Raw genomic sequence first — 72089 nt, forward strand, 5'->3', positions numbered from 1 at the left:
TTAGTCTCTGTGTGGGCTACCTTCAATCATGTTAGCCTTTTTAGATGTCCTAGTTCCCTTCTTCACTGCTTTGACTGAATCTGTGCTATACTTAATTTCTTTTTCAAGAAGGTCCATTTGGCTATAACTCTGTCACCTACAAGCTACTGTTCCCATAGCATCTTCTTTAGTTTATTAAAATTAAATTTTCTAAAAACCATAGTTTATGCTTGACCACATGTTAAAATTAAGAACTCAAACAATACATTGTCACTTACACCCATTTTCCACCACTTTTAATACGGTATTTTAATAAAGTTGTCCCTGTTAGTCAGAATCAAATGCATAGCTGAAGATCCCCTAGTCCCCAACTCAATCTTTTGAAAGAGAAAATTATAACCAGCCCAATCATAAATTTATCTGACACCTTGTATTTAGTCAATAAAGCGCTCCATGGCTTAGGGCCTGGGTACTTACGGGACTGCCTGCTGTTACCACATGCCTCCCACCGACCCGTACGCTCTCACAGAGAGGGACTTCTCAGGGTGCCGTCCGCCAAACAATGTCGGCTGGCGGCCCCCAGGGGAAGGGCCTTTTCTGTGGGGGCTCCCACACTCTGGAACGAGCTTCCCCCGAGCTTACGCCAAATACCTGACCTTCGGACATTCCGTCGCGAACTGAAGACACACCTTTTTATTCGCGCGGGGCTAGCTTGAATTGAATTTTAATTTTAAATTTTGTAAATTTGATTGATTTTAAATGGGGTTTTTAGTTCTTGGCATATTTTAATTTTTTCAGGCTAATTTTAAAATAAGTTTTTTAAATTGCATTTTAATTTGTACATTGTATGTTTTATCTTGCCTGTACACCGCCCTGAGTCCTTCGGGAGAAGGGCGGTATAAAAATCAAATAAAGAATAATAATAAAAGAATAATAAAAGAATTAGTCTTTTAGCAAATGTCTGAACACTTTAAACTTTCAGTTACAACTATCTATTTCTGAAGCTTCTTTTATCTCCTTTTATAAGAATTCTTTATCCCTTCTGACTAATAAAGTATGATGATGGAAGACTCCTGCCTCCAAAATCCTTCATCCTTTCCTTCCCTCCCCAAAACTGTGAAGGAAGGCTAAGCTACTTTTATTACAAGAGGATATAATAATAGATTCTTGCAAGTCTGATTATGTTTTTCTCATCCTTCGGTGAAATAGAGAGGTGTCTATCTGAGCCTCTTCCAAATATTTTCAGTCTGTTGTGGACTATTTCTCCCCTCATTGCTTTGGTAAGAGAGCTTACATTTTTTTTGTCAAGCTCATCTTCCTTTGTATCTACATGATGGTCACAGAAGATTTCTCAGAGTCTAGATATTTGAATCCATTGCCAAGGAAGGGAAGATGTGTATTGTTTCTGATGGTGACATGTTGGCAGTTGCCTTCATTCCATCATTGGTGAAGTTGTAAAACTTACATTCTTCTTCTTCTTCTTTAATGAGTAATAGCATCCATACTAGTATTCAAGAAATCTCCCTCTTGACAAATGAGACATTGGGATGATGCTCAACCAGTCCTTGCTTTCAAAACTTCTACTATTTGAATCTTTTGATTAATGAAGTCTACTTTATCTTCTGGAAGAATAGCAACATAGCACAACTGTCTAGGTGTAGGTGACTGTCAGAACCGCAGATCTGGCAATAAAATTTCCTATATATAGTTTCTCAATGTATAATTAAAGTGTAGTGCTGCAAAGACTGATCTACATCAGTACTTTTTTTAAAAAAAAATCTAGCATCAGTACTGGTAAGAGTTAATGCTAAACTAATTTGAAAAATCACTAGAATAAAAGTTGCAGTTTTATGACTTCTCATCGGAGATTTCTTTTGCACTGAGTTTTGACTGTGCTAGAAAATCCATTAAATAGCAGATCTAGGAACCAGATCTATGAAGAGACAGATGCCAAATTTCCAATTATCTATATGTAGTATATTGAATACATTTAATCTGTTACCTCTCCCAAACTATAACAACAACATACTATCTGGCTTTTATTCTGGCTGATTAAATGCCTTACCAACAGCAAAGCAGCCCATCATCAGATATCTGAATACCCTGTTCAACCAACCTTTCAGTCCATGTGAGAAAGAGAAAAGTGCAACAGTGATTCGTGTCTTTTGTAATGCTGATTTTGCAGCTGGCCATCAACGCTGATTTAATCTTTTTTATTAATCATTTAATCGGGGAAATAAAAGATAATATAAAAACCATCAGACCCCAAAGTGAGCATTTCTAGAAGAGCAACCACATATTTTGAGGCCTATTCCATTCACATATGACTGAATAATAAGCAAAAAGACTGCTGCACAAAGAATTTTGGATATAGAAACTCATAAGGCTGCCATGCTGAAATGTGTGAGCACTATAAATGTACCTTCCAAGTTGGAAAATGTCTAAATAAAAATGCCCAAATATTTTAGGAGACTTTTACTTATTGAAATTTGAACAGTTAGACCCATGATTAAATATGGAAGATTTAACCAGGTTCCTTATCACAAACATACATATATTTACTACAAACATACATTTACACATATGACCAAGGCCCTACTCATGTTAGTCATGCTTTAGTCATCTCCCAAATGGACCAAAGCATTCTAAATGGAGTTGCCCTTAAAGAGTACCTGGAAGCTACAGTTAGTACAGAATGCAGTAGCGTGAGCGGTCAATCAGCATGTTACACCTTTACTCCCTGGGTTCTACTGGGTTTGCTTCTGGGTTCAATTCAAGATCCTAGTTATAATTGTTGGAAAAAGTATCCATCTGGTTCAGTTCCAAGCTGGGAGAAAGACACTGGAAACATGGAGGCTGGTTGGAAAGAAAGTTTAATGATGAACAGACTCAACAGCAGTCCTGGGTCTGCTGACCAACTGGTTTGGTCAGTACATGAATTTTTATAGAGTTTTTTCTAAAGCATTTTGTAATTTAGAGGCTTGTTTTGTGGATAGTTTATAGGATATAAACTATATCCTTGTTTATAGGATAGGATAGGATAGGATAGGATAGGATAGGATAGGATAGGATAGGATAGGATAGGACAGAATAGAATTGAATTGAACTTTATTGGCCGAGTGTGATTAGACACACAAGGAATTTATCTTGGTGCATATGCTCTCAATGTACATAAAAGAAAAGATATGTTTGTCAAGAATCATAAGGCACAACACTTAATGATAGTCATAGGGTACAAATAAGCAATCAAATCATATTAGGACACAGTCAATACAAATTGTAAGGATACAAGCAACAAAGTTACAGTCATACAGTCATAAGTGGAAGCAGATGGGTGATAGGAATGGATAGGATAAGATTAATCGTAGAGCAGACTTAGTAAATAGTATGGCAGTGTTGAGGGAATTATTTGTTTAGCAGAGTGATGGCATTTGGGAAAAAACTGTTCTTGTGTCTAGTTTTTCTGGTGTGCAGTGCTCTATAGCATCGTTTTGAGAGTAGGAGTTGAAACAGTTTATGTCCAGGATGTGAGGGGTCTGTAAATATTTTCACAGCCCTCTTTTTGACTTGTGCAGTATACAGGTCCTCAGTGGAAGGCAGGTTGGTAGCAATTGTTTTTTCTGCAGTTCCAGTTATCCTCTGAAGTCTGTGTCTGTCTTGTTGGGTTGCAGAACCAAACCAGACAGTTATAGAGGTGCAAATGACAGACTCAATAATTCCTCTATAGCAGCAGCTCCTTGGGCAGTTTGAGCTTTCTGAGTTGGCGCAGAAAGAACATTCTTTGTTGTGCTTTTTTTATGATGTTTTTGATGTTAGCTGTCCATTTTAGATCTTCCGATATGGTAGAACCTAGAAATTTGAAGGTCTCTACTGTTGATACTGTGTCATCTAGTATTGTAAGAGGTGGAAGTATGGAAGGGTTTCTCCTAAAGTCTACCACCGTTTCTATGGTTTTGAGTGTGTTCAGTTCCAGATTGTTCCAGTTGCACCACGAGGCTAGTTGTTCAACTTCCTGTCTGTATGCAGATTCATCATTGTCTCGAATGAGACCGAACACTTTGTGTCATCTGCGAACTTCAGTAGTTTAACAGATGAATCGTTAGAGTTGCAGTCATTGGTATATAGAAAGAAGTGGAGAAAACACACAGCCTTGGGGGTGGGGGCTATGCTAATTGTACAGGTATCTGATGTGATTCTGCTTAGCTTCACCTGCTGCTTCCTGTTTCTTAGGAAGCTTATGATCCACTTACAAGTGTGTCCAGGTACCGCTAGCTAGTTTAGCCTAGTTAAAAGAGTGTCTGGAATGATGATATTGAATGCTGAACTAAAGTCTACAAAGAGGACCCTTGCATAGGTCTTTGGAAATTCAAGATGTTGCAGGATGTAGTGCAGAGCCATATTAACAGCATCATCTGTTGATCTATTTGCTCGGTATGCAAATTGCAGCGGGTCTAACAATGGATCCATGATGGTTTTCAGGTAGGAAAGCACTAGCCTTTCAAAGGTTTTCATGACTACAGATGTTAGAGTAACTGGTCTGTAGTCATTCAGTTCCTTGATGGTGGGCTTCTTCGGCACTGGGATGATAGTAGAGCGTTTGAAGCAAGAAGGAACATAGCACATCTCTAGCGATTTATTGAAGATTTGGGTGAAAATGGGGGTCAATTGGTCAGCACAGACTTTTAAGCAAGAAGGAGTTATCTTGTCTGAGCCTGGAGCTTTTCCTGGCTTTTGTCTGTGAAATAGGACCTGCACTTTCTTTTCTGTGATCACTAGGGGTTGTGAACCCAATGTGATGGGGTCAGTTATTTGATTTTAATTAGTTTGTCTCGTGAAGGCCGGCAATTAATCTAAAGTACTGGCTTCCTTGGATTTTAATCCTGTCTTGAATGGATTACCAAATCTGTATTTTTTTCAAAAGGTGGCTTCCTCAGAATCTTTTGGGGGGCAGGAAGGTCTGCTGAGTCTGCTTTCTGTCTCTGAGAAAAACATGTTTCTCCATTTCTCATTTAGAGAAATGTATTATTCTGCCTTTTTTAATATTTACCAAAATATTTCATTCTTCTAGAAGGAGGGGGGACTTCCCTCATAATTTATAAACTTCTTCATGGCATTTGAGGGAATGCCTCTCCTCAATTATGTCTACCTGCCCCATTAGGTCTAGCAGAAGAGGCACGTTCCAGTTTTTGTCTGCTAAGTAGTGATATCTAGCGGGGCCAAGGAAGAGACTTTTTCAGTCATGTTGCCCACAGTCAGTCCTAGGAGATCAAGCTCCTAAGGCCGTAAAACAGGGGTGAAATGCTACCGGTAGCAGTGGCGGTGCGTGGTTCAGAGAACCGGTAGCAGCGGCAGCGCAAGGCTCCACCCACCTGCCCAGATGTTGTTACTTTCTGGTTTTAACCAAGAATTAACCTGTTTTTGACCCTCTGCATATGCACAGAAGGCTTTGTGCATGTGCAAAGGGTCCTAGTGCGTGCAGAGCGCACACTTCCAAAGCAGTAGGGAAGGTAAGTAGATTTGACCCCTACCTTAAAGACCTGGTTTTTTTAACTGGATTCAGGGATCAGGAAGTAAAGTTAGGCCCTTACATTGGTTACATTGGCTTGTGTTTGATATGGCTCCCAGCTACTATTTCTACTATTTCTTCTGTGTGTTGGCTTTTTAAAAAAATGTTTTTGGGTTTTTTTATGCTTTTAAATTTTCTTTTAATACTGGTAGCAGTGCAGGTTCATGATTTTGAGATGGATAAACAGATAAATTGAAATATATGTATGTATATAATTGTGGAGCTACACAGATATAGCTCATATATTATCTGACTGCCAACTGTATAGTACAGAGAGAAATCAATATCTTGAATCACACATTAGTTGAGCAGTTGCATCTAACTCTGCAAAATCGCTTCTTGTCACAACCTCCATCTGGAAGTCCAGGGGGAATCAAGGTTAAAAAGGACCCACATTTTTGTAAACCTGTTGTTTCAGGTAGACAGATTCTCAGTCCTCGAATCCAATTTGCCAAAAGCTCTTCTATCTTCTCTGGATTTAATTTTGTCACTTTATCAAAGAAGACATTAAGGTTTGTTTGGCTTAATCTGCTTTAACAAACTAATGCTGGCTTCTAGCAATCATCTTATTCATTTCTAGATGCTCACAAATCTGCCGCTAGATTATCTTTTCCAGGATTTTCCTAGGTATTGATGTCAAGCTGATTGGTAATTAGTTTCCTGGATCCTTTGTTTCCTTTTTTGAAGATTGGAATCACATCTGCTCTTTTCCAGTTTTCTGGCAGCTCCTCCATGCTCCAGGAATTCTGAAAGATTATACTCAGTGATTCATCTGCCAATTCTTGCAGATCCCTGAGATGTAAACCATCTGGCCCAGGACATTTGAACTTGTCCAAAGGAAATATCCAGTTTTTGTCACCACACTGTAAAAAAATGTTGAGACTCTAGAAAAAGTTCAGAAAAGAGCAACCAAGATGATTAGGGTACTGGAGACTAAAACTTAAGAAGAACGGTTACAGGAACTGGGGCATGGCTAGTCTAGTGAAGAGAAGAACCGGGGAGACATGGTAGCAGTGTTCCAATATTTGAAGGGCTGCCACAGAGAGGAAGGGGTCAAGCTGAGGGCCAGACATGGAATAATGGATGGAAACTGATCAAGGAGAGATTCAATCTAGAAATAAGTAGAAATTTTCTGACAGTGAGAACAATTGAACAGCTTGCCTTCGGAAGTTGTGGGAACTTCATCACTGGAGGCTTTCAAGAAGAGATTAGACTGCCATTTGTCAGAAATGTGTAGGGTCTCCTGCTTGGGTGTGGGGGTGGAAAGTTGTACAAGATGACCTATAAGGTTCCTTCCAACTCTGTTAATCTTATAATAATAATAATAATAACAGAGTTGGAAGGGACCTTGGAGGCCTTCTAGTCCAGCCCCCTGCCTAGGCAGGAAACCCTACACCATCTCAGACAGATGGTTATTCAACATTTTCTTAAAAATTTCCAGTGTTGGAGCATTTACAACTTCTGCAGGCAAGTTGTTCCACTTACTAATTGTTCTAACTGTCAGGAAATTTCTCCTTAGTTCTAAGTTGCTTCTTTCCTTGATTAGTTTTCACCTATTGGTTCTTGTTCTACCCTCAGGTGCTTTGAAGAACAGCCCGACTCTCTCTTCTTTGTGGCAACCCCTGAGATATTGGAACACTGCTATCATGTCTCCCCTAGTCCTTCTTTTCATTAAACTAGACATACCCAGTTCCTGCAACCGTTCTTCAAATGTTTTAGCCTCCAATCCCCTACTCATCTTTGTTGCTCTTCTTCAGCATCTTTTTTACATCGTGGCGACCAAAACTGAGTGCAGTATTCCAAGTGTGGCCTTACCAAGGCATTATAAAGTGGCATTAACTTCACATGATCTTGATTCTATCCCTCTGTTTATGCAGCCCAGAACTGTGTTGGCTTTTTTAGCAGCTGCTGCACACTGCTGGCTCATATCTAAATGGTTGTCCACTAGGACTCCAAGATCCCTCTCACAGGTACTACTATTGAGCAAGGTACCACATATACGGTACCTATGCATTTTGGTTTTTTTGCCTAAATAAAAAACCTGTATTTTTTATTTAGGCAAAAAAAAAACAAAGGACCTATATACTGCACGAATCAAGAAGAGGGACGTGAAAATATTTACAGATCCCTCACATCCTGAACATAAATTGTTTCAACTCCTACCCTCAAAATGATGCTATAGAGCAGTGCACACCAGAAAGACACAAGAACAGTTTTTTTCCCGAAGGCTATCACTCTGCTAAACAAATAATTCCCTCAACACTTTCAAACTATTTACTAAATCTGCACTACTATTAATCTTCTCCTCGTTCCCATCACCAATCTCTTTTCACTTATGACTGTATGACTGTAACTTTGTTGCTGGCAATCCTTATGATTTATATTGATATATTGACCATCATTTGTGTTGTAAATGTTGTACTTTGATGAAGGTATCTTTTCTTTTATGTACACTGAGAGTATATGCACCAAGACAAATTCCTTGTGTGTCCAATCACACTTGGCCAATAAAAATTCTATTCTATTCTATTCTATTCTAAATGTAGAACCTTACTTTTTTCACCGTTGAATTTCATTTTGTTAGACAGCGCCCAATGTTCAAGTCTGTCAAGAATCTTCTGTAACTTGAGCCTATCTTCTGGAGTGATGGCTATTCCTGACAGCTTGGTGTCATCTGCAAATTTGATGAGTTCCCCATCTATCCCCTTGTCCAAGTCATTGATGAAGATGTTGAAGAGTACTGGGCCTAAAACAGAGCCTTGGGGTACTCCATTGCATACTTCCCTCCATGTGGATGTAGTTCCATCCACATGGAGGGAAATTAAAGTTATCTGTTAAAGATAGGTGTTCCCTTACCAAATCCTTGCCTATCTTGACCTGCAATTTTTTCTGTCTTCCATGGTGCTGCTTTTGAAAGGTTGCAGTATTTCTTTTTACTTGTGCATGAAGACAGATGCAAAGAAGGAATTAAGCAGTTCTGCTTTCTCTCTGCTGCCCATCACCTTCTTGACATTTTCTCCCATTAGTGGACTGACCATTTCCTTGACTTTCTTCTTGCTCCTTACATATTGAAAGAATATGCTTTTGTTGCTGTTATTTTAGAAATTTTTTGCATATCTTACTTCATGCTGAGTCTTGGCCTTCCTGACTCCATCCTTGCAGATTCCAGCCATTTGCTGATATTCTAGTTATATGCACCTCGTTCCATTTTTATACTCTTTTTTTGTTTTTGCCCCTTAGTTTGTCACAGAGCTCTTTGTGCAGCCATGCTGGTCTCATCTGTTGTCTCTTGTTTCCCTCCCCTGTGACATTGCTTTTGTTTGGGCTTTTGTTATCTATTTTTTCAGAATTTCCCAAGCATTCCATCTATGGAATCCTTACTATTGTTTCTCTTATTTGTTGAAGTCAGTTATCTTAAAGTCCAGAACACTATCTGGCTTTGTTCAGTTACTTGTCCCTGCATTATGGTGAATTCTAATAAGATATGATCACTATCCTCCAAAATTCCCACAACTTTCACTCTCTCAACCACTTCATCCCTATTATTAAGAATTAATAGCTGATCCTCCAGGTCCCTCCTCTACCTTTTTGTTGATAAAGTTGACAGCTAGGCACATCAGGATCCTGTTTGATCTCCCAGTTGCTGGAGAGATTATTTCCTAGTTTCCCAGCTAGTTAAAGTCCCCTATTACTACTGTGGTGTGTTTCCTACACATCTCAGCTAACTGATTTGCAAATAGTTTACCTATTTCTTCTGCTTGATTAAGTGACTATGGTACACACCTATAGCAATGTCATTTCTTTTTCCCCTAATATTCTCCAAATTACTTTCAGGAAAACTTTCATGCTGATAACACGTATTTCTCTACAACCGTAGAAATTTTTTACATACAGTGCAACTCCTATTCCTACTCTTTTGTTGGGTCACTTTCTTTTCAACAAATTATATCCTAGTTGTATATTCCAATAACGGGTTCCATCCCACCAGGTTTCAGTAATAGCAACAATATCGTGCCTTCCCTTATGTACTAGGACTTCTAGTTTTCTCTACTTGTTCCCCATACTTTGAGCATTAATGTACAAGAATGTGAGCCTGTATTTGCTTGCAGTATCTCCTGTTTTATACTTGAATGCCCTTTCCTTCCCACCATCCCCTTTCTTATTTGTCTAAGTTATTGTCTTTGGGCTTATGCTTTGGATATAGGAGTAAAAATTGGCCTCCTTCTCCCTCCAGTTTTGGTCCAAAGCCCTTTGGATGAGACAAGTAAGATGTCTTCCAAACACAGTCTTCCCAGTCCTTGTGAGGTGCAGCCCATCTCTTGCCAGAGGTCTATTATGTAGATAATGTAAACCATATATCCAAAGTTCTCTCAATGGCATCATCCCATGAGCCAGCAGTTTAACTCTAGAATACTCTGTTCCCTTGTTGGATGTTGACCTTCTGTCAGCAATAAGGATGAATAAAACCCATCTGTGCTGCTAACTCTTTTGCCTTCCTGCCTAGCTGCTCATAGCTGCTGGATTTTTTTGGGGAGTGGTGGTGGTGGTATTTTTGTTGTATCATTTAGCTCAACATGGAGGAGAAAAAAGAGATGATAATCAGTTGGCTTGATTATTTGAGTAAGATTCCCTGAAACATCTCTGATCTTTGCACTTGGGAGACAACATATTTCCCTCAAAAGGTTGTACAGTCTACAAACTGCTGACTCTGCTCGTCTGAGAAGTGAATCACTAATCACCACTACATAGATTTTTGTCTTTGGAGAACCCAGAGGACCTATTTCTGTGCTTGTAATGCAACTAATTTAAGCCTATATGCTGTATACCTATCGCTGGAAGTTGAAAGTAACTTGATGAAACATAATCAGTTTTTAAAAATTGCTAATTTTACCACATGGCTCAGGGGCTAGGACGTTGAGCTTGTTGATCGAAAGGTCGGCAGCTCAGTGGTTCGAATCCCTAGTGCTGCTGTGTAACGGGGTGAGCTCCCGTTACTGGTCCCAGCTTCTGCCAACCTAGCAGTTTCGAAAGCACGTAAAAATGCAAGTAGAAAAACAGGGACCACCTTGGTGGGAAGGTAACAGTGTTCCGTGTGCCTTTGGCATTGAGTCATGCCGGCCACTTGACCACGGAGACGTCTTCGGACAGCGCTGGCTCTTCGGCTTTGAAACGGAGATGAGCACCGCCCCCTAGAGTCAGCAACGACTAGCACATATGTGCGAGGGGAACCTTTACCTTTACCTTTACCTTTACCCCCATAGATTTAAGCAGGGATCATTAATTGTATTTGGGTGGTGATCTGTTCATCCGAGTTGGCGGGATGCTATCTTCCTTGAGCTTGTTTTGGAACAGGAGTCTATATAGGATGATCTCTGCACCTCTGGATCAGTTTGTACAACAGCTGACCTTTCTTTCTTTAGTGTTCTTTGGGTACGTTTACTAGATGTCCAGCAAAAGGAGGGTATGTTCTCCTTTTTGCCGTCATGTTTTCTGTCTAGCAGGCATAGCATGTTTAAAATTAAACATTGTTGAGCTTTTGAGTATCAGACAAACTCTCACTTTTTGAGCATATCTTCTCTATGGCACAGGATTTCCCTGATGTGCTAATCACAAGTTAATAAGCTCACCTCTGTGACTTTAATTATTTGATTACTGTCATTCCCTCAGCAATTTGGCATGGTAGATAGTTAGTACTCTAGAGCCAGTTAGTACTAGTTAGCACCCACTAAGAACCCTAGACTCAGTATGGTAGAGTGGTTAAGGCACCAGACTAGAAATTGTGACATCCTGAGTTTTAGTCTTGCTTTCGGCACAAAGCTATCCCAGCCCTCGGAAGGACGCAATGGCAAACAACTTCTGAAATCTTGCTAAGAAAACTGCAGACTAATCTGCAGGCAGTTGCCAGGAGTCAGAAGACTAACTGAAAATGTACACACATACACAAATACACAGTCCCTGGCCAGCTTGTCCTGCTGTCTGCAATTGATGAATCTTTAATCAGTTACATTTTGCTTCTTCACCAGCTATAGCACATTTTACCTGATTGAAAACCAGTCTTTCTTGCTCTGGAAAAAGTTATTTCATATACATAAAGATCTTGGTACTCTTTTGTACAGTTTTTCAATGGTAATTTTTGTTAAGGATGTGAAGAAAATTAAGCAGTTCTGTCCTCCTTTCCGATTATCTTATGTCTTCCTTCAGATACCTCCCAGCCCTGCTGTGGAATAGGCAGCCTTCAGCAGCCAAAGCGGCCATTCCACTATGGCTTGTCACCTACCCTCTTCTCCCCACACTCACCTCACCCCTAAAATCCAACCTGTCTCTCTTCCTGCCAGCATATCAGCCCCTGTTCATTTGCTCTCCCCACTTATCGTTAAGTGTGTGGGTGAAAACTTTTTCTATCCTTTATTTTCCAATTTACACATCAGAATATTACAGCACAATATACGTTGAGTAATTGTGTGGAATAGAACAGTAGGCAGTGCTTACCTGCTGCATTTTGTCACAGGAATCATGGTTCACCCTTCTGATCAATGGTTCTCTAGCACCACCTACTGGATGTCAACAAGAAAGAGAGCCACTGTGAAACAATGCCTTCAAGGCTCAATACCCTAACTCCCAGGTCTTGTAAGTCTTTATAGTAGGCAAATCCTTTTTATTATATATATCATTTCATGTTATGCATTTCTATGGTATGTATTGACCAATGCCACAGAGATGATGCTGAACACTCACATCTAGGGATAATATATGAGAAATATCAGGAAAGAACTGATAAGCATCAAAGGGAAATAAGTCTGTGTGTGAGCATATTCACTTCTTAAGGAGCTCTCAAACTTGTCCTTAGAGGAAAAGGATAGGATTCATTATCAAAGAATGTTGAATACCTGCCAAATCATATCTCTGCAATTTTCAGGTATGGATAAGCAAAACTCATACATTTATTATGGAATAAAGCTGAGACCCAGTTTGGTGTACAGTAGTGGTTAAGGTATCAGATTAGAAATTGGGAGACCCTGAGTTCTAATCCCACCATAGGCACAAAGCCAGTTGGATGACTTTGAGACAATCACTCTCTCTCAGGCCTTGGAAGGAAGCAGTGGCTACTTCTGAAAATGCTACTAGGAAAACTGCAAGGACTTGTCCTGGCAGCTGCCAGGAGTCAACACTGACTTGAAAGAACTTTTTAAAAAAAAGCTAACACTAATATATAATATGGACTGAAATGTTTGAGAAATTTTATTGGCAAACTATAGAACATGATTCAAAATGCACTAGTTTATTATTTTATCAATCTGTTCTATATATTGTAAAAAGTTAGCACTGATCCACTCCTAGAAGAATGAAATATTCTAGGAAATATTAAAAGAGGCAAAATATTATATTTCCCTGGATGAGAAAAGGAGAAACATGTTTTTAAAGACAAAGCAGCTTCCTGCAGCTCCCTGCCCCCTACTTCAGCTCTAGGGTGATGGGATTAAGATATAGCCCTCAGGACATGATAGGATTAGCCCTCTACCCATCTTACCACATGGCACCTGGGAAGATTACATCACCCAGCAAGGCTCAACCAAGCCTGGGACATAGACAGCCTACAAAGTTCCTTTTAAAAGGACATCCTTTGAAACGAATGATGTCATGTTTTCCCCTGTAAAGAACAAAAAAACTAATCAAACATCTGAAAAATTAAAAAGTGCTTATTATTAAAAAGACATAACCAAAATCAAGGTTTTATAGTCTCACCTTCCTTAAAATTAGTTTGGTGTAAATTCATGAAAATTACAGTAGCTCTTTTTGCACTCTTTTTCTCTCACACAGTGAGAGACGACATTTATTAGATGAGAATAGTCAGCAGCAAAAGAATTATATCCCAAATATCTACCAATAAAAGCTATTTACTGTTGGCAGATTCCCAAATCAAGACATGACTCCAAAGAATATATAATTCTTCTAATTATGATCTATGTTAAAATAAATTATTTCTCTCTGTGAAAAATGCATCCAGTTCTTTTGTGTTTCATAGAAAGAGAAGAAACTTTTACTTCCAATTTTGAAATCTCTGTGTATTGAATTTTATATGCTTTAATTGACATAAAACATTTACAATAATTTCAAATATTTTACAGTAGGAACTTCACTCATAAGGAATAATGGCCAAATAAAATTAAATCCATGAATAATCTACTTAAGTGAGAACAAATGCAACCATTAATACCATTATGAAAACAAGATAACTACTGCTTCAAACTTTATAATCGAGCAGTTCAAATATTCCTTTAATTCAAGCTGGAAGAATATGGCTTTCCAAATGTGGCTAAATTACAGTTTCAAACATCCCTCACTACTGGCCATTTTGGCCGGGACAATTGAAAATTATAATTGGTCAGCATCCGGAAGTCTATAAATTTCCAAAAATTAATCTAAAGTACTATATACTTCAGAATTGGTTTTCTGAAAGCAATTCTAGTTCTAAAAGAACAATGCAACTGAGCAAATGACAATGATATGAACTCCATTTTGAAGATTATAGACCTGTAATAAAAATGTAACTATAACAAAAAGTTGTAAAAATAATTTCATCTCTTTGTAATTTAACCATATAATCAGGTCAATTCAGCATCAGTGGATAAATGAACTTCACTACTTTATTCCCAAAACAGCCCGCTATATAAGAACTGTTTCTATACTTTAAAATCTAGGAGGATAGTGCCACCTCATTAACAATTACTGCTAATTATCTTTCCAATATTGTCTGATGTTCTTTTAAAAACATCATATTGAACCAATATTTTATCAACTGTATCAAACTCTTTGTTCCTCAAGGAAAAGTAATTTTGATGATCAAGTCAGTCATTCCCTTCATTTTGTTCAGTATTACGGTGTTAACTTGAGATGAATTAGAGTCAGTGACTCATGAGGAAGTAGACAAGATTCTCCAGACTGTTACTTTGGCAAATCGTTTATTAGATCTAGCTTTCTTATCAATTGTTAAGGTAGTTAAAAAGCTCTAGGGGTGGGATTCAGCCAGTTCGGACCGGTTCAAACAAACTGGATGCTAATTTTACAACTGGTTCACCAAACCGGTAGTTACAAGGACTGGCTGGCCCCACCCACCCAGCTCCACTCCTCCCAGTAGTCTCCATGCGGCCTGTTTTGCATGCCAGGTAAGTGCAGGGCCCACACAGAGGCTCTGGGAGGACGAAAAATGAGCCTCCCAGAAGTCTGGAAAGGGGTCCAATTCCAGCCCCCGGAGACTGGGGGAGGCTGTTTTCACCCTCCTGGAGGCTCGAGAAAAGCATCAGGAGCCTGGGGATGGCAAAAAACAAGCCTCCCAAAAGTTCCAGAAGTCTGGAAATGAGGCCATTTCCGGTCTCTGAGGAGCCTCTGGAGCGCTGAGGAGCCCTTTTTCTCTCTCCTGAAGGGTTGAGGAAAGCCTCCAGAGCTTGGGGAGGGCAAAAATGACCCCCCCACTGTGGTGCAGGAGGCCATGCCCAGTATGGCCACGCCCACCCAGCAACCGGGCACAGAACTGGTTGCTAAAATTTTTGAATCCCACCCCTGTGCATCATGCTGTGGTGTCAGCCTCCTTGAGACAAGGATGGTGCTTCAGCTTTGAAAGAGTCAGTAGTGTATCTACTCCACAAGAAATTTTGGACAATTATTGTTCTATCTCCAGCCTTCCCTTTTTAGGGAAAGTTGTTGGTGGAGCATTGAATAATAATCACAGAGAATTTTGGAGGAAGCAGATGATTTGGAACCATTTCAGTCAGCTTTGAAGCCATGATTTAGTGTGAAGACAGCATTGGCTGTGCTTATGAATGACCTCTGGTGGAGGTGTGATAGAGGTGGTGCAGCTGTTGTTATGTTCCTTCATCTCTCTGCAGCTTTTAATACAAACAATCACAGTATCCTTCTGGATTAGCTGCAGTGTTTTACACTGTTTTTCTTCCTTTCTTCCTGGGCAATTCCATACAAATAGTTTATGAAATGTTTCCAATACTTTATTTTTAAATTATTTGTAAAATTCAGGTAGTCCTCAATTTATAACCATAATTTGCAACCCAGAATTATGGTTGTGGCAAACATTAAGCAGATCATCAAGTGACTATGTCCGCTTTTATGATCTTTTTTGCAGCGGCCATTAAGCAAATGCAACAGTCAGTAGGCAAACTCATTGTATCCAATGGGCGTTTTTTACCGGAAACTAGAAATAAACATAAATGTGGGCCAGTTGCCAAGCACCAAAATGTGATTACATGACCACGGGGCTGGAGGGGGGACATTAGAACTTTGAAACCAAGTTGTAAGTGGCTCTGGGGAGGTCCATCATAACTGTCATGACCCCATCGGAGCCCGAGTCCATGGAGAACAAGCCAGAACTGGGGCCGACGGAGGTCGAGGGGGCAGCCTCATTGGCTTCAGAGGAACGCGGGGAGGAGCAAGATGAGGCAGCCCAGGGCCCTCGGGCTTAGGACTGCTTGCCAGCAGGGAAGAATGGGGGCAGGATGACCAAGACAGGGGGAAGAGAGGGCAGGCAGTGGAGATGAGGAGCGACGGAGCTCAGGTGACAAGGAAGGACTGCCCACTTCTGATCCCCGAGCACAGAGAGTGGAGAGAAGGCAGGAGCAGCATAGACCCAACGACTTGGGAGGAGAGTGCCCTGCCCCTCTTCACAAGGCACACCTGAAGACTGAAACTTAAGGAGATGCTGTGGGGAAGGGCACTTGTCAGGAACAAGTCTGAATTCATGTTTTGTGGGCCATTGCTGACATCTGGAGTTCGCTGGACTTCTTGCCTTATTACTGCCTTTGCCTCACAGGACTCATTGACATATTACTGCCTTGTTCCTTTGCCTCGCTGGACTTCTTGCCTTGAAGCCGTTGTGCTAAAAGCATTTTGCTGGATTAGTCTCATCCAGAGGCTGCTGGAGGTGTGTGTGAATGCTTTGCTCCGAGACTTGCCATAAGCGTGAGAGCATTTAGGGGAAAGTTGGAGTAATAAAGGGGAGTTCGAACTATCAGCTGGCTGTGTTGCCTCCATGAGTCATTACAATAACTTTTAACTGTCACTAAGCAATAAGTCATAAATTGAGGAGTACCTGTAGCTAAAAAAAAAATTCATATAATAATGACCTAGCCTTGATTCCCCAAAATAATTTCTAAAGATAATAGAAAGATGTCAATGTATTTAAAATATATTCATTGTTCACAGAATACAATCCAATTTTAAAATGTAAGGACAGTGTGTGTGTGTGTGTGTGTGTGTGTGTGTATACGCATGCTCACAAGTGTTTTTTTTCTTCCAGGATGCATTGATGCTTTCAAAAAAAAAGGAACTTAGTCCTTTGTTCATAAACTCAATTCTATTTATTGACTTCTCATCTAGAAATTTCCAGATATTTATTTATTTATTTTGTCACACAGTATATATAAGCATAAGCATGAAATAATTATACAATATATAAGCATATATATAAGTATGAGTATGTAATAACTATATTAATTGGATATAACGAAAGGAAATAATAGGACAGGAATGGTAGGCACGCTTGTGCTCTTACAGACCTCTTAGAAATGGGGTGACGTCAATAGTAGACAGTTTGTGGTTGAAGCTTTGGGGATTTTGGGAAGAGACCACAGAGTCAGATAGTTTATTCCAGGCATTAACAACTCTGTTACTGAAGTCATATTTTCTGCAATCAAGATTGGAGCAGTTAACATTAAGTAGTCTTCGACAGAAAGGACATTGTAATAGATGATTCTATGAGTTAAACTCAGGTCATGTCGAAGGCGGCGTAGTTCTAAATTTTCTAAACTCAGGATTTCAAGTCTGGTGGCATAAGGTATTTTGTTGTATTCAGAGGAGTGGAGAACTCTTCTTGTAAAATATTTCTGGACTGGTTCAATTGTATTGATGGACTGGACTGGTTCAATTGTATTGATGTCAGAAATGTGGTATGGGTTCCAGACAGTCGAGCTGCATTCAAGAATTGGTCTAGCAAATGTTTTATATGCTCTGGTTATATGCTCTGGTTATATGCTATAGTGTTTTTGGAGAAGAAGCTACGCAAGATTAGGTTTACAACTCTTAGAGCCTTTTTTGCGATGTAGTTGCAGTGGGTTTTGGCACTTAGATCATTTGATATGAAAACTCCAAGGTCTTTAACAGGGTGAGGGTCATCTGTAAGGTAATGTCCATCAAGCTTGTACTTAGTGTTTAGGTTCTTTTTTCCAATATGTAAGACTGAGCATTTGCTGGTTGAGATTTGGAGTTGCCAAGTTTTAGACCATTCAGATACAAAGTCAAGGTCTTTTTGAAGGGTGGTTGTATTGTTGGTGGTGTTAAATAGTTTGACATCGTTAGCAAAGAGAACACAATTACTTGTGATATGGTCACAGAGATCATTAATGTATAATATGAAGAGTGTTGGTCCAAGAACGCTGCCTTGGGGAACGCCACTTTTGACAGGAACATGATTTGATAGAGCATTGCCAATTTTGACCACTTCTTGTCTGTTTGACAGGAAAGCTGTTATCCAATTGTGGAGGGATCCTGAAATGCCGTAGGATTTTAGTTTTAGGAGAAGTTTATCATGTACCACTGAGTCAAAAGCTTTACAGAAGTCTATGTAGATTGCATCTATTGCTTTGCCCTGATCAAGATTTGTAGTCCATATGTTTTTGCAGTGAAGAAATTGTAAATTACATGATAATTTTTTTCTGAAACCAAATTGTTTATTAGAGAGTAGGTTGTTTGTTTCTAGGTGGAGGGTAATGGATTGGTTGATTATTGATTCCATTACTTTGCAGGTGACGCAGCATAGAGAGATTGGTCTGTAATTGTCAACTAGGCTGGGATCTCCTTTTTTGAAGACAGGGATGACTGTGGCTAGTGACCAAAGTTTGGGAAGGGAACTGGTCGTGAAAGCTTTTTCAAAGATTATGCTTAGGGGTTCTGCTATATTAGTGGAAAGTTTTTTTAAAAAGTATGCACATAGTCCATCAGGTCCACTAGATAGGGATGGTTTCAGTTTGCAAAGGGTTTTTTCAACATATGTTCCTCTGTACTACTAAGCCTCAAAAGCTGTGCTAGCAGCATCTATTTATTTACTAATATCTGTAAAGGGGGCTAAAAACAACACATATACAATTATTTTCCTATGGATGATACAGTAGCCAAAATGGATATGAAATCCCTATGCAGAAATTAATGACATTCTGGAAAAACTGACTTTGAAAGAGTAAGACAGTCTTAAGAAATTATGCAACTAGAACAGCGGTATGAAGCAGTATTTTTCCGAAGCCTATCTAGAGTAATTTTAGGTTTAAAGCTACTTCAACATATCCAGCACCAAGGAATAAGAAAGTAAAATCATTCATGTTTTTCCTTGTAAATTTTGGAAGTAGATTTTTAGTGCTTTTTATATTGAAAACCAAATAAACTTCACATTGTATTGCATCTGATTGCTGGAAATTAATACATGATAAATGTGAAGGAATTTGTTTCTTAACTGCATAGCACCATAAAGAGCCATAATACACAGTTAAATGTTTTTTTCACCATGGTGCCCTAACATTGTACTGATATTTAAGAATCAGTTATTGCCATTCTCCTCTATAGGAATATTTAAAAGAATACTGTCACAAATACTATTGAGATAGGAATGAACTATTTTTGCCACTAAAATGCTGTTTCAATGAGACAATTCTCCAGAAAATGTGATATTTTAGAGTTTATAGGTTCATTTAGAGTTTATAGGTTCATTTGCTATGAAGCACATAGGGTTTTCATTTTGTAAGCTACCAAGAGCCTCTTGAGTGGGCACTATTAAAATGATGTACAAATGCAGTGTTTCCCCAAAAATAAGACTTTGTTTTATATTTTTTTGAACCCTGAAATTAGCGCTTGGCCTTATTGCCATGCGCTCAAAAGCCGGATTGGGCTTATTATCAGGGGATGTCTTATTTTGGGGAAAATATGGTAAATTAAGTAAATAAGATTACTCATCAATATATTTATGCCATTTTTCATTTCTTCACAAATTTATGTATTGTTTTTTTACTTAACATAATCAAGGACCAGGATGCTTACAGGGAGCTCCTAAAAGCCAAACCAGTTTGCAAGAAAAACTTATTTATACAAACAAGCAATTGACATACTTCTTCCTAGTAACTTTAGTTTGTCTCCGTAGGGATGTTAAGGGTAAATTTTCAAAGAAGAGGGAGTGAAGCCACTATTTCTGCAGTAGAAATTGTACAGACCTTCACAACCAGTCACTTCACAATCTGACTCCTCCCTTCCCTTGGTTCCCAGGAAAACTCCACTTTTTCTTTCATAAAGCTAACTATCAGATGCCAAGTAACAGAATAGGCAGCCTTCCCCATCTGTAAGTTTCTGCCACTTGTTATTCAGATGAGAGGCAATTCTTATTTATAGGCCGAAGCAGGGAAACTTATTTATTCAAAGGTTTATTCTGTGTGGTGGTGGTATTTTTATTTGGATTTACATAGATCAGATCTTACTGGGCCTGATTCTTAAAGTACTAGCTCTAAGATGAGCAGTTCAAAAATACTTATAGACTGAAGCTTTAAGCAGTGGTGGGATTCAGCCAGTTCGCACCACTTCGGGAGAACCGGTTGTTAACTTTCTGAGCAGTTTGATGAACTGATTGTTGTAAAAAATCATCAGGGCAGAGAACCGGTTGTTAAATTATTTGAATCCCACCACTGGCTTTACGATAATGCAAATATGAAGTCCATAAATGGATTTTAAAAAAGCACAAGTAAAGATGCATGACTCGAAACTTTTTTATTTTATTTTTTCCCGTCAGAGCTGGAGCATCAACTGCCCATCAGAATCACTCCCTTTTAGCTCAAAAGTGTCCTCCTCTTTCCTATCTGATGAGCAGGGGGAAAAGATTAACTTTTTATTTACTCCAATATAGGGCCCAAAGTATTGTTACCACCCAAAGCAGCTTTTGCACATGCGCCTTACAAGCGTTCTGTTTAAAATGGGCAGAGCAAGGAGAGCGGCCTGCTTCTTTACGCAGACCATACTAATATATCTATGTTGAGAAGGGAGATGAGTAGCCTATATTTTTTTTCCTACTGGCCGCCAGTCTTCCCATCTCGTTTTCTGTAGCGCCCACAAACTAACGTAACCCTGCATATTGTGCACTTTGAGGTGAAACAGTAACTTTTTAAAATAAAACTGTGAAACGAGGCCGAAACTTTTTTCCTCCCCTCTTCTTTCAATGGTTCCTTCGGCTGACAGCAGTCACGTCTGGTAGAGGCGGGGCCCTAGCTCCCTTACGCTGTCCCCGGCTCCGGCATCCGTGTTGCCGTGCTGTCGCTGCTTTCCCAGATAGTTCGGCTTCGGTCCTGTGTTGAATCGAATCTATCCCTCTCGCCCCCACCCCCTCAAGGGAGCCTCCTTCAGACGGCTTCATGGCGTATAGTCAGGGAGGCGGCAAGAAGAAAGTCTGTTACTACTATGACGGTGAGAGAAGGGCTGAGTGGGGCGAGGCTGCAAGGGAAGGGGTGTAATATGCCCAAGTGCTGCTGTCCTTCCGTCTGTCCACTTCAAACCCCTCCGCTCCCCCCCCTCCCCAATTTTAATCGTTGAAGGGTGTTCGTTGGTTGCGCTCCTCGCTTCGCCCCTCCCATATACCCTCTTGTCCTCGCGCGCCTTCCTTTTTTTTTCCGGCGCACGCGCCGCAGGCAGCCCCTCCCCCTAGTTTGTCTGGTACTGTTGCTTCTACCTATTGTGTCTGCCTAGCGTGCATTTGGATGTGGGACGCCGCTGGCTGCTCGTCTCGTTTGTGATTTCTGCTCACCCCGCGCTCTCTCTCTTTTTTTTCTCTCTCTCTACTCTTGCAGTCTTTCTTCCCATCTGCACCTCAACTGAATAGCTATTTTGCAAAGGACGTGCATAACCTTGTATGGAAAACCGGTGGCTCTTTTGCCATCCCCCCAGCCACCGTTCCCATTTTGTCGTTATCCCATTTTGACTATAACTCCGAAATAAACGCGTTCAGTGCTGTAAATGGGAATTGCTCTTTGCGGTTTATGGGACTGAGAACTCAAGGTTGCAGAAATATAGATAAGAGCTCTTATCTATACACGGGGACTCTGTGAAGGGTTTTTGTTTTTTCCGATTCTTGTTCTCCCCACTCTCGATAGAATGCAAAATAAATACCACCGGCAGGGAGAATTGTTTTAATCAACAGGATATTTTCCTGGTCATTAAATAACTGTTTTTAATGTTTGGGCGGTTAAAGATTGATGCAAAACTCTAAAAGTTTTCAGCTTGTTTTTGAAAAGAAAAGTAAAGGTTTTAATTCCCATTAAAAGGAGAAATGTAAGATTGTGTCCCCCATCAAAAAATACAAGAGAACGCTTCAGAGCAAGTCCATTGCAAAACAGCATTTACGACACTCAAAAATTAAAAATGTACTCTAGATATGTTTATGTTAACACCCAAATTTTTTTAAAAAATGTTTTTTGTGAATTAGAATATATAATAGGACATCTGAGCTAATCAATAGAAGATCAAATATTTTGGTTTGAATTTTTCCAATAGCTATTTTGTTTCATAAATTGATCAAGCCTCACGAACTAAGTAAAAGAGTAGTAAAACTATCTGCTTACAAAGACTCCCAAGAATGAGCAAAAAGTGCTCATGAATGTCCTCATAAAAAACTGTTATGAGGACGTTACTGGGAAGTTGTCTGTTTAAAAGAATTATTAAAATTTTAATTGAAAACAAATATTCTCAGAGTTGAATGATTCTCACAATATGAATACAATGATATGAGATACAGATAACTGCTGTTTGACTAATGATGACAGGGCACAAATTAAAGATGGGCTGTTCCTAATGATCATGCTGAAAAGTTATCCTCCAATCCTTGAATCTTCTGAAAAGTATTTTGCCATAAACTGTGTTGTCCTGACTGTTGATTTCTATTCTACCTCAGGAATCAAAGTGACAAGTTTGTTGTTCATTGTTTCTTTTATACTCATTGCTATTCTTGCTCCTTGTCTCTTTGTGGTGTTTATTGCTGCTTGCTCATTCTGAATAATCCATTTTTTTATTTTATTTTTTATTTATTTATTTTTGTCACAACATCATACAAAAAGATTATATAGTATATACACATATAAACATATATAGGAAGAAGAAAAGAAAAACAATAGGACAGGAACGGTAGGCACGTTTGTGCGCTTATGCACGCCCCTTATGGTCCTCTTAGGAATGGGGTGAGGTCAATAGTAGGAAGTTTTTGGTTAAAGCTATTAGGATTATGGGAAGAGACCACAGAGTCAGGTAAAGTATTCCAAGCACTGATGATTCTGTTGCAGAAGTCATATTTTCTGCAATCTAGATTAAAGCGGTTTACATTAAGTTTAAATCTATTGGTTGCCCTTGTATTATTGCAATTAAAGCTGAAGTAGTCTTTGACAGGAAGGACATTACAATAGATGATTCTGTGAGTTAAACTTAGGTCTTGTCGAAGGCGACGGAGTTCCAAGTTTTCTAAGCCTAGAATTTCAAGTCTGGTGGGATAAGGTATTTTGTTGTTTTCTGAGGAATGGAGAACTCTTCTTGTAAAATATTTCTGGACACGTTCAATTGTATTGATGTCAGAGATGTGGTGAGGGTTCCAAACAGGTGAGCTGTATTCTAGAATTGGTCTAGCAAATGTTTTATATGCTCTGGTTAGTAGTGTGGTGTTTTTGGAAAAGAAGCTACGCAAAATTAGGTTTACAACTCTTAGAGCTTTTTTTGCTATGTAGTTGCAGTGGGCTTTGGCACTTAGATCATTTGACATGAAAACTCCAAGGTCTTTAACGGGATGGGGGTCGTCTGTAAGGTAATGTCCATCCATTATTTTCTCTGTCCCTCAAAAGTGAATAAGAATAAATGTCTTAATATTCTTTCAGAAATACAGGTTAGCATACTGGTGTATAAAGAAGCGTATATAAAACTTTAACATCTCTTCAGAAATCACCAGCCTGATGTACCAGAGGCAGTTGCCTCTACACAGCCTATCATGCAGCCAAAGCCAAAATAGCTATGTAACCAATTGGTAGAAAACATGCTTGCAGCAGCCTAAAAGAGCTAATAGAAGTTGAGCAGATCATAAGTCTTGACCGCATCAGCAATCATATTGTTAGTGAAGTGTGACAGATATGTCCACAGTGAAAATTGTATCAGAAGAAGAGGCATACTCTACTTTGAAACTGTGACAGCTAAAATAGATTGGGCTAGAGATGAGATACATGCAATATCATGAGAGACTATCATTTAAAAATATTCAATAAATCATGTTCATGCCATAATTAAAGGGAAATGAGAATCAGCCTTATGCTGCTCTTTAAAATAGAGATAATTGCCCAAATGAAATCCTACAGGTTGTGGCTGATCTGTTTGAAAAATTTGTTATAAGCTGACATGGTGTGAACTTCTTTTACTCCTTTTATGCTCAAATCACTATGGAATGAAATTAAAACTTGGGGCACAAATGCCTTGTAGGTTTCATGAGTGAATAGTTTTCCCAGAATCCAAAATTGCCAGGGATCATTTTTAAAAAATTGAGGATAATGTGTCAATATTTAAATTATTAATATAGAAAAATAAAATATCTTTCCTGTTTAGATCTTACTGGGGAGGAAAAGCTTAGATTAATGCAGAGGCTTCCTTACTTTTTAATTCACAGTGCTCTTAATATGTTAATAATATTTTCATGGTACACAGTGGTTCCCAAACTCTGTACTGTGGTGCCTCAAGGAAGGTAAGGAAAATCTCATTAATTAGGTAGTAAATTATCATATGGTGTGTTTAAGAGTTAAGACAGCATTGTGCAGTTTGAGAACCACGAGATTACTGGTTTCTTAGTATTTTAGCTAAGAAACTAGATCTAATTAGAAGTGTAGTAGAATCTTGAATATATACTCATTGTTTTCAAGAAGATGTGGGATTGCTTTGAAGTCTTAAACCTCATTAATATCTACAAAAATATGGCAACCTACACAACAAGACCAGTAAATATTCTAACTAAACAATGTCTAATCTCTCTGGAGATTAGAAGAGATCAGCCTACATACCAATATCAAAGTAGGAAATTCAACCAATTACTATGTGCTTTTTCTATTACTATTTTAAAAGCAATTTAAAAATATTTTTAAAAAGATCACTAGTAAAAAAGCCAATAGTAAAGAAATTGAACTTGCTAAAGCAGGTTGAAACGTCCCATGAAAACCTTGGAAAAGGAAATCAGAAGTTTAGGACATGTATGTACTTACAAAGATCAGAACTGTACAGATGATGGTTTTCTCTGTGACACCATACAGAAGTAAAACAGAAGCAGAATAGAAAGTGTATTGACATTTTTGAACTTTGGTGTAACAAAATAACAGAGTTGGAAGGGACCTTGGAGATCTTCTAGTCCAACCCCCAGGATTGTCAAGAAAACAAATTGTCATAGAAAAAATCCAGGGTTGAAATGCTCTCAGTTCGGACTGGATTGTGCGATCCAGTAGCGATGGGGGCGGGTAGTTCGGAGAACCGGTAGCAAAAATCCCTGCCCCCACCACCCATGCCTCACTGTTCCTCTTCTCTGTCCCTGAAGCTCTCAGTGGTGATATAGCTGCAAATGGCCTTCAAAGGGCTGCGCTACAGCTAATCAGCGCTCTAGCCGGCTAGTAGTCCGGTCCCTCTATTTTTTAAAAAGGTAGACTGGTGCCTCCCAAAAAAAAACAATTAGTGGACCGGTGCCTCTATTTTTAAAGAAGGTAGACCGGTGCATTCTCAAGTTTCGTATACTTTATTTTTATTATTTTTTATTATTGGCCATGCCCATTCAGTCACCTGACCACCAAGCCACACCCACCAATTAAGCCACACCCACAGAACCAGTAGGGAAAATTTTTAGATTTCACCCTGAACAAATCCATCTTGAGTTCTTACTTTTTTTTTTTGTTTACATTTATACCCCGCCCTTCTCCGAAGACTCAGGGCGGCTTACAGTGTATAAGGCAATAGTCTCATTCTATTTGTATATTTTTACAAAGTCAACTTATTGCCCCCCCAACAATCTGGGTCCTCATTTTACCTACCTTATAAAGGATGGAAGGCTGAGTCAACCTTGGGCCGGGCTCGAACCTGCAGTAATTGCAGGCTACTGTGTTCTTAATAAGCCTTAATAACAGGCTTTTACCAGCGTGAGCTAAACCGGCGTGAGCTAAACTCATTTGTACTTGAGGTACAAATGAGCACAAATTATCATATTCTGAATGCACTGTGTTCATCTCTCTTGGGAAGTCCATAATACTGGGAAAAGTGAAAGGAAAGAAGAGGGTAATCGGCACAAAGGTAGAAGGAGCTGATTACAACAGTAGTGGCTGCACCACTGGAAAACCTGAAGGCTGGGATTGAAAGTCATTGCCCTGGAGAAAGTGTCGTTAAGAATTCTTGCTAATTTGATGGCATATAAGAATTCTTGGAGAAGTAAAGGAGCAGAAGTTAGAAAAAAACTATATAAAATTAACATTTTATGTTACATTTGACTCAGTATTATGGAATTGTGAATCAAAATAATAGACTTTTTGAGTCTGATTCATTGCATATTTACCCCATTCTAACAGTAAAAATAATAATATATTGTTGTACTTATGATGTGGAATGGCATGTTAAGTTGTAGAAAGTTGACCTGTTTTTGGATTCTTCGCTTAAACTTCCCTTCAGTAATTTCCTAAAAATAATAAAACAGTTTTATTGTTGTCTTTATTTTCAAAATCGAAATTACAATGAATGGGTAAATACATCAAGCTTCAATTCAAATAAATGCTTGGTAGGCATTAAAAAAAAATCCATGCAGATCACTGAGCAAAAAAATAAAAATAAAATACAAATAGGATGAGATTATTGCCTTATACAATGTAAGCCGCCCTGAGTCTTCGGAGAAGGGCGGGGTATAAATGTAAATTTTAAAAAAAAAATTGCAAATACAATACAGCTAGTTCTTAACTTAGCTATTCATTTAATGACAGTGCAGAGTTTATGATGGCACTGAAAAACATGACTTACAGTCTTCCTCAAAGTTATGACTATTGCACCACCCTCTTCGTCAGGACATCACATTCTTAGTACATGCAACCATTTGTGATCTTCCCAGCTGTCTTCTGACAAGCAATTCTCAAAGGAGAAGCTTAATGACCATAGTAAAAATTATTGTAAATGGCTCTGGTGTCATGGTGACTCACTTAACAATTCCATTGCATAGTGACTGAAATTCAAGTCCCAATTGTGTTCATATATCAAGGACTGACTGTGCTAGAGAAGATATATTTCTCTCTCATGCAACATAAAATATTAAGCTTTCTATCCTTTCTCTGACAGACTAATAAAAATATTTGCAAGGCTGGTTGCTTCCCCTCCAGAGGGGAAAATGCTAGAGATCACCAGTATATTGAAAGGCTCAGAACATTGGATTTTGTTGCTTTTTCACCAGATTTGATGGCTCTTCTACCACTGCACAGCATGATTTTTCCTTCCGTGCATGGGGAGGAGGGAAAATCCCTCAGTGTGTTAGGAGAACACATTCATATCCAATGACTCTTCTTGCAACCTTTCCTGCTGGCTTCCCAGGTGAAAGGTTTGCCTTTCTGGGTAAGCCAGCAGAGAAGACTGCAAATATTCTCATGATCACAAGACACTAGGCAATCAGTTGTACATGTGAACAGGTTGTCAAGTCCCCAAATTGTAGTAATTTTGAGTGGAAGGCAGCTCTATGTTTTATGACACTTGGAAATGCTTTACAGGCTATAAAGCACCTGTTCCAAAGCCATTTTAACTGCAAACGCTTGTTAAACAATCCGTTATAAACCTAGTACTCTCTGTATTGATTAGGACTTAAGAATTAAAAGAATATTAGTATATTTTGTCAATTTATTGTTTCATTAAATATACTTATTGTTTAATTAAAGAAACTAAATGCAGTTTACAACTTTTGTTAAATGTACCTGTTTTGAATGTGAGATGAGAATAATATCACTAGGATTAATATTTGCTTTAGGTTCAAATAATATTTTGCACATGCAGATCATACAGCTCATTTATCAAGTTTGCAATCGAGAGAGAGTACTCCATGCACATTTTCAGAATGTAGAAGAAAATATTATTCTTTGCGAATGTCAAGAATATGTTTGCAATCCAGCATAAATTCTGAAGGCTTCCAAACCCCAGTGGGTTTTTAGATTTTTTTTTTAAAGAATGCTCACTAACCAAGTGATACTCAAGAGATGACTGGTGAATGTATCATAAAGCTAGAAAAAAATAATAAACAGGACTGTTTTTTTGGTTCTAGGTGACATTGGAAACTATTATTATGGCCAGGGACACCCAATGAAGCCTCACAGAATCCGTATGACACACAATTTATTGCTAAATTATGGCTTATACAGAAAAATGGAAATCTATGTAAGTATGCATTTATTGTTATCACTTAAAAGTCGGTGATCAGTGAAAAGAATATAGCCGTATAAATAATAGGCTGTAGATCTTGAAACTTTAAACTCCGATGCAACATTATACTCCATTGTGGAGAAACCAGCCTTTTTTTAGAATAATATCACATCAGAATAAGAAATCTGTGATCTGTTGGGACATAGATTTCAAACTCATATGATCTGTCCTGCCACAATGCTTTAGGTGAACAGTAAAGTCCATTTCAGCTACCCTGCACCCTCTCTGACAGGAAAAGAGGCATCCAAGATTCTTAGAACTGTGTTCGTAGGAGGTGTGCTGTGTAGCAGCATGCGTTCTGGAGAGAGAGAAAATATATGGATATGGATATTTGCCTTTGTTCGTGAGAGGTTCATGTCAAATTTGTGAGAAGAGAGACGAGAGATGAAATTTTAGAAAACATAGGAGTGGGGCACTGATTTACAGGGGCAGGGAGATAGCCATTCTGAGGCAGATTCCCAGACAGGTACGTGAAAAAGAAAGAATATTATTTTTGTCAAGCAAATTGTACCAGAAGGAGTGGGCTTCAGATGGCTGATGCCAGAGGGATTGATGATTTTCCGGGAGGGCATTACGAAAAAATCAGTACAATTGCGGAGGCTACGGCCTATGTGGAGGAACACAAAGCCTTCCTGGAATCAGATGACCCAGGAATTGAAGAAGGGGAGGTTATAGATCATGGGGCTGAAGCGGCTGCCGCTGTTGCGGCCCTGGAGTTGGGTCAGGCTGGACCCAGAGGTCTGGGATCCAAAACTAGGAAGTGATAAAGATATTTGGGATTGTGTTGGTTTTCCTTATTCTCTTTTGTACGATATTCTGTTTATTCTTGACTCTTCTTTATTACGTATTTAAAATTTGCAAACTTAGCTACTTCGTGTCACCTGCTTGCCTTATGGCTGTTGTATGTGTTAAAAAATTTGAGTAAAATTCTTATTTTAGATAAGAAAAATGAAAATTTACCATACCTGATATGTATTTGTATAAACCTTTTTTGACTAATAAAAACTTTTTGAATAGAAAAAGAAACTAAATGCAGTTTACAACTTTTGTTAAATGTACCTGTTTTGAATGTGAGATGAGAATAATATCACTAGGATTAATATTTGCTTTAGGTTCAAATAATATTTTGCACATGCAGATCATACAGCTCATTTATCAAGTTTGCAATCGAGAGAGAGTACTCCATGCACATTTTCAGAATGTAGAAGAAAATATTATTCTTTGCGAATGTCAAGAATATGTTTGCAATCCAGCATAAATTCTGAAGGCTTCCAAACCCCAGTGGGTTTTTAGATTTTTTTTTTAAAGAATGCTCACTAACCAAGTGATACTCAAGAGATGACTGGTGAATGTATCATAAAGCTAGAAAAAAATAATAAACAGGACTGTTTTTTTGGTTCTAGGTGACATTGGAAACTATTATTATGGCCAGGGACACCCAATGAAGCCTCACAGAATCCGTATGACACACAATTTATTGCTAAATTATGGCTTATACAGAAAAATGGAAATCTATGTAAGTATGCATTTATTGTTATCACTTAAAAGTCGGTGATCAGTGAAAAGAATATAGCCGTATAAATAATAGGCTGTAGATCTTGAAACTTTAAACTCCGTGCAACATTATACTTCATTGTGGAGAAAACAGCCTTTTTTTAGAATAATATCACATCAGAATAAGAAATCTGTGATCTGTTGGGACATAGATTTCAAACTCATATGATCTGTCCTGCCACAATGCTTTAGGTGAACAGTAAAGTCCATTTCAGCTACCCTGCACCCTCTCTGACAGGAAAAGAGGCATCCAAGATTCTTAGAACTGTGTTCGTAGGAGGTGTGCTGTGTAGCAGCATGCGTTCTGGAGAGAGAGAGAAAATATATGGATATGGATATTTGCCTTTGTTCGTGTAGAGGTTCATTTAAAAGGCCCTCAAAAGCAGCTCTACCTGGACATTTTATACTTTCCTTGATGGGGCAGGGGAGATGAAGGTGTTCCATGTTGACTGAATCAAAATGGGTTTGGAAAAAGAACTCCCAGTATCACCTTGAAAAGATAAATGCATCCCATGCAAGGCAGTGCAAGAGATAATTGTAGGTTGTATACTTCATGGAATGATATCCTTTCTGCTGGAGAAAGTAGAATGATTTTTTTCTATGGACTTCGTGGCCTTGTTCTCTAAAACTTGATTTTAATTATTTGATATATACTTGATACAATTTATGTTTTCTTTTATGATCAAAAATACTTTGTATTTAATCTATACTTTCTACTATATTATAAAATACATGCAGCAACTATTATACTTATGTGGCAAGGACAAAATTGAAATTATTAATCTACTGTGTCAGTTTAATGTGTCTGATGAAATATGTCTTTACTTAAAATACTGCTAGATCTTTTCCTGTAGTACAGCCATGTCAATCTTGTTGTTTATTAGCGCCCCCACAAAGCTACAGCAGAAGAAATGACTAAATATCACAGCGATGAATACATCAAATTTCTTCGTTCAATAAGACCTGACAATATGTCTGAATACAGCAAACAAATGCAGAGATGTAAGACTCCTATTTATTTTAAATAAAACAATGCATAAGAAATGTTACGTCTTGTATGCAAAGAAAATCTGAGCTCTGTTTCTAAAGCAGTTAATTTTTCTTCAATATTATAGAATTGATTTAAGGAAGAAACTTACAAAATATTTTATTACTTACTGAATTTTGATGTGATTGTTAGCATTTTCAGTAGTTTATTTCTTTACTTGCCTGTTATATGGAAAATAATCAAAACTTTGTTCAAACAAAATGCTCCTAATTACCATTCTGTAGTTTAAGGACTGAAAGTAATTCAATGGGGATTCACAGCTTTTTCTCTAGTTAAAATGAACTTTGAAGCAGAAATGCACTTCTGTTGGAATAACTATATTGCTTCTAATCACTGTTAACTTAACAGAGACAGAAAGCAACTATTTCCTTTAGTCATATAGTTATTTTCCTAGCATCAGCATGAACAGAAAAGGATATAATAAATAAAGGGCATCACTATGGGATTTAGCAGTATTAGTTTGAATCTTTGTTAATGACGAAGTTTCAAATACAAGAAACTAAACTCATTTAAAACAAAGATTTCTACTCTACAGTTTAGGATTATTATATGCAGCAGAGGAGGAAAGCTGCAGTTCTTTAACTTTTGAGTGTGAATATATTATTAAGTTTGTTAAAGCAAGGTAATCAACAGGTGCAGCATCTATGGTAGTGAAATAAAATTGCAAAACAAAATTAACTTATACAATAAATGAATACCGATAGTGTGACCTCATTTGAAATATTAGTGTTTGGGTTTTTTAGTTTCTTAATGTCAAAAATTATTAGCAAAACAAAGCTAAAATATGTACATGTATCTTGAGAGAGAACTTTAGATGATTAATGAAAGTTTCCTTTATTAGTTAATGTTGGGGAAGATTGTCCTGTGTTTGATGGACTGTTTGAGTTCTGCCAGCTGTCAACAGGAGGCTCTGTAGGTAAGTTTATTCTCCTTAGTTCTTTTTCTTTCTTACTGATTTTTCAAAGTTTTATCAATTAAGTAGCACTAACAGGGTTATTTTAGCTATCTGTTCATGTTCTACGTTGGGTAGATTTTTAAAATCTCAGCTGACCTTTCTCCCTGTTAGTGGAGGCATGTTCTTCCTGTGTGGCAAAGGGACTCCATGGGATGGCTGACTATGGGCTGGGGCAGCTATTCCCACTGTATCAATGGGACAACATGCAGGGGCAATGGGGCTTGAGGTACTACTCCTCAGTAGAAGTAGATGCTCATAGGCAGTAGCAGCAGGCTGTCCCAATATATGCTTCTGAATAGTGCCACTTTGCAGGACAGCCAAAAGGACAGACTTTGGAGTCGGGGGGGGGGGATGATAGTGGTGGGGAGTTGAAGAGGATTGGAAGAACCAAGGCTTGGGGCTGAATGAAACCAAACTGGGAGTGGCTCGGACCAAGTTGGATATATATTGCTTAACAGCTACATGGGATTCATTAAACTCTCATTCCTAAGTGGGGCAGTCAAGTAATGTCTCATTTGCTCATTGCTTAACGGTGGAGTTACTGGCCTCAATTGTGGTCATTGAACCACAATCTATGTGATTTGCAACACAGCAGCAGAAGCGCTTTAAAAAAAAACTGTTGAAATTCAAGCCAGAACAGAAATATGTTAAGTGAAACTGTTATTTTTCTTATTAGGTACTATATCTTGTCTTTTTAATTTCTGCAAAATATTTTTAACTGCATTTTTTCATGTTTCTTTAGCTGGAGCAGTAAAATTGAATAGACAACAAACAGATATGGCTGTTAATTGGGCAGGAGGACTTCATCATGCTAAGAAATCAGAGGCATCTGGTTTCTGTTACGTTAATGATATTGTGCTTGCCATTCTTGAGTTATTGAAGTAAGTTCTTGGTACAGTTATATACATAACTTAACAAATAAGTTGAAAACATGAGCACTGCATTGAAAGTGAGTATGTTGAGCAAAGAAATAGCAGAATTAGGAAAGGGGTTTTCGGTAGTTTAAGTTCTCCTTTATGCATTCTTTCTAAATAATTTAATTTAAAAATGTTATGCTCCGCTCCAAAACTATCTGACTGTAATCTTATAATTAGTTAAAGTGAAAGAACAGTTATAAGAAGCCTGTATCTCTAATCACGTGATACCTGTAATTTTTCACAGATGATTCTTATTAATGTTTTTATTGGCATGAATGTTTTTTTTTATTGAAAAAGTTTTACAGAAAAATTTTCCCCATTACATTCCATACCCCTCTCCCCACCCACCATTACCCCCTCCCCCCATCTCACCCGGATTTTCCAGAGCATAATACAAGATATAAGATCTAACAATCATAAGCTAGAGTACCCTAATTCTGTAAGTTCCCATCCCTCCCCTAAAACCTCAACTCTCCTTTTCCATAAAAAAAAACAACAAAATAGAAGGAAATGTTCGTTCATAAAATATTTGATGTTTCTTCATCCAATAATTGTTCTAAATGTAGTCAGTCCATCTTCCTCATTCCGGTATATTTTCTTGTGGGTTTTCAGTCTGGTACATTGAAGTTTCCAACAAGTTCAATATTTTTAACCTCCAGTCTTTGATAACAAACATATAATCCATCTTCCAATATTACACTGACATTATCTCAATTTTTCACACACACCCATATTTCCATCACAATAAATTACAAGTATTTTATGACCATTTTAACCTTAAGCAACTCTCTTTTAATTTTTAATTTAATTCCCCCCCCCCCAACACTTTAAACCCAACATCAATTTTTATCCAAAGTAACTAAATCCGCCATTAATAGGGCTGGGAAGTGGCTCAGGCTGCTAATGCAGCCTGTTATTAACACACAGCTGCCTGCAATTACAATTACTACAGGCTCGAGTCCCACCAGGCCCAAGGTTGACTCAGCCTTCCATCCTTTATAAGGTAGGTAAAATGAGGACCCAGATTGTTGGGGGGGCAATAAGTTGACTTTGTATATAAATATACAAATAGGATGAGACTATTGCCTTACACAATGCAAGCCGCCCTGAGTCTTCGGAGAAGGGCAGGATATAAATTCAAATAAAATAAAATAAATAAATAAATAAAATAACGTCAATAAAATATATCTCCCACATTTTACTTACAAATTAAAACAAATACACCCCAACTTAATTTACAAATACCATCTATAAAACATTTTATGTAAAAAAAAATTAAATTATCCTTTCTTACTTTCAATTTTTATCCAAAATAGATAAATCCACCATATATAATAACAGCATATATATAATACACCCACATTTAACTTACAGACTCAAACAAATGCACATTATACTTTCTATTTCTTTTATGTTCAGAAATTTTCACTTACAGTTTACCCTTTCCCATAAAAGGAAACACTTTTCATCTGACAATATTGCTTCTTTACTTCTTGCTCTTTTTTAGAGATTACCATCCTTTGCTCCTCCCCTGCTGTTTTCTGTATTTCTTCTCCCAAAGTTACAGCCCCAATTTCAAATTATGCTTGCTTTACTTCCTTCTCCCTTTTTTTAGCCACTTCCACTTCTCCTCCCACCTTAACTTCTAAGACTGGTAAACTTCCAACCTTCAATACCTTAATATAAAAATCTCTTGCTTTAGTAACTGCGTTAAGACAATACTTCCCTCCCATATAATTTACTGTTAATCCGGCTGGCACATTCCATCTATACCATACCTGGCGATTTCTAAGCTCATTTACCAAAAAAGCATATTCTTTTCTATCCCTCAATATTTTGGAAGGAATTTCTTTCAACACCAAAACCTCTTGACCCAATATTTGAACTTTACTTTTATAGGAGGCTTGTGAAATTTCACTCCTAATCTTCCTAGATGTAAAATAAATCACTATATCCTTTGGCAATTGTCTCTGCCTTGCCACCCATGAATTAACACGGTAAATTTTCTCAATTTGATTTTCAAGATCCACTGATGTCAGTCCAATCACCTGTGAGAAAGCTTCTGCAAATATCTTTTTTAGATTCTCTCGCTTATTTTCTTTTAAACCTCTCACCCTCAATGCAGATTCCATTATGCTATATTATAATAAAACCCGTTCTTCATCTGCTCTCTCCACCTTGTTCCAAAGCTCCTCTATTTGACTTTTTAAATTCAAGTTAATTTGATCAATCTCATGCACTTTTCCATCCAGCTTTTTTATAAATTCAATCATAGTCATAAAAGGCTGACTTTACGTCTTCTTGTAAATCTTCATTCTCAGCTGTAGCAGAATTTTTAATTTCCAATAATTTCTCCTCAATTTCCTTAAGTTTTTTGTCTCGAGCAGAAATTTGAGCCTTCAGAAATTCTTTCAACTCCTCTTGTAGTTTGTGTATTTGAACTAGCGAGGCAGCTCCCTTAGAATCAGCAGGCTGTATTTGTTTAAAAGCCATATTACTTTAACTTTATAAATTGCAACAAAGTCAAATCTTTTCAAACCACTTATTTGAAATGGGTAAATCAGTTCTATAGACCTTCGGCTTTTCTCTTTAAGATTTCTTCACTTAAGTATAAAACCCATCAAATTTAAGCAGAGTTAATAAGGTGCTAACGATGTTAACTTCCTTAAGTTTCGTTTTCACGCCTCATTAAACAAATCCGCCATTTTTCCTCTTCTCAAATACCTTCCAAAGATCCATATGAGATCTAAAACATGCAACCACCCTGCCTCTTGCCTCCGCTCCGTCTGCTTAAAGTAATTAGGATATCTTCATCTTGATAGCAGAGATGGTCGTGAGCGCTTTGTTCTGCATAAATGCAGAAACTTCCCAGATCTGGAGCACTTGCCAGGTTTAAATAGGGAGCTCTCACCCTTTGAGTTCCAGGAATTATTCCTGGAGCTCTTGGGGAGCTCTACCCCCACCCGGCTGCTCACCTTTCCCTCTTCTCCTGAGGGAAAGGTTTTCAAGCCGCCAGACAGCTGATTTGCGCTGTCTGAGCGGCTTTAACAGAATCACGGGGGCGGCGGTCCGAGAGGACTGTTTCCAACGCGCGCGGAGCCACCGGAAGTCCCGGCATGAATGTTTTTTTAAAGTATAGATAATCATATCTTTAGACCAGTCTATTACGGGTTGGTCTAATTTATTATATTAACTCTATTATAATTTTAATAGCTAAATTTGGTTTCAGATATTTCTTGATGTCTGTAAAGTCTTTTGGTGTATTTGTGCACTTGGTGTTATCATTTTCAGTAATAATTTCTTGATGAATTCATAACACAAACAAAATTGGCCAAGTCTGTTTATTTCAGTCTTGTATAAAAATGCAAAATTATGTTACTGTAAGATTAAGCTGTTAGTTAATTTAAAATAGCTATTTTACTTATTTTGGATTAGCAAATATAAATGGGGAAAGTCCACTTCCTTAAACCTAAGATTTAAGAAATCTAAGATTATCATAAGTAGAGAAGTAGAGCAGTCATAATGGAATTTACAAGTTATCCATTAAATTATCAGCCTATGCTTAAACTTATCAAACTCACACATGGTCATAAACACAGATTTATAAGTGTATATTTAAACAATACTTTTTCAGGATTTTAAATATATATTCATGGGCACCATATCAAGAGGAAATTACCCATTACCAGAAATTGAAGCTTAAAAGATCTTCTGTATAAATGTAGATATGCACACTTATTTTCTCTTCCAAAAAATAGAAAGGTTAATTGGTATATAATTAGAATGTCAACAGCTTCACATTAAAGCAGTGGGTTTTTGGGGGAAGCATCATAGTAACAGGGCTAAATTTTAAAGTCAAAGGATGCAAAATATATATATATATACATTTAAACAAAAAATATAACTAGGAAAATTGAAATTCACAGAAGATCTAATTGCAGCAGATTGAAGATAAAGGAAAGAAAATACAAAAGGAAGTAAAAAGAAAGCAAAATTACATTTCCTTATTTTCACTAGCACTCTTACAACCTTCTGCAAAATTCATGCCTTTGAAAATTAGTGTTTTGCTGCCAAATGCATACAATAAGAAGTGATTAGGAGGAAAAAGAGTGGCATGTCTGCAAAAAAAAATAGGACTACCTAATTTAAATTCATTAATTTAAAAAATAATTTGAATAGTGTGAATATGATACAAGGAGGGACAACAATTCTGGTAAGATTTATCATAGTTATATGCAGAAATAACATGGATATACCTTTCCGTCATATGTAGCATTTTTGTATGCAAAATTCAAGAAAGTAGTTTCCACTTTAAGAATAAGAAAAAAAATCAAATAGTGAATTGATGTTAGAATGTAATGCTATATTTTGAATTATACACAAATACACACACACTATAGAATCTTGTGGAAGGAGAATTTTTATCCAGTCCCCCCTCCAAGCTTGATAGAATATGCCAAACCTGTGCTTCCATAGTTTTGCTAGATACCTTTTTATGTTACTAACTCATCTATAAAATAAGCAACAATAATAACATTAAAAGGAAAACCAAAAAAGAAAATACATGGGTATATGTATAGTACCAAACAGCCTTCATTGTATTCATTGACCAGCGGTCCATTAAATGCCAAATAAAATACAAAGTAAACTAATTTTTTCCCAAAAAATAAAACAACTTACCGCATGATTCAGTCTAAATAAATTTTAGAAATAATAAAATAGAACTTGGCCACATTCAAATTCAGTCACATCAGTTAGCTAACAGCAGCTGTATGAATAATGTATTTGAATGTCCTGAAAAATTAGTTATAAAGAAATTAAAATAGCTGTGGGGATTTATAAAATGGACAGCAGAAAGCATTGGCTATATTTTCAATTGCGTTTCATCATAAGTATAGAGTTTTTATTTATATTTTCTGAATTTTCCCTCAAAAGCAGCCATTGAGAATGTGTCCAAATGTGTGGTTCAATCTGTTCTGAAATTGGTTCTGATTTTTTTGATTTAAATATTTTTCTTTTCTGAAAAAGAGGAGTCAGAAACATAACTCTTAAGGCAGACAGATTGAATTGCCCTTTTCTGTACATTACATTTTATTTAAGACCTGATAAGCCTGCTTGTAAAAATGCCTGTGAAAAGCAATTTCTAATAAAGCATTCTTTTTTAGATCAACTGAAAACTATTAACCAATATCAGAAGTCCTATACTCAAAGTAAAAAGTGGTAGCTGTAACTAATTTAAAACAGTACATAAGCATGCATTGGTCTCCACTTAAATCATGCCAGACTCACAGAGAAAACATATATCTAAACTATAGTTTTTAATTTGTACTACAACTTAAAATGTGGAAATAAAATGAAATGCAAGCTTAATATCAATAAAAGCAATATATAGCGCTAATTTTGACTTGATATATATTTTTCAAACTAGTGCTAAAACTTGATGTATAGCTTCTAAAACTTGCCTATTTTTCTTGCCAGTGTATGTTTTGAATTGGTCAGTTTGAGAGTTAAATTTATAGATGTTTGGCATCATGCTTGCTTATTACATTTAAGAGATTGATGTGCCAATTATTAGTGGGCAGTCCTGATTTCCTATAAAGTTAAGTCCACTATCTTGGGTTAATTCAAGGGATGAAGAAATAAATCATTACCAGAAACAAGATATTTTCCACCATGATGATTATCAGTGGTTGTAAATTGGTAACAAGTATCATTGCAGATAACCTGAAGCACTTTATTCTTTTTTTTTCCTAAAGAAAAAAAGGCCTCTTTCATAAGGACTGCTGAAAATTGATAGCACAGCTTCCTTAAACTTTAAAGTAGAAATATAAAAACTGTAATACAAACCTAAAATAGGCATCTCACACAGTTAAAATAAGAACTTAGAATTCCGCCGCCTTCGACAGGACCTGTGTTTAACTCATAGAATCATCTATTGCAATGTCCTTCCTGTTGAAGACTACTTCAGCTTCAATCACAACAATACAAGAGCAAACAATAGATTTAAACTTAATGTTAATGCTTCAATCTTGATTGCAGAAAATATGACTTCTGTAACAGAGTTGTTAATGCTTGGAACACACTACCTGACTCTGTGGTCTCTTCTCAAAATCCCCAAAGCTTTAACCAAAAACTGTCTACTATTGACCTCACCCCATTCCTAAGAGGTCTGTAAGGGGCGTGTATAAGAGCACAAACGTGCCTACCATTCGTGTCCTATTGTTTCCTTTCATTATATCCAATTAATATAGTTATTACATACTTATGCTTATATATATGCTTATATATTATATAGTTATTTTCATGCTTATGCTTATATATACTGTTGTGACAAAATAAATAAATAAAATAAAAATAAAGTAAACCTTACATAATTGTATCTTTGTAACCTTAACATGCAACTGTCAATATAGTTATGCATTGTGAACTCCCTATTATATACTAAATATGCATATAATATTGCATATGCAGTACTGCGTTCTACGCCGTCATCTAGGCTAATATTTGGAAATGTTCTAATATTACTGGAGTTGTGTGAAGGATAAATATGACTGTATTGTAGAACTTAAATCTCCATATTAGAGATAATCGATTAAATTTGGGATGGAAAACAAAATCACAGATTTTTCTAGCCACATTTTCTTCTGAAGAAGAGTAGTGAGATTTTTTTCTATTGCTTTAGTATTTTTTTTTTCTTTTGTGCCAGATATCATCAAAGAGTTCTTTACATTGATATTGATATCCATCATGGTGATGGTGTTGAAGAAGCTTTTTATACCACAGATCGAGTTATGACAGTATCATTTCATAAATATGGTGAATATTTCCCTGGAACAGGAGATTTAAGGGTGAGTTCAGTTATAAGCTTATTTAATTAAGATAACATTTTAGAAATGCTATTCTTAAGCCTCATTCTCAAGTTAAATTAGTTATTAGTTTCTGTCCATCTCTTCCATTAAGTTCATTTAAAATTCATCAGAATTTACATTGATTTACGTTAATACGATATAGGTCTACATTAGCTTATTTTTGTACATTTCTGGGAGAGATACTGTAATGGAGGTAATGTTTTGAAAATAATTACATTTTTATATTAGATGTGGCATCTGGAGGGTACTAACATTTTAAATAAAAGTCATTTTAGCATCCAGACTCTAGAGTGTGAAGTTCTTCCAACCTAGTATCTGGATTCCATTTTCACTTGCAAGATAAATATCCAGAAAACCTAAAAATGGCTGGTCAAAACTAATAGACATCAAGATGCCTTTAAGATTTCTCAATAATTATAATTGAACTATACAAACAGTGTCATTACTTCATTTACAAGGATTAGTATGACAGCAAACATAATATTTAGTATTAAAAATTATGTGCCTTTATTTTGTCCCTATAAAACATGAATAAATACACTCACTGTACTGTATAATGGGTAACATTTTATTGGAGATAATGCTACATTGTGCAACAGTAATTACTATAAAGGAACTATAGAAATTTGAGTTTATAGATAAGGCAGAATACAGGGAAAAACAAAGGGCTATTATTAATTCAGGAAATCAGTGTCAAATCACAATTTAATTCATAATTATTTAAGGATGTATCCATGACAAATGTTACTGTTTCACTAGAATCCATTAGATACATCTGAGTCTAGGCCAATGCTTGGCTATTATTTTTTTAGAATCCCACAATGAAAAACTGAATGCCTTCTTTGAACAGACTGCTTTAAAAAAAACTTTAAAAGAATAATAAGTAAAAATACTCACAAAAAACTTAAAGACATTGCACAAAATCACTGTTAAGCACTGTTTTGTTGAACAAAATTACAATGGCCTTGTTCTTATGTAATGCTATACTATACTAATAATGTTGGGCTAGTGTAGTGTTTTAAATTGTTGGACTTAGACTAAGGAGACTTCAGTTCAAGTCCCCATTTGATCAGAAAGCTGATTAGTTGACTTGAAAGGGCATCAGGGCAAACCCCACGTACACAATGTTAAAAATCGTAGAAGAAAGTCAAAATATAAATGCAATAGACATAATAAATCTGGTTCTGATAAAGTTTTCTGAGTAGAGCAACTAGCTATAATAATATATATGAGTGCATAATCTTGTGTGTCTAAACTATAATAGTTAAGAAAACAGAGATAATTTCTATTGCTTCAGAGTTTCTTGGTAGTTAATGAATAATATTTTAAGAAGCTTTGAAAATTTTTGGCACGTTCTTATTTTGCCATTTTAGGTTGGCTGAATCTTTAGTATCAATAGGGCTATGTTCTGAGATTAGAGAAACCAGGTGATTTTTGATGTCATTAAATATTAAGACTAATAATGGATATTAACACTAGGATTAGTAATGGTGGCTTGATTAGAAGCTAGAATAGAGGTAGAAATAAATGGGAATATTAGCAGATACAATTTTTATATAATAGAATATGAGTAATAATTAGATTAGAGATTGAAATATGGTATTACAATGTATGCTTAGTAATATAATTGGCATTAAAATAAAACATTGAAATATTGAATAATTATTCTAAAACATGTATATCAATACTAGGATTATATAAGTTTGATTAATGTAACAGCTATTATTATTATTTCTTTTATTCATTAAACATGAAACTCAAGTCAACTGAACATTTAAAGATGTGTCATAAATATCATTGACTTGTACTAATGGATGATGATGATGATGATGATGATGATGATGATTATTATTGCTGTGTATCAAAATGAATTATACCCAGAGGCCACAGTGTTCATGTATTGATATTGATGTATATTTAAAAATAAAAATTCAATAAAACTCAAAAAAAAAGTTAAGACCAATAACGGACTTAATGTTTACACTAATACCAATTTATCTTTTTAAAGGTGGAATTACTTTTTCTTTACCTTTCTAATAGGAATTAAATAGAATAGTTTAATAACTGTAAGAAACTTTTTTTAACCTGTCTGACCACAAGATGGTACTATTGCTTCATGCTAATCACAGGTTATTTTGAGAAAAAATATCACATGATTAAGAGTATAATACTATTGAATGCCTATCAAAAATGGGTTAGTTGTTGGTGTGAAATACCATTGAGAACTTTAACAAGATCTGAAAGGCTGCACTTCCTCCATGTAGGTCACAGCAAACATCAGCCACCAAAGCAGCCAGTTTCATAGGGCCTGGTCTGAATCCAGATGGAAGAAGTCCAAATGATCTGTTTCCTCTAGAGGACTCTCTTCCAATTTTTCAATAACCTACATTAAAAAAAAATAGGAAATGTTGGACGTGGGACAACAATGTCCAAAACAAAGATTTTTGAGAAGTTGATCATTTGTTTTTGTATTATAAGTTATTTCCACTGGAAATAAATACTATTCATATTCATTCTGGTGAATATGAATAATAATCCATTGTTTAAATGAGTGCAGCTGTTAAAATTACTGAATGAAGGATTTAGAATTTATATAAATATGCAAAGGAAATGAACATAAAAAAATATTATTTTGTGTCTTTTGCTTAGTGAAATGTGGCACATTTCTTGTAGATAAAATAGCATGTGATTTTACGGATCTGACAGAGCAGACCCATGACTTTGCACCCTATCCCCAGGTAATTGGTTGTTTTATAAAATCTAAATTTCCTGAATATCTGTATTTTACACCATCCTCATTCCTGGTGAAAGACACTGTATTTTACCCTGTACAGTGGTTCCAAATCATGCTTTGCTGAGATAAATTGCATCCTAATTTTGCTTCTGGGTCTGATTCTTCTGTATTGTCACATGTCTATAGTCTGTTTCTCTGAACATATTTCTTTTGTACATTTTTTTCTATTGCGCAAATCAAATGCTTTATAGTGTATGAAAAATTTTATGTAAAATATGTTTGATACCTCTGTGGTATACATTGTGTTTATTTTCTATTTAATATTTCTCACATGCTATAACATAGAAGCAATATTTTTAAATCACTTGTAATGGCCAACGTTGATCTGGAATTAAACACAGCTTACCATGCTGTTTTCTCTCCTTGGCTACTGGTGTGCAATGCCCTCTGTTCGTACTTTTCTTATAGGACATTGGAGCTGGAAAAGGCAAATACTATGCTGTTAACTTTCCAATGAGAGATGGAATAGATGATGAGTCATATGGACAAATATTTAAACCAGTGAGTATATTCTAAACACCTTTTAAAATAGATATTGTAGTATTGAATAAAAGGTTTAATATTATTCTGCTTTTTTATAGATTATATCTAAAGTGATGGAAATGTACCAACCTAGTGCAGTAGTATTGCAATGTGGGGCCGATTCACTCTCTGGTGATCGACTTGGATGTTTTAATCTTACTGTTAAAGGTAATAGAACAAAACATTATAGAAGCATCACAGTTTCATAGTCTTAAAAACATTGTTAGAAATTTTTGATGGAAGTGTTTTATGAGCTTTAATTCACTAAAAAATTCAGCTTTATGACTTATAATGGGTTTCCAATTCTAAACAATCCCAGACATTTTTCTTTCATTTCAGCTATATTTTGTAATGCTTATGTAGCAGTTTATATACAACCATTGAGTTTTGGTGGGATTCTTTCAAAGTTTTTTTTTTATTTGCATTTATATCCCGCCCTTCTCTGAAGACTCAGGGCGGCTTACATTATGTTAGCAATAGTCTTCATTCTATTTGTATATTTATATACAAAGTCAGCTTATTGCCCCCAACAATCTGGGTCCTCATTTTACCTACCTTATAAAGGATGGAAGGCTGGGTCAACTTTGGGCCTGGTGGGACTAGAACCTGCAGTAATTGCAAGCAGCTGCTGTTAATAACAGGCTGCATTAGCAGTCTGAGCCACAGAGGCCCAAGTATTTATTTATTTATTCATTAGTATTTATTCATTAATGCTGAAATAAAAATAGTAATTAAATAACTTACGGTTAAATTGTGATGTGTTGTATATGAATTAATGGGTCTTCTAAGAAAATTTGTATCACTTTCTAAAAACTTAAAATGCCTGTTATTGACATTTGTTCATGTATGTAGTTTCTCGTACACAGCAGGCAGTTGAAGGAATAATTTAAAAAGCTGTTCCAGTTTAGCATTTTTACATATAATAGACCGATGTGCCTTGCTTGTCAAATGGCATGTGAAGAAATAGATATAAATATGCAGAAGAATTTATATGCTACTAAAACCCTTGTTTCCATAATCTTTAACTGGGCAAAATGTTGCATCATAGGGCAACCATTTTTGAATCAAGTTATTTCAAATGGGCTAATTTATAGAATGCATCCGAACTCTAGGACACATGACTGAATGAAATTTAGGGAAGTTGTGGCTACTGCAGTCACGTACACAATATTCTGTGACACTTAAACTGCCCACTGGCCTTAGACTTGCAGTTTTTTCTGGCTTCCCCACTGTTTTTCTCTGCAACCTTCCCACAAGCAAAAAAGCTGTCCAGAATTCTGGAAAGGGGAGGGAGGGAGCTTCCCACAAGGAAACTCAATGGGGAACCATGGATGGAAGTCATTCCCATGCCCACTGCAGTTTTGCCCACCCATAGTCGTTCTGTTTCTTTGTTTAGTTAAAGAAATGTCTCTGAAATAATAACCCAACAGGACACAGGCTGTCTAGTATACTACTCTATGTGCTTGTTTATAAACTTTAATTGGGTAAAACAGTGTGTGATAGGTCAACAAATTTTGAATCAACACCTTGAATGGGCTAACTTCCAGAATGTGTCCAAAATCCTCAAGAGATTGAAATTTGGCAAAGTTGTGGGCACTTTACTATTGATCTGTTATTGCATTGCTTGTAGTTACATTTATGACACTCCCTGCCTGCTTCCAATGAGGAAAGTCTGTTAGGAAGCCAACAGAAAGATGAAGTTGAAGTTGCGCCTGCTCCCACTGCTTTTTTGCCATCTGTGGTCATTCTGTGTGTTTTTTTTAAAGAAAGGAAATATCTCAAACAATCATCAGAAGATTTATGGATTGTCTATCAGCCTTTTTCTTAAATATAGCATTATGTTAATCTAAATTTGCTGATTCTTAACAAGTTTTTTCATTAATGGAACATAGTTCTTAGAGAATTATTCATTAGTTACACTTAATTGTGGGCAATTCTGTGCCTTTTTTAAAACCTGGAAATCAATTTACATACAGGTAGCTCAGTACATTAATGCAAAACACCTCAAAACATTTTAGGTATTCATAATAGTATTGATCACCTTAATTTTAAATTATTTTCCTTAAGACCAGTAAGTTATCTGTATTTTAAAACTGAAGTACTGTATGTTTCATCCCACTTTATTCTTCTATCATTTCAGATATGCTTTGTTTAGTTACGAGTTCTCAATGTAGAAAATCCTTATTTGGTAATCTTCATATTAAATATGGGTATCTTTTATAACTGCATGTTTTCTTTTTAAATGCCCATGACTTCTGGCAGGTCATGCCAAATGTGTGGAAGTTGTAAAGACTTTCAATTTGCCTCTTTTGATGCTTGGAGGAGGTGGATATACCATACGCAACGTTGCTCGATGTTGGACATACGAGACTGCTGTTGCCTTAGACTGCGAAATTCCTAATGGTAAATATGATACTAAAAAGTGCAGATTGTCTAATAATCTAAGTTATAATTAATATAAGTCCAGTTAGAATTTTCTCTGCCTTAACAAATTTCTGATTCCAACAAGAATTCTGTACATTGTGATTTTAAGTGACACCATCCGAAAGCTCTACAGTTCTAATTTCCTGCAAAATTCTTCAGACCCCATTCTCGCCCTGCTTCTCCCTCTATGCTTTGGTTTCTTGGCTCCAAAACTTGGTTACATATTTGATTCTTGATTTTTGCTATGCTCAACATTTTTGTTTTATTCATGCTGTCCAGAAGGGACTGGCAAGGTACCCTTCAAAGTTACCCTTCACATAACTTCCTATGTTCATCTCTTCCCCTGAGTCCTTCATGAAAGTAACATACACTTTTGTTATAGAATCCAAACACCATCTCTGTAGCTAGTTATTACCTTCCAGAATCTTGTTCTCTTCTTGGGCCATGATCCTCAATTGGATATCCTGTCAAAAATAATATTTACACTCCCAGTTTCTTTATCTTCTAACTGAAGGCTTTGTAATCTCCAAAGATTCTTTCAGGATCTTTTTTGGCCATACCATTTGTCCCCATATGAATCAAAAGAAATGGATAGTTGGTGGGTTTGAATAATGTTGGTAATGTTTTGTAGAGGTCAGTGAGAATGACCTTGAAGGACAAGAGGAAGAGCTCCTACCAAGGCAATGGCCATATAAGAGAGTCTTGATCCTGGGCCAAGAAAACATCTCAAACAATCCCCTTCCTAATTTGCACAAAGATAAAGTGAGGGAATTCATATTTGCAAGATTCTGTTACTATAGCTGTTAACAATAAAAGTCCTGACCTTTATGGTATTAAATTTTGAACCTAGTCTGTCTTGTTGGGCTGACTTCTCTCTGTCATATTATGGAAAAACAGTGCTTTGTCTGCATCTTCCTTATTCTTCTACCACTGTTAATCTCTATTTGTTGTCTGTTCTCAGTGATCTCATGCTCTGGAAGCTTAAATTTACAGTATATACAGTGTAACTGTAACTTGTAATTGTTACAATTATAGTGTAAGGGTTTTTTTAATGAAGGTGTGGGGATGTTATATCTTAAAATAATACATATTTATAATATGTTCTGAAACAAAATGTCAATATGTTTTATTTCCCCCTTTGAATCCAGTGGATTTTGCAGTGTTTAAAAGGCATCATTAGTATTTTGATATGTGTGTATGTATATTATCATAAGGCTTATATCATCCTATTATTCCTTTGTTGACTAAGAGACATTCTTTTTGTAACTGTCACTTGCCTGTTGAAGTTTCTACTTGTGGTTGAATAATTATTAAAAAGTTAAAAGTTCAACTGATGTTTCTTGAATGCAACAGTTTGTAAAAATAATACTTATTAAAATAATTTTAATAATATTGAAAATAAATAAAATACATAAAACCCTGTATGTAATTATGTTCATAAATTGTTTAATTTTAGACAATGATTTAAATTAATTATTTAGTCCTTCCAGTCAGTATATAGAAATGGCCATCCAGTTTTCTTGATGACATTTTCAGATGTATTTGGTCAGTGCCTTCTTTCTTGGGGAGTGACTGACTTGGTCACCTGGCTGGTTTTCGTGCCTCAGTCAGAATTAACACTGCTATCCTCCCAGCTTTTTACTCCAGAACTTTTAACCGCAACATCGAACTTGTGTGTGATACTGTGTATAAAACACAATTCAAATTTTTGAAGTAAATATTTTAATTGAATTGTTTAAATTATTTAAAGTCTTTTTGGGAATATATAGTCCAGATTAAGTCTTTCAAGCTTTAGTAGTTCAAAAGAGACATATGATTGGAAGCATTTCTTTTGAAGAACTTTCCTATCCTATCTTCTATTATACTTGCACAGCTTTAAAATACATGTATTTATGTAAATGAATACATTCCGAAATTCTAGGTGTCAAACATTGAAACAAAAACACAACCAAAGGAAGTCACTTCCTATGACAGTGCAGACCCTATGTTTATTTTACAGAATATATAAGTATTCTGCATGCAAATAACATAACAGTATTTGAATCAAACCATAATTTTGAACCATAATATCTTTTACTTGTTTCTCCTAGAATAAATAATTGCATTTATTGTTTCGATAACTGGAAAAATTTTTATAGTACTATTTTCAAATATACTAGTAAGATCTGTAAGTCTATTAGGAATTTAACAATAAAAATAAAGTTATATCTCAATTTTGTTTTAACAGAATTGCCATATAACGATTACTTTGAGTACTTTGGACCAGATTTCAAACTGCATATAAGCCCATCAAACATGACAAACCAGAACACTCCAGAATATATGGAAAAGATTAAGTAAGTATTAATTTTGAAAACTGGAATATGTTATCACTATAAAGTTACATTAGTAATTTTCAGTAAGTTTACATTGAACATTGAAAACAGGACAATTGTTCAAAGCTTGTATTAAATTGTGTGAACATTTATGCAGGTGTATTTATGATTACAGAAGACCCATTTGTTACATTAGTCATGTTTTTCTGTGAATTTCTATTCTGTGAAATTCTATTGCCATATAACTTATTTTTCTATAGTAGTTTCTCACAATCAGAAAGCTAATATTGTTGATACTTAAAAAATTCAAAGACAAACAAAGTTGTTTCATACTAAACTGCTTTCTTTGCAGGCAGCGTTTATTTGAGAACTTACGCATGCTGCCCCATGCTCCTGGTGTGCAGATGCAAGCTATTCCAGAAGATGCTGTTCATGAAGACAGTGGTGATGAAGATGGTGAAGATCCAGACAAACGTATTTCTAGTAAGTAAATTTTATAGGTAATACTTAAAATGTTGGTCTTGAATTTTTGGATTTTGCTTCCGATTTTTGAGGAGAAAATAATTAAACCAATCCTAGTACACTTGCTTTTTTGAAGAAAAAGTCACCTTGCTTCTTTGTAATTGCTTATGAATAGATATAAATAAATGCTTTTTTAAATGAGATGTCACGACTGGTTTAAATGTATTCCCATTTTGTTTCCTTTTACAGCCATTTGTTCCATGGTAACCCAAAATCTAGAGTTTGGTAGCTCTAGATCAATAAATCAATACATTTTATTATAAAACAAGCTTTATGAGTTGCAGCTTATTTTATCAGATATGTGGAATGGCTTAACTGATGTAACGTTTAAATAGGGATGGAGGGTGGTTATGCAAATGAGGCTTCATGGGAGAACAGATTACAAGTACCTTATTAATTAATAATAGTAATGTGTTAAAAATTCATTCAGTTTGTTCAGACCTTCTGGGATAGCCTGAACTTAAAAACTGTATCAGCACAGTTGAGTACAAGACAGCTGAATTTATCTACATCAGTTGGTATCATGTTACCATGCCTTTTTGTTGTTGTTAAATACTGTGTCATTGCTGAAGAGCCTTTATGTCACCAGGTAACATTTTGAAGAGATATGAAAGATCTTGGAATAATCTCTTTTTAAAATTTCCATATTAATTCCAGTTCGTGCTTCTGATAAGAGGATAGCCTGTGATGAAGAATTTTCTGATTCTGAAGACGAAGGAGAAGGTGGACGCAGAAATGTTACAGATCATAAGAAAGGAGCAAAGAAAGCACGCTTAGAAGAGGACAAGAAAGAGGCAGAAGACAAAAAAGCAGGTAAATCAATGCTAAATGAAACATGTTTTCTGTTAAGCTAAACATACCAAATTCACTTGTAAGCAAATTCTGTAATCTGTTTTGCATATAATTATAGCTCTTTCAAATGTTCAACTGAATGAATAAATAGCTAGACAACTGGATTAGGCATGGAATCATATTGTCTGTTCTCTTAAACTACCACACATTCAAATAATTATGCTCATATCTGCAAAAATAAGAGTATGATTTTAGATCCTGTTTTACCTGTTTCCTGGAAAGTCTTATGTGCAAAACTAAAAAAAAATACAAAATAGCTATCTTTCAGGCCTCCAGTCATGTATATAGCTCAAAACAACAACAACAACACCTCATTAGGTTACAAAACATAATTCTTTCTTTCCTTTGAAACACTCCATTGATTGAATGAAGAACACTTTTTATGATGATATCCAGCTAAAGCTCATACATTTTATGACTTAAACCAAAGTAATTACAATGCTGCCTTCCTGAGTCAAAAAGAGAGATCCAAAAGCGCATAGGTTTAGCTTAGATCATAAAAATTTTGTAATACTGTTAATAGTACATATTAAAGTGAGATGTCATATTTTCTAGATTACCCCCAATGCATATCAATTGATTGTGAAATAAATAGCTAATTTCAGAGGTGCAGTTCAGTTTTATGTGAACTGCAATCTTATATTTATTTACCTGTTAAGATGAATAAAGATTATTTCTTCATCATAACTACTTATACTGTTTTTTGCAAATTGCTGCTATTCTGTTTTATTTCTAGATATTAAAGAAGAAGACAAATCTAAAGATAACAGTAGTGAGAAAGTAGATACCAAAGGGTAAGTATATTCCATCTGAGTGTCTACATCTACTTTTAAAATGTTATTGAAATGTTAATTATCTACTTGCTGTCCCTTATAAATTACAATAATCCTGTATTGGTAACAATTGCATCTGTTTATAGTAAACAGAAAGGATGTTTATAGCTTGCATTCAGATGCTAGATTGCACTTTTTGTATAAGTGAAAACCGTATTAACATGTGACTAATAACTTGTCTTTTCTTTCTGCCCCCTTCCCCAGCACAAAATCAGAACAGTTAAGCAATCCTTGAACATAAAGCCTTACAGTATGTCAATCAAAGGACCCAATACCATAATGAAAAAATACTAAGAGAAGCTTTTCATACTGGAAGAGACTTTTTATTTTCTTTTAGTAGAATTTGGCATGGAGCATATTTATTTTCAAACAACTGTGTTTTGATTTTTGGCAACTTGTATTGTGAATTCCCCAATTATGATACAAAATTTGTTCCTTCCACCAGGCTTTATGTATTACTATTTAAAATGGATGTGAGTTAAGATGTAGTTAAACGTCTAAACTGATCTATTAAAATTTCCCTTTTCCCGGATTGATTTTATCCCCTTTTTGTAATTATATCTTTATTAAAAAACAAACAAACTGTACTTGGCTGATTTGTCTATTATTACCTTGTATATACAGATGTATGTATCACACTACTGTTATGAAAAAAGCTGGTTAACCTTGAAATTGAATTTGGTGAAAAATATTTTGGTTAACGCCCCAGCTTTAAAATAATTGCCATTGGCTAAAACTGCGCACTTAGGTCTAAAGATCTTTGACTATACAATAATTCATAGAACTCTTTATCTATCTTCTAGTAGGAAAGTTTTGTTTTCTATTTCCACAAATCAATGCAGTCTTTACTTATGTGGAAGTGTACACCATATAGCTGGAGAGCAGTATCTTTCTTTCTGCTGACAATCACAGCCTACTTTTGGGGAAGGGGGGAGTGGCAGATCAGGTGAGCATTCCAGATGTAACATCTAAATATGACCTATGCCACGGTCCTTTTACAAACCAGAAGTAGCATCTTTATTAATAGGATTGATTGAGGCATAATTGAAATAAATAGGATTTTATTTCTGCACAAAAATAATTTTGTCCCCTTTTTCTAATTATATCTATTAAAAAACAAGTTGATAAAATCAATGAAATCCATTGTTCTGGTTCTTCCTCTTCCAAGTCCAGCAAAACATGAGCCAAAACAATTACTTTAACAATTTGTAAAGTCATTTATTTATTTTAAAATGATTTCACTAAGGAGAAGAGAGAGTATAATGAATTCTCACTTTTAATACATCACTGGGAGAATAGATTGTTATTTTTGAATATCTGTTATATTCAAAAATGTATAATTCACACATTACAGAACAGGGGTGTCAAACTTGCGGCCCATGGGCCAGATGCGGCCCTGCCCCCACCCAGTTTAGCGAAGGGGGAAAAGTCCCGACGCAAGTCTGACGTCCCTGTTACAGGACATTTGCTTCATGACCCCAGCAACATCATCTTTGCAATATACATTTTGATATCACAGGTGTCATCAAATTTATTTAAAATTAAGATAAATGTAATTGCCTCATTCAATCTATTTCAGATGCAGCAAACATGTACTTGTTTGGGGAAATCCAGGTGGAACTTCAGTTTCTTGCATCTGAAATCCACTACAGGGATTAAATCATTAAATCAAGTCTTCATTTTATTACCAACATAAATGAAATGGATAGAAAGATGATGCACAGAAATGTTTATTTGAACTCATGTTTCCTCCAAAGCCGATTTTGGAGATCATTTTGAAGAGTCACTGTTGTAGAGGCACTATTATGAGTCTCAGTGAGGCACAGGAATAATATAATTTGCCTCAAAAACACAGTTTTCATTGCCCTGATAGCTTCTTAAAGCACTTCCAATAGCTTGAACTTCTGTTTATTGTGGGCATTCATTTCTAAAGCTAATCTATCTTAATAGCTTGGCAATTCTCAAAATCTAGTTTCCAAAGTTTGGATGGCACTGGGTCAGGAATATATTCCTTGCAAGCGATTTACATATAGCAAATGATGATTTAAATGTATTCATAATTTACTATTAAACTTCGTAACCAATGATTTTTAGCAACCAGCCTTCAAAATTTCACCAAACTATTCTAGCAATGTATAAATCAATGCAGATGCCAATTGCATCAGCATTTAGAATAAAAAAAATTAGGAATTATCTATCTTTCTTTGGCCAACTTCAATCTTTTCATGATAGCTTCTTCCTGAAGACAAGCATTTGTGGTTAACCTTATTAATACACAATTTGTACAGGATTTCATAGACAGATGTCAAGTATTTTTAGAGATTTATTTTTAAAATATAATGAATATTGAAGCATTTCCTATAACTTGCATGGCAAGAATTTTATATTTAAACAGATCCAAAGACTAGTGCAGTTGTTGGTGTTGTTAAGTATCCCCTAATATTTTGTAATATTTAAATTTCTGTTTATAGGAAATTATCTGCATCAGTCTGCCCAACCTCATTGGCACATACTCCAGCACAGATGGTACAAAAATATACAGTGGCCAAGATTAACATTTGGCTGTTCACCATCTTCAGGAGTTTTTGGCTAGAGTACTTGATATTTTGGGTTGTAAATAATGCATTAACACTGAGAATATATCCGGTGGATGCCAAGAACAGGACATCTGAGTTGGCAATGGGCAGACAGAAATGAGCGTTGCCGAATAGCTTTCATTGATGTTCAATGCCAATATTTTCCTCCTGATTATATTGCCAGGACTAGCACACTGAACTAGGCTGCAGGCAAATGTTCATTTATCTTGCCAGCCTCTGACCAAGTAGCATCAAACTCCAAGCAAACACGAGCAATTTTATCTGCAAAAAAACTTGCAAAAATATCACCGTATCCTTCAGACAGTTCTTCCATCTCTACCCAGGAGAGTATGGATATAGAGAAGTTCTGTAATGTTGTACATTTAGGCAAGAAAAAAATAAATGCACAGTATAGGTGATACCTAGCTCAATAGCAGTAACTGTGAGAAGGATCTTGGAGTGGTCCTAGTGGACAATCACTTAAAAATGAGCCAGCAGTGTGCTGCAGCTGCCAAAAAGGCCAATGCAATGCTAGGCTGCATTAATGGATTGGAATCAAGATTGCATGAAGTATAAGTACCTCTTTATAATGCCTTGGTAAGACCCCACTTAGAATACTGCATCCAATTTTGGTCACCACAATGTAAAAAAAGATGTTGAGACTCTAGAAATTAGTGTGCAGAGAAGAGCAACAATGATTAGGGAAGGCTAAAACAAAAAGCACGGTTGCTGGAATTGGGTATGATTAGTTTAATGAAAAGAAAGACTAGGGGCGACATGATAGCAATGTTTCAATATCTCAGGGGTTGCTACAAAGAAGAGGGAGTTAAACTTCACCAAAGCACCTGAAGGCAGGACAAGAAGCAATGGATGGAAACTAATCAAGGAGAGAAGTAACCTACTGTAGAACTAAGGAGAAATTTCCTGACAGAACAATTAATCCGTGGAACAGCTTGCTTCCAGAAGTTGTGAAGTTGTTTCAACACTGGAAGTTTTTAAGAACAGATCAACTATTTGTCTGAAATGGTTTAAGATTTCCTGCCTGAACCAGGGGGTTAGTCTAGAACAGGGGTCTCCAACCTTGGCAACTTTAAGACTGGTGGACTTTAACTCGCAGAATTTCCCAGCCAGCTTTGCCAAGGTTGGAGACCCCTGGTCTAGAAGACCTCCAAAGTCCCTTCCAACTCTGTTATTCTATTATAAGTATAGAGATAGCTTTGAAGTATATATCACCATGAGGTAAACACCAGCTTAACCATGAAAGGAGTGAGTGAGGAGGAAAATGCCTACCTTAATTCTGAGAGGCTCAGGTTTCAATAAGTGTAGAGAAATAGATGTTTCACTATCATTATCACCAAGGAATGCTGTCAAATATGATTATACAATTTTGTTTTGATTGTATTTTGGCTTAGTTTTTTGCTACCATTCTCGAGCTATCTTTTGGCTATCATTTCCTAAGACTTCTCAGAAAAACCAACAACTTCCAAGATTTGAGGTCCCAGAGAGGCCACTTGGGGAAAATCTTGTCTAACCTTCTAATTACCTTTAGAATTTAGTATCTTGTTCAAATTCAGCCTCCTCTAAATTCCAGAGATAAACCAATGGGTTTAATTCAAATAATATAACATTTATTGTTAGAGAAGTTATACTAGCAGAAACAGAGGAGCTTTAATGTATGATGCAGTTTAATTTGTAGATCTAGTGGACTTATCTTTTGTTCCTTTATACAAGTTAAATGTAGATAATGATATTTATACAAGGAAAATGTATACAATTGTAGAATAAATTATAATTGTTTTTAAAGTTCTTCGGTAGTTTCAATGTTAGGTTTCAAAAACCTAAGTGCAAGGAAATATTTTCAGATTGATGAGCACTTCTAGAAAAGGCTTCATTATTCATGTTATAAACTAACAAAAATCCTCCATGCGACATGAGCTTTTAAAAGTTGTGGTAAGATTTCAGAGCAGTTGCAATGGGAAATATCTAGCTAAGTTTCTTCTCTTGTATAGAGCCACTTGGCTTTTTGAAAAGCTTAATAGGTACCAGTAGGTACTTTGTAAAAAGCTTAGAAACTAGGAAAAGGAGAAAAAAATAAAGGGAAAATCTATGGGGAAATTTCAGTGTTGCGTAACATTTACAAAACATGATTATTGGTGGTATACAAGGAACATTTTCCTTTATATTCTATGTAAGGTACAGTCTTCATGACTTCTCTGTATCTACAATTGTCTCATAGTTAACCTATTTTCTCTGAGTTTAACACACCAAACATTAATCAATTGAGCTTTGTCTATACAACATACAAGCCAAAATACGGTTCTCTTGAGGCTTATAGTGAAGAAAGACTGTCCTTTAGGCATATCATGCCAGCGGTATAGTATCGTGCATATATCCTTGAATGCAATTGGACCACCTTAAATTTGATTGAGCAAATACACTTGATAAGAAGCAAGCAAGCAGGTATTGTCATTTCAATGTACCGTATATTTCAGAGTATAAAACACACTTTTTCCCCCCAAAAAAGAGGGTGAAAATCTGGGTGTGTCTTATACTCCTAATGTAGCCCTGCCCAGCTTTTCAAACTGAGGTTTTAGAGGCTGAAAAAAGCATCAGAAGCAAAGCTTCAGAAAAGAAGCCCCCAAACAAAGCTTCAGAGGCTTTTTTTCTAAAGCTCTGTTTCGGAGGCTTTCAGAGGCAGAAAAAAAAAAGCAAAAAAAAGCACAGAGCTCACAACCAAGGAGCGTGTTGCTAAAATTCACCTCTGGGAATAGCTGATTGGGGGTATTCCAGTAGGCCAATCCACCTGCCAATCAGCCTTTTTCTTATTTTCTTCCCCAAAAACTAAGGTGCGTCTTATACTCCGGTGCGTCTTATACTCTGAAAAATACGGTATATAAAAGAATGGCTGTGCAGAGAGCCATGGAACAATTAATTCTCAATGAGACATGCCATTGTATTTCTCCAGAGTTGGTTGATGGGAAAAGAGAAATAAAACAGCAACGGGCACAAAAACTGGTTATCTGAAAGCTTCAGACCAATTGGAAGAATAGTCAGTAAAACTGACTGAATTAATGAAAGAATTCAATGAAACTGACTGTTATATTCGCAACTGCAGTCTGAGATTTTATTTTTTGTTATCTGTGGAGGAATGAAACCCTTGATTTTATTATTTTGTTGCTACTCAAACAATATATCAATATCATACTGGTAGTCCTCAACTTATGACCACAATTGAGTCCAAAATTTCTGCTTTTAAGTGAGACATTTGTTCAGTGACCTTTCTTGCCTCAGTTGTTAAGTGAATCATTGCAGTTGTTAAGTTAGTAAGATGGTTGTTAAGTGAATCTGGCTTCCCCATTGACATTGTTTGTCACACAAGGTGATCACTGCAACCATCATAAAAGTGAACCAGTTGCCAAGCATCTGAATTTTGATCACATGACCATGGAGGTGCTGCAAAGGCCATAACTGTGAAAAGTGGTCATAAATCACTTGTTTCAGTCATTTGTTGTAACTTTGAATGGTCACTAAACGAACTGTTGTAAGTCGAGGACTACCTGTACTTGCTTCAGGCCATGGCTTTCACCAAAGACTGCAATCCGAGCATGATAGGTTAAATAGGAAACATATATTCCATGAAGCTTTTGGAGAGGAGAAAGCAGCAGCATCTACTGTAGGTTTCCAAGACTAACTCTTTTAAAATAGTTTTAATAGAATGAAAAATATGATAAAGAAATAAATAATATGTGATATAAAGCATAACAAAAGTTTGCTTGTGGGGGTTATATTTTAATTACTTTAGATATCATTCATCAATTATTTCAAAAATCGACTCTTCTAAAAAAAATTTTTTTTGTTTACATTTATACCCCGCCCTTCTCCGAAGACTCAGGGCGGCTTACAATGTATAAGGCAATAGTCTCATTCTATTTGTATATTTTTTACAAAGTCAACTTATTGCCCCCCCAACAATCTGGGTCCTCATTTTACCTACCTTATAAAGGGTGGAAGGCTGAGTCAACCTTGGGCCGGGCTCGAACCTGCAGTAATTGCAGGCTTTGTGTTCTAATAACAGGCTTCTCTATTGCCTGAGCTATCCCGGCCCCTAATCACCTGTGTTTCATTCAGTTTCTCTTTGTTCTGGATAACTCTGGATAACTTCTTCACTTGCTCAACCATCCTTGTAAACAAATGATATTCCCAGACATATCCAGACCAAACATTACTTGAATCCATATTCCAGGCTGAGCTCCTGATTACTTATTTATGTTAAATAAATAGCATAGAATCTGTCTATAAGATCCCTCATAATGTGGTTAATTTTCCACTGAAAGCTACAGTATTCCCATCCCTTGGGACCTCCTCCCACCCCAATGGATGAAATTTCCTTGTCTTCTTGCAGCTGGCAAAGAATACATCTTCTGATTATGTTTGGACAGTTTTATTTTATTTCCAATAGCTACTTAGCATTTTGTAATGTTGCCAGCCTTTTTCATAAATAAAAAACTGGGAGGTGATTTTGCCTAGTCTTGGGAATGGTCGTCTTTCTATTTCAGACTGCTGGATATTTATACTTACTTGATTCTTCAGGAAAGGAAAATGGTGCTCAGGATAAGGGTTGGGGGCAGGGGGGAACATTCTTTTCTGTAAGGGCAGCTATTGAGCCAAATTCTTATGTCTTTTAAGTTCATGAATTGTTGTAAGTCACAAACGTAATATTAATTTCTTAAGATTTATCAGTTTCAATACTCTTAAAGATTTATAATCACCATCTGTTCTCACATCCAAGTTCTATTTCAGAAATTTCTCTCCAGAAAAGCTGTGCAAGTAGTCCTCATTTAGTGACTACAATTAGGAGTAGCAACTCAGTCATTGAGCAAAGCAATTGCTAAGTGAAACATCACAATTTTACAATAATACTTCAGGTTTCTTTTGCTTTCCAAACCTACAAAATGTGAGGGCTGGTTGCAAAGTTACTTTTTTAAATTACTGTCGTAACTGCACATGGTGGCTAAATGAGGCAGTTTCTAAATAAGATGCATAAAGCTTTTTATCAGTCACAGAAATGGCTCTGTTAAGTGGAATTCTGTTGAATCAGACTATGTCTGTGCTATTCAGCATTATGATTTGATGTTACAATATGCTAGTCAACAAATCAGAAAAGGTATTATATCAACCATATCTGAATCTGGCCCAAACCAATTTATCCCCCTCTTGTAAAATGGGTTAATCCAATTTCAAGAATTGTATGGACAAACGAAATTAATGCTTTAAGTTTGCTATATTTAAGCTTCAACCTTAAGGGTGCCTATTCAAATGTGTTTCTTTCTTCAGATAAAATAACAAGAAAATAACCCTACATTTGGGTTTTAAGTGTTGCTCTGGTTTATTTATAGTACAGATTTATAGACTATTTTAGTCTATTTATATGGGATTGTTTTATAATGTATTCATTTTTATTGCAAGGCAGTCTGATAGGTTATTTGAAGATGCAAGTTATAGATTTCTCTATGTATAAATATGTACTCTGTGTGTGTATAAACACACATACATGCATGTGTGTGTGTATGCACAATTAAATACATGGTTAATTAAATAACTGCATAATTTTATGATTAAAAACCTAGAGAATTTGTACAGGTTGTGTGGACAGAAAAAAAAGCCTGAATTTTGCACCTAATTAATTTTGGCTGTTTAATAAAAGCAGCAATCTCCTGTGCATTTTTAAATGCTTAATTTAAATGCAATCATTGTATAGGAATTGCTTTTTGATCTCCATGAGGTTAAAGAATTTGGTTATACTTGCAAAAGGCAAAAAGAGAGGGGGAGGAGGGAGGGGGGGAGATTAAAAAGGAGCGAAATGTTTTGGAATCTTTCCAAAGATTTTGTTTTTCAAAGAATAGTTTTTTCCCTTTTTTATTTTCTTTGATAAGAACATTTCTGTAATCATTTCAGATTGATTGCAGTTATGGTAGCTTTTCAAACAAACCTGTCAATTGCTTTTTTTTTTATTGAAAATCTCTTAATATAACTCTTTAAACTCGACTCTAAAGAATGTGTTAAGATAAGAAAGAAACCATATTCCTTTGTTTACAGCAAAGTGAATTTAACACAGAACGAAACATATGCACAATTCCTAATCTCCCAGACGTTTTTTTAATGAGATTTCTTCAAGGAAAGAAAAGTCTTTCCTCTTTTGCAAGTAAGGTCAAGGAAGGAAGCTAATCTAACTGCAGTCCAGCAATGTGATCACATTGAAAATACAGCAAAGCTTCAGTTGAGGGATCATTGGTGCTGAGGGAGCTGGGTTGTTTTCTTGAAGATATTTCATTACCCAAACTAGTTAACATCATCAGTGTTAGACTTACCTAGTTTGGTAATGAAACATCTGCAAGAAAACAATGAAGCTCAGAGAACACCAAAGACCCCACATTTCAACCAGTGGTGGGTTTCAAAAAAATTTACTACTGGTTCTGTGGGCGTGGTGTGGTAGGCATGGCAGGGGAAGGATACTGTAAAATCTCCATTCCCACCCCACTCCAGAGGAAGGATACTGCAAAATCCCCATTTCCTCCTGATCAGCTGGGACTTGGGAGGCAAAGAATAGATGGGGGCGAGGCCAGTCAGAATTTTTACTAATGGTTCTCCAAACTACTCAAAATTTCCGCTGCCGGTTCTCCAGAACTGTTCAGAACCTGCTACCTCTGATTTCAACCCTGAACTACAAATACTTTCCTTTGAAGCTTCATTTTTATAGTCTAACTATAAGGAAGGATCGTCCACCCAGAAATATCCTTTCAATTGAAGAGTATAGCAATACAAGTATGTATATTGTCTATATCACTTATTACCTTGATATAATAAATTACATTGACACATTGTTCACAAATTACACCAGTCACAACAGAAACTTGGTTCACTGTATGCAAAGTCCATTGCACCAGGATGTAATAAGAATAGGTTTCAAAATTAGGTTTATGTAGCCATAGAGCAGTGATGGCTAACCTTTTCTGGGCTGAGTGGCCAAAGCACACCCACACATGTACAAATGCGTGGCCATGCACCTGAACCCCCAAAATGCAATGCGTGAACAGGCCCTGTGCATGCGCCCCACCCCACCCCACCCCCGTGCGTGCCATAAGATCGCCATAACAGTCATAGAGATTGTTAAGGTTCAATATATCTTGGCACATTTCAGCAGTTCATGTCAGAAACTGGCTTCTTTTCTTCTGAGGTCTTTAACGTGGAGTTTTAGCAACAAACCTCCCTATTTATGTATTTTTATCATTTGTGCATGATGAAGAGACAAAAACATGGATGCCTACTCCAATGTTTCTGGAATATGTATATGTATTATATATAAATATAGATATAGATATTCCAGAAATATTGGAAGAAGCATCCAATATATAGGATGAATTGCCATTACATTCATATGGCTATTTCTCTTTCCAAATATAAATCAGTTTTCAAGAGACTGCAGAAAAGAGCTGATAAACAATTTTGGGTTCCCAGGGCTTCTTTTATAATAATACAGAAGAAATATTTATTTAATGCACATTTTAATATGGAAAACCTATTTTGTGTCTTTAGGGGAAGGTTGAGCTAGTTTGGTTTACCGGCTAAAGCACCAGAGTAGAAACTGGGTGTCCCATTTTAGGCATGAAGTCAACTGGGGAATTTTGGCCAGTTGCTCTCTCTCAGCCCTAGGAAGAAGGAAGTAAAGTCCAACGACTTTTGAAATCTTGTCAAGAAAAAATGCAGAGGTAGTTTGAAGCAGTCGCCAGGCGTCAACAATGTGTGTGTGTCGGAGGGAGGGAGGGAGAGAGAGAGGGAGAGAGAGAGGGAGAGGGAGAGAAATTTACAATTTAATATACAACCCACATTAACTGTAATCTTCAGGTTTGATGCAACTCCAAATAATGTGCTACAGTTTCCTGAGTGAAAACTACATACATCTAGCCAGTTGCACCAAAATTATAAACTGGTGTTGGAGTAAGAAAAAACAAATGTCACCTTCCTAAAATTTGAAACTCCAAAAGGAAAGAGGCAATACCGTATATCTGGTACCTTGCTTAATTGTAGTAACTGTGAGAGGGATCTTGGAGTCCTAGTGGACAACCATTTAGATACGTATGAGCCAGCAGTGTGCAGGAGCTGCCAAAAAAGCCAACACTGTTCTGGACTGCATAAACAGAGGGATAGAATCAAGATCACGTGATGTGGTCATACCACTTTAATGCCTTGGTAAGGCCACACTTGGAATATTGCATTCAGTTTTGGTCGCCATGATATAAAAAAGAAAGAGTGCAGAGAAGAGCAACAAAGATGATTAGGGGACTGGAGGCTAAAACATATGAAGAACGGTTGCAGGAACTTGGTATATCTTGTTTAATGAAAAGAAGGACTAGGGGAGACATGATAGCAGTGTTCCAATATCTCAGGGGTTGCCACAAAGAAGAGGGAGTCAAACTATTCTCCAAAGCACCTGAGGGTAGAACAAGAAGCAATGGGTGGAAATTAATCAAGGAGAGAAGCAACTTAGAACTAAGGAGAAATTTCCTGACAATTAGAACAATTAATAAGTGGAACAACTTGCCTGCAGGAGTTGTGAATGCTCCAACACTGGAAATTTTTAAGAAAATGTTGGATAACCATTTGTCAGAAATTGGGGAAGGGTTTCCTGCCTGGGCAGGGGGTTGGACTAGAAGGCCTCCAAGGTCCCTTCCAACTGTGTTGTTGTTGTTGTGGTGGTGGTGGTGGTGGTGGTGGTTGGACTAGAAGGCCTCCAAGGTCCCTTCCAACTCTGTTGTTGTTGTTGTTGTTGTTATTTACCCATATCTACCCTTAGATTTTCTTTTCCTCCCAAGTTAAGGAGTACCGATTCTTCAACAGCCCATTGATGTGTTCCAACCACTGAGATATGTGGGACATTTCTTGGGCATGCAAAACCACACATTTTAATCGGCTGGTACAGTTTATCCAGTATTAAACATGTCCCTTGTTTATGTCACTCCTTTAACAGAATAAAGAATAACTTCTGGGCCAAAGATTACATGTGGTCCCCAGCCTTCCTGTTTGTAGTTCCAGAGCCATGTATAATGCACTGCCACAATTTGGCAGCAAACACGTAGAAATTTGAAATATGATTCTTCAACCAGAGTGGAAAACCTTCACAAGCAAGATAACTGCCCCAAGTCCTTCGTTTGAATTGAGTTGAAAATGTGTAGATAAAAGCAGCCATTTCACAGAACGCAAACTAATGAGCCTCAAGTAATTTCCGTTTAATTGTGTTCATGGCAGAAAAAGAGATTTGTCACTCAGAGCCAATTTAGATATTAGCCCTCACAAAACACGAGAAGACACCGTAACACACATCACAGTACAGTACTGGGAAACCTCAGTGTTTCTCTTCCTTTTTTCTTCTTTATTATACCTTTATTGCTTCAATACTTTATTTTTAAAGCAAAAGTTGCTACTTTGTTCCACTCTAGGCTCACAGAAACTTTGTGGGAAAAGAACAGATGGTTCCACTTCATTGAAGAAAAGTTGAAGTTTGTTGTAACTATTTGTCATCAAGCCTTTATTGCAACTTAAAAGATTAAGAAAAAGGAAGATGAGGAAATTACTGTTGTTTTCTTACATTTTATCACGTCTGATTCTCAGACACTCTCTGGAAAAATCTTTGCAATTTTCCTGGCAAGGTTTTTCAGAAGTGGTTTATCATTGTCTCCTTCCTAGCGTTAAGAGAAAGTAACTGGACCAACATCCCCCAACTGGCCTTCATGGATAAGGCTGGACTAGAACTCACAGTCTCTTGGTTCCTAGCCTGATCCCTTAACCAATACACCATGCTGGCTCTCCCTTCAGATGTAATAAAAACAGTAAATCTAAGGTATTTAAGGGGCACGTTTTTGCCCTCCCCAGCTCCCAGGAGTGCTCTGCAGGCCTCCCAAACCCTCTGCATGCCCCATTTTTGTGAAAAATTGGCCTGTTTTTGCCCTCCCAACCCCCCCATGTGTTGCATTTTTGCCCTCCCCAATCCCCAGGAGCACTCTACAGGCCTCCCCAACCCTCTATGCATCCTGTTTCGGCAAAAACAGGATGTACAGGGCGGGGTTTCGGGAGGCCAAAATGGCTGTATTCGGTGTATAAGACGCACCAACATTTCCACTCTTTTTTAGGATGGAAAAAAGTTTGTCTTATACTCTGAAAACTACAGTAATTTGTCTGTGTCACTACATTTCTGGTCTCATAGCATCTTTGACAATCAACTTCCCTCTCAATAGGAGACAAACATGAACCCTTCCACTCCAAAGAAAGACCTTACAGAGAGACAGACTGTTTTAAAACCCTGATATTGCCTATAATTGCATAACATTGGATAAGGAAAAGGGATTTAATTTTGCTCAGGGATCTTATGATGAGAACTTAGTGAACCTAGAAAACAGATCCGTTCCCGAGCTGCATTCTCTTAGGCATCCTTCCCCGGTCCTTGACCCAGACTTGTTCTGATAAAAATGACGTTGGCATCTCTCTATGTATTAAATTCGGGATATTCTTAGGCAGCACTCTCTCTTTTTTTTTTTTTTTACCTAAGATGGCGCCGACGAAGGCTGCCTCGGTGAAATGCTCTCTAATTGTTTCTTTATTTCTAATTGTTCTCTGTGACTCACTACGGCTCTCCTACTCACGAGACCATCTGCTAAAAATTAAGGAACATTTCTTTAAGGAGCAGCTTTCTTTAATCTCACCCCCGCCTGTCTTTACAAACACGGAGGAGATTCTAACACAGGAGGAGGCAATTCCCACGGAGCCATGGATTACTAAAAAAACCAAACGACGGAAACGAAGGAAAAGAGGTAAACGATCTGGTATCTTAAACAGATTAAGAAGTCACATTAAAACTCCTCTGCCTTCAATTTTCCTAACAAATATACGCTCACTTGCAAATAAGATGGATGAAATACTCCTCTTAAACAAATACTATTCTGATTTTCGCAATTCAGCAGTACTATGCTTCTCTGAAACCTGGTTAAATGAATCAATTGAAAATAGCAGCCTGAACATTCCAGGATTTCAAATTGAACGATCAGACAGGATTCCAGAAACATCTGATAAAAAGAAAGGAGGAGGCTTATGCCTATATATTAATTCAACCTGGTGTCAAGATTTTAACATAATTTACAAATTCTGTGACAACAATTTAGAGACTCTAATTATCAACTGCAAACCTTACTATTCGCCTCGTGAATTTTCCTCATTTCTTCTAATTGCTGTTTATGTCCCACCACAAGCCTGTGTAAACAAGGCATTACAAACTCTAGCTGACCAAATCATGGAGGCTGAAGCCAAACACCCTGATTCACTGGCCATTGTTTTGGGAGATCTAAACAAGGCAAACTTAAGGAAAGAACTACCAAAATACTTTCAGCATGTCAATTGTCCCACCAGAGGCAAGAATACTCTAGACCACTGCTACACAACACTAAAAGATGCCTATCGGTCTTTACCACGTGCAGCTGTAGGACACTCTGATCATTGCATGATTCACCTTGTACCTGCTTACAGGCAAAGACTTAAAGCCATAAAACCAATAATTAAATCAGTGAAAACCTGGACGGAGGAATCAGAATTAAAGCTACAGGCATGTTTTGACTGCACTGATTGGAATATTTTTAAAGATACCTCTGCAGACCTGGATGAACTCACAGATACTGTAACATCATATGTCAGCTTCTGTGAAGACCTATGTGTACCTACAAGGAACTTGCGAATACATAGTAACAACAAACCTTGGTTTACACCTAAACTTAAGCAGCTACGACATTCCAAAGAGGAAGCCTACAGAAAAGGTGATAAAATGCTGTACAATCAGGCCAGAAATGCACTAACAAGGAAGATAAGAGCAGCAAAAAGAAGCTACTCTGAAAAGCTAAAGAATCAGTTTTCAGCAAATGAACCAGCAAACATGTGGAAAACTCTTAAAAATATCACCGGCTATGGCAAACCTCCTTCCCAGGCTGAAGGTAATCAACAACTGGCAGATGACCTGAATGAGTTTTACTGCAGGTTTGAAAGGAAACTACAGCCACCTATCTCCACAACCCCCATCTCAGACACACCAACAACAGCCAAGCTTCCTACAACTGACCCCATTTCATTGGGTTCACAACCCCTAGTGATCACAGAAAAGGAAGTGCAGGACCTATTTCACAGACAAAAGCCAGGAAAAGCTCCAGGCCCAGACAAGATAACTCCTTCTTGCTTAAAAGTCTGTGCTGACCAATTGGCCTCCCTCTTCACCCCTATTTCCAATAAATCAGTAGAGATGTGTTATGCTCCTTCTTGCTTCAAACGCTCTACCATCATCCCAGTGCCAAGAAGCCCACCATCAAGGAACTGAATGACTACAGACCAGTTGCTTTAACATCTGTAGTCATGAAAACCTTTGAAAGGCTAGTGCTTTCCTACCTGAAAACCATCACGGATCCGCTGTTAGACCCCTTGCAATTTGCATACCGAGCAAATAGATCAACAGATGATGCTGTTAATATGGCTCTGCACTACATCCTACAACATCTTGAGTCTCCAAAGACCTATGCAAGGGTCCTTTTTGTAGACTTTAGTTCAGCATTCAATACCATCATTCCAGACATTCTTCTAACTAAGCTAAACCAGCTACAGGTACCGGAACAGACTTGTAAGTGGATCACAAGCTTCCTAACAAACAGGAAGCAGCAGGTGAAGCTAAGCAAGATCACATCAAATACCTGTACAATTAGCACAGGGGCCCCCCAAGGCTGTGTGCTCTCCCCACTTCTCTTCTCTCTGTATACCAATGACTGCATCTCCAATGATCCATCAGTTAAGCTACTGAAGTTCGCAGATGACACAACAGTGATTGGTCTCATTCGAGACAATGATGAATCCGCATATAGACGAGAGGTCGAACGACTAGCCTTGTGGTGCAACCAAAACAATCTGGAACTGAACACACTCAAAACCGTAGAAATGGTGGTAGACTTTAGGAAAAACCCTTCCATACTTCCACCTCTCACAATACTTGACAACACAGTATCAACAGTAGAAACCTTCAAATTTCTGGGTTCTATCATATCGCAAGATCTCAAATGGACAGCTAACATCAAAAACATCATTAAAAAAGGACAACAAAGAATGTTCTTTCTGCGCCAACTCAGTAAGCTCAAACTGCCCAAGGAGCTGCTGATCCAATTCTACAGAGGAATTATTGAGTCTGTCATTTGCACCTCTATAACTGTCTGGTTCGGTTCTGCAACCCAACAAGAAAAACACAGACTTCAGAGGATAATTAGAACTGCAGAAAAAATAATTGCTACCAACCTGCCTTCCATTGAGGACCTGTATACTGCATGAATCAAGAAGAGGGCCGTGAAAATATTTGCAGATCCCTTGCATCCTGGACATAAACTGTTTCAACTCCTACCCTCAAAACGACGCTATAGAGCACTGCACACCAGAACAACTAGACACAAGAACAGTTTTTTCCCGAAGGCCATCACTCTGCTAAACAAATAATTCCCTCAACACTGTCAGACTATTTACTGAATCTGCACTACTATTAATCGTTTCATAGTTCCCATCACCAATCTCTTTCCACTTATGACTGTATGACTATAACTTGTTGCTGGCAATCCTTATGATTTATATTGATATATTGATCATCAATTGTGTTGTAAATGTTGTACCTTGATGAACGTATCTTTTCTTTTATGTACACTGAGAGCATATGCACCAAGACAAATTCCTTGTGTGTCCAATCACACTTGGCCAATAAAATTCTATTCTATTCTATTCTATTCTATTCTATTCTATTCTATTCTATTCTATTCTATTCTATTCTATTCTATTCTATTCTATTCTATGCAATGAACTGTAGTACTAGATTAGCACCATTCCAGACTGCATGTTTGTCCTGCCATTGTGAAAGTTATGCCATCAGTCATAACAAAATAAACTACTCTCATGATTACATAATTTATTGTGGTATTAGGGAAGATTGCCCATATGGTATTAAACTCTTCTCAGATTGTATACCAGGCAGAAAAAAATATAACTGAGTTCTCCAGATGAACCTATGTTCTTCCAGCATTTTATGCTGGTGTAAAACAGTCTTCCTCAGTCAAGGTGCCCTCCAGATGTCCCTTTAACACTCAAAAATTTTAGCAGTAGCCGTAGTGGTTGGAGAATTCCATGAGCTGCACCTTATGAGTCTAGAGTCCAGATAGGGAAGCTTCAATATAACCTTGAAATATTTTAATAAATCAGCTTAACTAATTTGAATACAGTAGGTAGAGGTACAGTAGGAGTCACTGAAGCAGTAGGTATGAGCTTAAATTGGCTCCAGAGAATGGTAGAGGACAGGAAGGCCTGGAGGAACACTTTCCACGAGGTCATGATGCGTCGGACACAACTTCACAACTAACAACAAGGTAGACATCTCTGAATGATGCCTTCTTCTGAGTTAAGCTACTGGCCACGTAGGAAAGAATTCTTACTATCTAATTATCTAATTTAGAATCAAATTTAAATGTGCAGTTTTTAAATGAAACCTGACACCTTTCCACTGCCACTTCTGGTTTTATTTAATAAACTATTAAATTAAAACTATAGACCATTCTCTTGGGTTACCTCTGCTTTTAAATATTATCACTGTTTTTAAACATAGTAACAGTTTTAATTCATTTTTGTTAGCCTCTTTGAAGTAATTCTTAAAAAAACTCTGAAAGTTCATGATATATTTTTTTCATATAAAATTTTGATTCATATGCCAATTACCAAGACATCCAAAATGTATTTGTTAGGTAAGGTGAGACATGTCAACAACCTCTAGCACAAAGACTTGGTTAGTGCTTCATGGTTCTGTTAGTAATTTTTCTGCCCAGTTGCATGTCACTTTAGAAATAACTCACCTAGTAGATTTTTCTCGTATAAATAATAAATGCAGTTGCAAAAAAATAACTAGGCATGTAGACTTAATGCAAACATAAAGTGGCGCAGTGGTGAGAGTGCAGTACTACGGGTTACTTTTTCTGCCTGCCGGCTGCCTGCAATTTGGCAGGCTCAAGTTGACTCAGCCTTCTATCCTTCTGAGGTGGATAAAATGAGGACCCAGATTGTTGGAGGCAATATGCTGACTCTATACATCATTTAGAGAGGCTGTAAAGCACTGTAAAGTGGTATATAAGTCTAAGTGCTATTGCTATTGATACTTTGGTATTTCAACATGTGTACGCTCATAAAAACTACACTGCCAATGACAGCTCTTCTCTCAGGGATTCAAATATAATATCTGTGAAGTCACAAACAAAGTCCAATTCCCCTTGATTGCTGGTGACCCTTATCTAACCCTAACCAAGTGCTGTTACTTGAGAGATAGATAATTTTAATTAAATTAAACTTCCAGATGTGGACCTGGTCTTTCATGCCTGACATAAAACCAGCAAATTAGTAGCCTGTTATCTTCCAAAGAGTTTTTTAAAATAAACGCTTGTATATTAGAGGACCATAATAAGGAAAATAATCTACAAAGCAGTCCTTAAAACAGGAGTTTCCTTCATTTTCTATCTGTCTTGAGTTGTGGGGAAACTATTCCAGGACCTAAGATTGCAGAAATAATCAGGGCTAAAAAGCAAAATTGTTTGTTTTTCTGAAGGGTTATATCTAAAATAAGTAAAAGATGTAAGGACAAAGGAAGAAAAAGCAAAGAACAAAACAAAATGCTAAGGCTGTAATTCTGCTCTATCTCCTATATTTGTCCCACCCAACGTAGCCCACTATATCATTATTTTGGCATTCCCTCAGGGATTTTTTTTTTAAAAAAAGAGCTGTGTGTGAAAAGGGAGAGAGAGTTGCTGGATTTTGACAAATACTGAACAAACATCCATGAACAAGGTACTGATTTATTATGTTTAAACTAATATATATGCTCTGTGCTGAGACATTTGCCAAGGGATGATACATTTAGTTTTCTCTCTTGTTTTCTTTTTAAACATCAGAATATTTTTCTCTTTGTAGAACAAAGATTATGTTGCAGTTAAAACTGACACCTTTGTTAAGGTTAGTAAATGGCCTTGCACTTTCATTGGACAAATACAAATTTGATCTGCTGGATAAATCTTGTAATGTGATATAAAATAAATCATGAACCCAATTTTAGCGGAGGAAGATAAAATCATTGGCGTGAATTTTTTGCTGATGAGTGAGTTGGTTGTCTGTTGCATGACACATCTAATTGTCTAAGCAGAAAGAATTCCATAGTTAGGTCTAAGGTGTTTCCTGCTGTAAAGGTTTGCTAATGCTAATGACATTTTTCAGAATGCAACTTTTGCTGAATCAGGGAAATTAATTCAACCATCTAAAAACTCTGTCGCTCTGCCAGTGAGATTTAATTGTATATAAATCCAAGCACATCCACACCCACAAACGTTTACAGTTTAGTATGGAGTTTCTTAGCATGTGGTAATATTTTACCTTCAATCATTGATTGATTTATGACTTTATTGTTACTCCCATACAGTGTTTCACCTGTTCTTCTCTTATTTTTTTATCATTTGTTAACTTCTTTAATCCATCATCTCCCCTATAAAATGACTCTGGACATCTGACAGATTATGAAGTGATACAGATTACGCTTTGCCTTAAATTCTTTGAATTCTTAGAAATTCTTCTGCCAATATTATGTCATGAAATTATTGCTAATCTTTGAGATATCATTGAAAAGTATTTATTGATAATATTGCAGTTTATTTCGAAGACAACATGATTCTGCTCATACCTTTTTTTTTAAAAAAAAAGAAGTTCTATACCATCAATTTATAATTTCATTTTCAAAAAATTAGAATTATGGTTATCGAGATTAAGGCATAGGATAAAGTTTTATAGAATTGAGTTACACATACAATTTAGTTATACAGAATTGTTCAGCCAACTTTCAGAAATCTAAAAAACACTTTTCTTCCTGTCTGGTTTTCACCAGATAAGTGGGGTAGTGGAGCTCCTGAATCTCTCATCGGCATGGCCATTTACAAACACAACACACTGGAAAGTTTCAGCTCACGTAATGTTTTATCTCCTTGATGAACTGAAATACCACTACAGCAGATAAGTGCAGTTGCAGAGAAATTTTTACTTTCTTTGATAACCCTAACAGGCTGTATTTAGATTTAGTTCTCTTCTCAAGGCAGGTTTTGTTTACATTGCTTTTTAAAAATGTAGACATTCTTGGAAACAAAGCACATTTCAAGCCTCATTCCATGAAAATACAGGAATGTCTAAATGTTACCTTCTGAGTTCACATCAATATTAAAGAGATCTTTGCCAGCATACGCTGAACAACAGAAGATGCCGTGAAGTAGCAGATGTTCTAAGTTATTAAGGTAGAGATCAGTTTTCTGTTTCTTTTATGATTCAAGTGATTATAGGGAGCTCGCTTAGCAAAGTTGAGAAGGGAAAGGCAATCTGATGTCAAGAAATTGTATGCACTGACACTACCAGCTGATCACAAAATTACTGAGTAGATAGCAGCAATCCATGGAGACATAAGTAAAGATTTTGGAGACCCAATCTCCAAATCTGCATCAAGTTCTGAGACAGCTTCTCATTGACTTCTCTGCTGCCGGGCAGTGCCTTCTAGGAAAGATGGTTGTTCCCCAGATCTAGCCATGCTAAGCCATATGTTGTTGGATTGTCAATTTAATCAGTGGCCAAATCCAAAGTGAATCATGAGCCCGAACCAAATGAATCATTTGTTGGCTTAGCACGATGTGGGACCCAAAGGCTTAATTGCAAAAATAGATGTCATTCCACAGAGTATTGCTCAAGCCAAATTCTGGGTACAACTGGAATGACATGTTTGCTCATATGAGGTAGAGAAGAGGAACGAGCAGTATATGAAATATTAAGAATAAAGTTAAAATAAAGACCTGCTGCAAGTCTTTGCAAGTGAATTAAGTCCCATTTATTTTAGTTATATGGCTTTATTTATTTAGTGGATGGCAATACAAAGTCCCATAAAATCAGTGGATTTAAAGTACAAGAGTTAAAAAAAAATTAAAGTTTAATTCACACTGACCCAGACGGTCCCCAAAATTTATAAAGCCCAAATTAATCCCTTTGCACCATATGATCATGTTATTATTCTGTTTTTATTTCAGCTGTCATTCTCATATTTAATTTTCTACTTTTTTGTTATTATCAAGTACACCGTATTTCACTGATCAATGACTATAAATAAACTTTACTTACTTCGGCTGATTTGAATGGAATATTAGATAACTTTACTTGTGCAGGGATTGTGCTTTTTTCTGATGAAAGAACTCTGCTTAAGGCTGTGATAGGAATATGAAACATTCCTGCTGGCCTTACATTTCCTCTGTAATGACTCTTTTTACACACAACAGCTGCAATATCTCTGGGATGTCTGCCAATCTTACTACATGGTAAATAACTTTCTGGATTGTGCTCAGTGAGAGAAAGTTACAGAGAATGGTAAAGGCAGCACTTTTACCTACTTTGCCCAAAGAAATTATTTTATACAGTTCTGAGTGGCCTAATGAAAGTATTGCCTCTGTGGAATGTCAATAAGAAAACATGTTATTGAGAAAACCTAGAAGGTACATTCTAATCCAGTTTATTATTTTCACGGTTTCCCAATTCAAGCACAGCCCTCTGCAGCAAAGTAAACCAGGAAATGGGAATCCCCAGCAGTGCAATACAGTGGCCTCTTGGTGGCACCAGAGAGCTGTCAGTGAAACACGTCTGCTCTTTCTCCCCCCCCCCTTGCTGTATAAAGATTTAATTTAATAAAAAATGTATTTGCCTAACCATTATTAAATCCTGCATTGTGAAAAGCTAGAAGTATTGTAAATAAAATCTCCAATATAAATTTGAATTAACATGTGTAGAAAACTGAAACTATCCCTCTTGGGGCAGTTCTGTTTATCTTCCATAGGAAAAAAAATACATGCACACAAAACACTACAGCATAATGCAAAACTCATGTAACTTTTCAGAACAAATCTATGAATGGTTGAAATCTATAACAAGTTCTTATGTTCCCAACGTGATACATTTTATGACCACAGAAAAGAACGTTAAAGGTGAACCTCAGAAATGGGTTGCAATGCAAGTTAGTGTCCTTTGAATTAATTTAGTCACAATTTTGCCCTCTCTCAGGCTACACATGTAAATCAAATAATTCCAGAATGTATAAGGTTTAAGAGCAAGCACAATCTGCTCATTAAGTATGGCTTGCCATTAACCCTTCATATCTACAAGCATCCAAAACAGGTGTGGCTCACTCCCCTCTATAATTCAGATTTGTTATTGACAGATTTTTCCTAATTCAGTAACTGGCCTTTGATAACATGGAAGATAAAGAAATTGTGAAGATCTGACTAGAGAAGGATGGACAAGGAAGAACTGTAAATTCCCGGACTGAGCTGGAGGGGGTGAGGGGGAAGCAGACTATTATTTAACAATCAGTTCTCTGCCCTAATGATTTCTTTCAACAACCAGTTTGCCAAACTGCTCAGAAAGTTAACAACCGGTTCTCCCGAAGTGGTGCGAACTGTCTGAATCCCACCACTGGTTGTATCCTTTAACAGTAAATAATTGTGTACTATGAATGTATTCAATTGTAATGTGGCTTCTCCATTCAAACTCTATTAGGTCTTCCATAAATGGGCATCCACTTTAAAAAAAGCATTCTCAATGTTTAGAAAATGATATTTAATATTTATAAATGATATTTAATATCTGATCTGCTTTCTAATCCAAAGGGAAACACAATCT

At 36.6% G+C, this 72089-nt stretch overlaps 1 protein-coding gene across 2 annotated transcripts; it reads left to right on the top strand.

The window, feature by feature from the left end:
* The first annotated feature begins 20845 nt into the window (after positions 1 to 20845).
* On the top strand, positions 20846 to 50264 carry HDAC2 (histone deacetylase 2). Of its 2 annotated transcripts, XM_058173680.1 has the most exons (14): positions 20846 to 21043; positions 27915 to 28027; positions 30511 to 30628; positions 31516 to 31590; positions 32372 to 32510; positions 39253 to 39394; positions 42618 to 42710; positions 42791 to 42899; positions 44994 to 45134; positions 47383 to 47491; positions 47823 to 47953; positions 48650 to 48805; positions 49581 to 49638; positions 49882 to 50264. In XM_058173680.1, the coding sequence occupies exons 1-14, from the start codon at positions 20992 to 20994 to the stop codon at positions 49910 to 49912; spliced, it is 1467 nt and encodes a 488-aa protein (XP_058029663.1). In that variant the 5' UTR covers positions 20846 to 20991; the 3' UTR covers positions 49913 to 50264. The 2 variants fall into 2 exon arrangements, with proteins under 2 accessions (XP_058029663.1, XP_058029654.1); XM_058173671.1 differs by lacking the exons at positions 20846 to 21043; positions 27915 to 28027 and adding an exon at positions 29434 to 29588.
* The last annotated feature ends 21825 nt before the right edge of the window (positions 50265 to 72089 follow it).

Source organism: Ahaetulla prasina, chromosome 1 (assembly GCF_028640845.1).
Source record: "Ahaetulla prasina isolate Xishuangbanna chromosome 1, ASM2864084v1, whole genome shotgun sequence".
NCBI lineage: Eukaryota > Metazoa > Chordata > Lepidosauria > Squamata > Colubridae > Ahaetulla > Ahaetulla prasina.

Bases quoted from the DNA above. Each gene is read 5' to 3' on its own strand.
- HDAC2 (XM_058173680.1), top strand. From the start codon at position 20,992: ATGGCGTATAGTCAGGGAGGCGGCAAGAAGAAAGTCTGTTACTACTAT. The intron at 31,591-32,371 runs GTAAGTTTATTC...ATGTTTCTTTAG, and splicing joins GTCAACAGGAGGCTCTGTAG to CTGGAGCAGTAAAATTGAAT. The intron at 45,135-47,382 runs GTAAATATGATA...TTGTTTTAACAG, and splicing joins AGACTGCGAAATTCCTAATG to AATTGCCATATAACGATTAC.